This window comes from Equus caballus, chromosome X, assembly GCF_041296265.1.
Source record: "Equus caballus isolate H_3958 breed thoroughbred chromosome X, TB-T2T, whole genome shotgun sequence".
NCBI classification, from domain to species: domain Eukaryota; kingdom Metazoa; phylum Chordata; class Mammalia; order Perissodactyla; family Equidae; genus Equus; species Equus caballus.
Window position 1 is genome coordinate 143,559,706 of NC_091715.1, and position 60,948 is coordinate 143,620,653.

Below are 60,948 nucleotides of genomic sequence, written 5' to 3' on the forward strand. Positions count from 1 at the left end.
AACTCATCACAGTGATGAACTTTTGTCTCCCTCTAATGACAGCCTTAGCAATCATTTTTAGCCAAGATTAGCTTTCTGCCATCAATCTACTTAAGACTTTTTTTTGTAACGCAAACCTCCCTTCTTTTCTTTTAAAAGTCCCTGACTTTTATTCCCTAGTGGGACACTATTTGGGTTTCCACCTGAATCTGTGTTCCCTGAATTGCAATTCTTTGGTTCATGCATGACTTCAAAGCATCTGCCAAGGATGTGGAGGTTGCAAAAACCAACAAGGCTGTGGTTGTGATGCCAAACAACTTTAACCTGCACAGATGAGGATGACCCTGAGGAGCTCCTAGAGGTGGTTCCTGAGGAACTGGTGCATTATCTGCTTACAAGCAAATCTACGATGGAAAAAAAGACACAAAGCAAACAAACCACCATGGCCAGATTTCTGCAAAGAGTGACACTTCATCAAGAAGAGCCTCAGGCAGGTCCTTCAGGAGGTGTTCCGGAGGAAGGCACTGTTATCACAGGAGATGACAGCTGTGTGTGTGTCACTGCTCCTGAAGACGTTCCAGTAGAACAAGATGTGGAGGCGGAAGACAGTGATATTGATGATCCTGACCCTGTGTAGGCCTAGGCTAACAAGTGTGTTTGTGTGTTAGTTTTTAACAAAAAAATTTAAAAAGTAAAAAAATTTTAAAATAGAAAAAAGCTTATAGAATAAGGACATAAAGAAAGAAAATATTTTTGTATAGCTGTACAATATGTCTTTTTTTCTTTAAGATTTTATTTTTCCTTTTTCTCCCCAAAGCCCCCTGGTACATAGTTTGTATTTTCAGTTGTGCGTTCTTCTAGTTGTGGCATGTTGGACGCCACCTCAGCATGGCTTGATGAGCGGTGCCATGTCCACGCCCAGGATCCGAACCGGTGAAACCCCAGGGTGCTGAAGTGGAGCGCGCGAACTTAACCACTCGGCCATGGGGCCGGCCCCAATATGTCTGTTTTTAAGCTAAGTGTTATTACAAAAGAGTCAAAAAGTTAAAAAATATTTTTTTTATAAATTTAGTGTAGCCTGAGTGTACAGTGTTATAAAGTCTACAGTAGTTACAGTAACGTCCAAGGCCTCCCCGTTCACTCACCACTCACTCACTGACTCACCCAGAGCAACTTCCAGCTCTGCAAGCTCCATCATGGTAAGTGCCCTATACAGGTGTACCATTTTTTATCTTTTTGACTGTCTTTTTACTGTACCTTTTCTATATTTAGATACAAAAGTATCACTGTGTTACAACTGCCTACAGTATTCAGTACAGTAACATGCTGTACAGGTTTGCAGCCTAGGAGCAATAGGCTATACCATATAGCGTAGGCGTGTAGTAGGCTATACCATCTAGGTTCGTGTAAGTACACTCTATGATAGTTACACAACGATGTAATCACCTAACTACGCATCTCTCAGAATGTATCCTCATCGTTAAGCGATGCATGACTGTAATTAAATGTGTAAAAATTTGAGTTTGGCACCAGTGGGGTTTTGAGCTAATGAGTCTCAGCCTGCAGTGAAGAAATAAAAAACTTAAGTGCCAATACACAGAGGCCATCTTAGGTTAATTTATATAACAAGCATTGTGTTGTTTCCATTGAGGCTGGAGACTGTGCAGGGACTTAGCACCTCCTGTGCTCAGATTTGGGGTAAAATTCTGTGGAAATAGGCAACATTCTTTTAACACCCTGTTACATATTCAATAAATACCGAATAGCTGTGCTCTGCCATGCCTTGCCCCAGGTGGTATGGATACAAAGGTCAGCAGAATCACTCGTGGTTCCTGCTGTCAGGGAGAGCTTTGAGCTGCTGAAGGTATTGCACAAATACAGATGGAATTAGTGTGTTAAGTGCTTAGGAAGGGTAAGTACTACAAGAGCGCTATAAGAGTATGTTAATGGGCGTGGGGGCACCAGGCAAGGTGCCCTCAGTGAAGGGACATGAACGCTGAGACATAAAGGATGAGTAGGAGTTGGCCAGACAGAGTGAGGGAGATCATGCTCCAGCAAAAAGAACAGAATGTGCAGCCTCGACCTCAGCCACCCACTCACTGTTACAGCCCAGGCTTTGTCATCTCCTGGAACTGCCCCACATCAAGAATCAGCGATTCAAGCATCCCACTCTGACCACAGACTCTCCACCATGACCATTCTCCAATCTCTTCAGGGCCTTCCGACATCGACTCCTTTGTTTCTCCCAACCTATCAGTTGTCTCCTTTTTTACCTAATCTTTTGATTTAAATGACTTTATCTGAGTATAATTGACATGAAAATACTTAAAGTGCTCACTTTGGTAAATGTCAATATATGTATACACTCATGAAACTATCATCACAATCAAGATAATAAACATTTCCATCTCCCCAAAGTTTCCTCATCCCCTTTTGCAATCCCTCCCTCCTTGTATCCCGCAGACTTGCTCAACTCATTACTTCTAGTAGCTTTTTTCATAGATTCTATGAGATTTTCTACATAGAAAATGTTGTCTGTAGATAAAGACAGTTTTACTTGTTCTTTTCCAATAATGAATGCCTTTTATTTCTTGCTATGAAACAGTCAAAAACTTCTCTGTCTTAGAAAGGCTTTCTGCTTAGCTCCTTAGCTTCTTACTGCATACAACTTCAGAATTCAGCATAGGTCTTAAGGGGAAAGCCAACAGTGTGACAGACTCAGTCCTCTGCCTCTTCCCTCTCATTGCAATCTTGGCTCTTTAAGTCTCCACTTTTGTCTCTCTAGCCCTGTGAGACGACTGAAAGCTCTGCTGGTTTTTTGGTCCCCAGCTGGGGCTGTCTACCTGGGTGAGGCCTGGATTCCACCCTCATGCCACTGTCCTACATTATTGTTACTTTTTAAAATTCATCTTTATTGAGATATGATTGACATATAACATTGTGTGAGTTTAAGGTGTACACTGTGTGGATTTGGTCCATTTATCTATTGCAATATGTTACCACCTTAGCATTAGCTAACACTTCCATCATGTCACGTAATTATCATTTCCTTTTTGTGGTGGGAACATGTGTCATGTTTTAATGAGATTTTCTTGTTGTTCTCTGTAGGAGCATTTGTCTGCTGAAAGCTACCCTGTCATACCCATAGGCAGAAGTCAAATCAATAAAATTGTGACCCCCTCCTTAAATGTTTCTCAAATCCTACCACTTATCCTCATCTCTTCTACCATTATCATTGTCCCAATTATGACCAGATCCCCCCTACGTTAGTGTAATAGCCTCCTAAGTTGATCTTGCATCCACTTTGCCTCCCTCTTATGCATTACTCATGTAACAGCCAGGATTATTTTTTTAAAACAGATCAGATTATGTTACTTTCCTGCTGAAAACTCTTCAATTGCTTCCCAATGCTTTCTTAGCATAAAATGGAAAATATTATTAATAACAATAAATGGCATTTGCTGGGTTTTGATCATGCTCAATGTACCAGGCACTATATCATTTGATTTTCACAGTAATGCAAATGATTATTTCCATTGTTTATGCCAATGAGTAAGGAGAAATCTATAAAGTTTAATTTAATTGGTCAAGGACACAGAAGCTGGTCAAGGTGAAGCTGGAATTCCAAGCCCCGCCTTTTCAGCTCCAGAGCACGTCTTTGAAACAAAGAGAGTCCTGAATGGTGAAGTTACTTATTTTCTATATTCTCATCTCTGTTGCTCCCTGTGTCAGTCAGAGTTCTCTAGAGAAACAGAACCTATATATATAGGGAGAGAGAGAAAGAGAGAGAGAGCTGAATCTTGGAGCTGGAATGCATCTGCCATCACAGCGATGCACAAGAGATCCAGAGGACATGGGATGGCTGTGCATGGCAGGATGCTGAATAAATGGAGAGAGAGACTGGTTGGAGGTCAACATGCCCTAGATCACTTTGGAGGCTGCCCATGGCTATGTGTAAGGCTCAGGGGAAGGGGGAAGGCATAGAGAGAAATATTCACTGCTATTTGTACTTTGTTTAAGCCCCTTTTAATCAAGTTTATCAAGCAACCCAATTAAGAATAATAGTTTTAAAAAGACGAATGGCCAAGGGGCTTGCCCCGTGGCCGAGTGGTTAAGTTCGCAAGCTCCGCTGCAGGCGACCCAGTGTTTCGTTGGTTCGAATCCTGGGTGTGGACATGGCACTGCTCAGCAAACCACGCTGAGGCAGCGTCCCACATGCCACAACTAGAAGGACCCACAATGAAGAATATACAACTATGTACTGGGGGGCTTTGGGGAGAAAAAGGAAAAAATAAAATCTTTAAAAAAAAAAAAAAGATGAATGGCCAAGATTTCTCTGAATGAATATTCCCTTGCTACTTATGGATTTAACAAAGTAACTTTCTTAAAACCTTTAAACATTGGTTACAAAACTAATCAAACACTTCTAAACATTCAATGAAAATTACTTGCCAGGTATATCAGACTCTCTTCAGTGTTTCAAACAACTTAAAAGCAGGCGGGGGGCTGGCCCCGTGGCCGAGTGGTTAAGTCTGTGCGCTCCGCTGCAGGCGGCCCAGTGTTTCGTTGGTTCGAATCCTGGGCACGGACATGGCACTGCTCATCAAACCACGCTGAGGCAGCGTCCCACATGCTACAACTAGAAGAACCCACAACGAAGAATATACAACTATGTACTGGGGGGCTTTGGGGAGAAAAAGGAAAAAATAAAATCTTTAAAAAAAAAAAAAAAAAGCAGGCGGGAACAGGGAGAGGTTTTAACTGTTAGATTCACTGCGGCACCAGGCTAGACTCCAGGACTGTGCCAGCACTAGGACCTCCCACTAGCAGGGGGCAACGGTCCAGACAGCGCGGCCTTTGGACTTGGGGAGGTAGGAGGCCTCTGAGAGGCTTTGAGAATGCCGCCGTGTCCTTTGCACGCCCCCACAAACCTGGAAGACTCGGGAAGTGCCCTTCGCACAGGATGCTGGGGAACAGAAGGAGCTTTTCCCCGATTCATGCAAGGAGTATATGTGGGCTGTACACATATTGTCCAAACGTGGGCAGATCACAACCTGTCTGATATTCCAACCAGAGTTAAAGTGGACTTGCTGAGGACTCTCTGGGGAGTTGTTCTGGGCGGTTGTGGATTCAGCTAGGTTATAATGCTCTGGAGAAACCTTTTCCCACTGGACAACACACGGGGAGGAAAACAAGATCCGATAGAGCGGTGCGGCTGGAGAGGTGTGGAGCAGGGTCTGGGATCCCCAGGACTGGGAGCTCTCTGCACTCGCATCTGCAGGGAAGAAATTGTCTTCCTTTTTCCTGTTTTGCTTTTGGGAAATCCTGCTGGTGCTCTTTTCCTCATGGTTTCCACTTCTTTGTCTTCCTGAGAGAGTTACTCAACTTGAACTTCCAGCTCTCTAATTGAGTCATCAACAGTGTCATCAGCCCTTCTGTTGGAATGTTTTCTTATTTTGGGCAACACAATTTTAAAATTTCAAGAATTCTCATTACTTCTTTTTCAAATTAGCCTCTAGTATTGTCCAGGTTAACTAGATATGTCCTTAGTCTGTTGTTAGTGGTAATAAAGACACTGCTCTCCAAAGGCTTCCAGATGTGATCGTTGGTCTTGCCATTAACCTAGAAGAGACTCCCTGATTTGACATTAGATTTCATGCAGGGATAGAGCACTGAAACTGCCACTGGATTGGTAGCTAATGGTGCTGGTGCATTTAAAATTTTAGCTCAGGGCCAGCCCTGTGGCCCAGTGGTTAAGTTCCCATGGTCCACTTTGGTGGCCCAGGGTTTCACCACTTCGAATCCTGGGTGTGGACATGGCACCGCTCATCAAGCCTTGCTGAGGTGACATCCCACATGACACAACTGGAAGGACCCACAACTGAAAATACACAACTATGTACCAGGGGGTTTTGAGGAGAAAAAGGAAAAATAAAATCTTAAAAAAAAAATTAGCTCTTTGACTAGTCTTTCCAGGGCCTAGAAGCTGTCTTGGCCAGCTTCCTATTAGCTTCAGGGGCCCAAGTACATGTAGCCGTAGAGGCTCAACATTTAATTTGCAAAATGAACAAACATATGCTCAAAGTGAAGTATTTGCTCAACTGGACCTGGCATTTCCCGACCCAACTCAGGAAATACTGTTTTTGGCAAAAGTCACCCACGCTCTGGGGAATCCCTGAGCCACCATTCAGTCACCCAGGAAAATGCCCCCTGTGGTCCAATCATCCCTCAGCCCCCCTCTCCTCCTCAAGTCTGAGGTTTTAGATGTAATTGGTGTATGTTCCTTATTAAGGGAAGGACACTTAAGACTCTCTTTGTGGAATATTGGTTACAAAAGCTACTTTTATTTTCTTTAAGAGATATTGATTTAAATTTAAGCTGTCACGGAAGTATGGAGTTTAGGTTTTGTGACCCATTTCTTTATGAGAGTGAGGAGATCTTTTTGTATACTGAAAATTGTGTTGTGGCAATCAAGAGCATGCATGCATGCTGGGATGACTAAACTCATTGGGTGTTTCAATCTCCATCCCCTTTGGTTGCTAAGAATGACTGATGATGTTAGAAGTGAAAGACTGAAAGGTTTAGAACAGAAATGCTAAGCCCTTGAATGGAGCACTTGGGTAGAGAACTATACTGATCTGTAAATTCAACACCCTTTGAGACTTGACCCCCCAAAAATGAGAAACTGAAGGCCTTCCCCAAGGGCCAACAGGAAACCTGGCATTTATGGAATTTCCAGGGTTACTAGACCAGAGAACTAGAAATAAAAACTCTGGCACCAGCTACTGACATGTCACCACTCTCACACATATATACGATCATTGCCCAGGGCTGGGGACTCATGACAGTACCAGATAGACATGGACAAAACCTCATGTTTCCATGAACTGATCAAAGTTTCCAGCATAGTGGTTAGCTACGTGAGCTACTGACCAAGAAAAGGACACTCTAACTGGTCCAAATCCAGGCCTAAATGCTATTGATTTCAAGTGGGCAGCATCGACATTTTGCCTCCACAGATCAATCCTCCTTAGCCATCTCAAAGGCAGGCTGGACAACACTCTCTAGCCTACAACATTTCTGTGCATCCTGTGTCTTCTCCAGAAGTGTCAAGTTCAACTTCATTCAGAGGGACCTTCCAGTCATCGTGTACTCTAGAGTGGCCATCATGGTGACTTCAACTGGCCAAGTCAAGGAAATGTGACAGCATAGGCCAGCCTGAAATAAGGAAAAGACCCACCTTCCCCCAGGACAAACATCAAGGAGCCCCAAAGTCCAAAGCTTGCCATATAACAAAGGTAACGCTAAAAACTGTATGAAACATAACGGCACATGAGTATTATACAAAATCTCTAATTTGTGTTTTTCATGAGGACTCAAATGTCTGAATGAACCTGTCTTCTTCCATGTTTCTCTTCCATAACACTATTACCTATCTTCCCGAAACCTAGAAACAAGCAGTTCCATTGCTCATTCTTATTTTCCAATTATTTCTCCTTGTGACATCAATATATTTGGTTCAACAGGATCTCCTTTCAAAGCACCAATCCAGGCCCCAGTTCCCAGCACCATAATATTACAGGTTATGTGCTCCTTCCCCTTAAGCAGAAAGTGATCCAAAACATGCAAATAACACAAAATTTAAGGAGACTCAATGTTGTCTAGATGTCAGTTCTTCCCAACTTTATCTACAGATTCAATGCAATCCCAGTCAAAATCCCAGCAAGTTATTTTGTGGATATTGACAAACTGATTCTAAAGTTTATATGGAAAAGCAAAAGACCCAGAATAGTCAATTCAATATTGAAGGAAAAGAACAAAGTTGAAGGGCTAATACTACCCGAATTTAAGACTTATTATAAAGCTACAGTAATCAAGAAAGTGTGGTATTGGTGAAAGAATAGACAGATTAATGGAACAGAATAGAAAGTCCAGAAATAGACAAGCACAAATATAGTCAACTGATCTTTCACAAAGGAGCAAAGATAGTCTTTTAGACAAATGTTGCTGGAACAACTGGACATCCACAGCAAAGAAACGAATCTAGACCTTATACCCTTCACAAAAATTAACTCAAAGTGGACTATAGACCTAAATGTAAAATGCAAAACTATAAAACTCCTAGAAGATAACATAGGAGAAAATCTAGATGACCTGGGGTGTGGTGATGACTTTTTAGATACAACACCAAAGGCACAATCCATAAAAGAAATAGTTGAGGAGCTGCACTTCATTAAAATTAAAAACTTCTGTGAAAGGGAATGTCAAGAGAATGTAAAAAAAAAAGCCACAGAGTGGGAGAAAATATTTGTAAAAGACACATCTGATACAGGACTGCTATCCAAAATATACAAGGAATGCTTAAAACTCAACAATAAGAAAACAACACAATTAAAAAATGGGCAAAAGACCTGAAAAGATACCTCACCAAAGAAGATACACAAATGGCAAGTAAGCACATAAAATGATGCTTCACATCATATGTCATCAGAGAAATGCAAATTAAAATAACAGTGGGACACCACTACCTATCTATTAGAATAGCCAAAATCTGGAGCATTGACAACACAAAATGCTGACGAGGATGTGGAGCAGCAGGAGCTCTCATTCATTGCTGGTGGGAACACCAAATAGTGCAACCACTTTGGAAGACAGTTGGGCAGTTTCTTAAAACATTAAACATACTCTTACCATATGATCTAGTAGTGGTGCTCCTTGGTATTTACCCAAAGAAGCTAAAAACTTATATCCACACAAAAACCTGCACACAGATGTTTATAGCAGCTTTGTTCATAAGTGCCAAAACTTGAAAGCAATCAAGATGTCCTTCAGTAGGGGAATGAGCAAATAAACTGTGGTACTCCCAGACAATGGAATATTATCCAGCATTAAAAAGAAATGAGCTATCAAGCCATGAAAAGACGTGGAGGAAAATTAAATGCATATTACTAAATGAAAGAAGTCAATCTGAAAGGCTACATGCTGTATGATTCCAACTGCATGACATTCTGGAAAAAGAAGAACTATGGAGACAGTAAAAAGGCCAATGGTTGCCAGAGTTTAGTGGAGAGGGAGGGATGAATTGGCAGAGCACAGAGGATTTTTAGGGCAGTGAAACTCCTCTGGATAACACTCTAAGGATGGACGCATGTCATTATACATTTGTCCAAACCCATAGAATGTACAACACCAAGTGTGAACCCTAATGTAAACCATGGACTTTGAGGAATTATGATGTGTCAGTGTAGGTTCATCGATTACAGCAAATGTCCCACTCTGGTGGGGGATGTTGATAATGGGGGAGGCTACACAAGTGTGGAGGCAGGGAGTACGTGGGAACTCTCTGTACCTTCCTCTTTATTTTTCTGGGTAAGAGGGCTCTGAAAAAAATAGTCTTCCAAAACACCACACAATGTGAACAACAACATCTAAGTGACAAAACAGTCTCTCGAGGAGACCGAAGAGTGGTGAGCTGGTACGTGTGTTTGGGGCGGGGGGTGGGCAGGGGCAGCCAAGGTGGGAGGGGCTGCAGGCTGCATAGATGCAGATGACAGAATGGGTAGGAGGAAAGGTTTCAAACTTCTGCTCCTGCTTCACTGCACACATCTGAAGCAGGCCCTCAGGACACACAGCCAGTGACCCTGCGGCAAAACCAGGACAGCGGGGAAGATGGGTCAATTGAGGCATTTGATTCCTGAGTCTGCACTAATAAGCACCTGAAACCATCTTAGTGGGTGAAGACTGGCCTTTCAAAAGATTCTCATTTTAATAGAACATGAAGAATAGACAAGAAACAGAATAGCAAATATCAGAGGTAATCACATAGAGAAACAGAGGGTATTCTTTCACGAAATAAGCATACACACATATAGTCTACATATAGCTATAAAGACCTAATAGGAACATACGTCCATATACACGTGCCTAGGTGCATACTCCCGTGGCATGTCCACACACGTGTCTAGAAGCACATATCAGCTACAAACCTGTTCTAGATGTAGATACAGGGCTGCCGCAGTGGGCAGACATGTACAATGTATTTCTTACTAGGAAGGAGGATAAATGAGTGAAAATCCCTGCACTGAGCACACAATAGGAGGTCACCGTAAACCCGGAGGAGCATCCCGAAGCCCCCGCAGCTGCTCAGCCTCGTCAGCACAAACGCAATCCCGAAAAGAAATGGTTCGCCGAGTCGGGCTGGCTGGCGCCGAGATCCCACGGGAAGGGGGCTTCTCCTGTGACCCCACCTCGGCCCCAGGCGCCGCAGCCCCCAGCCAGCCCTTCCCCGGGACAGCAGCCCTCTTGGGCCAGGGTGGATGAGGACCCTCCCAAGGGAGGCCTGAGGGCTGCCCCCGCCCCAGAGCACAGGCCCACAGAAGCCCCTGTGCGCTCTGGGGGACCCCGGACAGGGCTGTCAGCCGAGGGACCCCCCCCAGACGCCCCTGTGCCCCTGCAGTCAGCCCCGGGAGACCCCTGGCCATAGTGACTAGATGTGGCGACCTCTGGCTTCTGCCTCAGAGGTCTGGGGTCGCCTGGGGCGTCGCTGAGGGAGCCCGGATTCGGAGAAGCAGAGGGAAGGAGCCCAGCCCAGCCAGGAGCCCAGGAAGCCCCGGGAGGGAGGACTCCACTCCACGGCGTCCAGATCTGTCCCTGCCGTCAGCCCTGAGGAACCCCAGGGCCGGGGGTTGGACAGGCTGAGCCCCCACCCTCCTCAGAGGAGGAGCCTGCTGGGGAGGGGCTGGGGAGGGCCTGGGGGAGGGAGAGGACTCAGGGGCAGAGGCGGGGCCAGGCCCTCCTGGGGGTTGAGGAAGGAGCAGAGGGTGGCCAAGGACCCCAGGGATTCCCTCTGGCGCCTGTCATCAGCATTGGGCGTCCCCTGGCTTAGTGGCCTGAGGTGACCCCCACAGATTCCCCGGGGGTCTCAGAGCAGTGAGGGCTTTGGGTCCACAGAGGGAGGATCCAGGGACCTGCCAGGGCTCAGGCTGAAGACCCTGAGGGAAGACAGAAGGGATGCCGCAGAAAGACGCCCCGGCCATCAGCACCAGGAGGCCCCGGGGCGCCATTACCAGAGGCGGCCTTTCCCGCCTTCCGCATCCGGGTGTCCGAGAGACTGGGGACTGGGTCAGAGAGCAGCGCCTGAGGGGCCGGAGAGGGGCGCCCAGGGCCTGCTGGAGTCCCGGGGAGACGCCAAGAGAGGGCTGAGGACCCTGGACCCCAGGACAGAGAGGGAGCCTGTGGCCCTGCGCTCGGGCTTGGGAGGCCCCAGAGAGGGCCACCTGAGGAGGCGTGTCCAGCCTTCTGCCTCCGGAGTCTTCGGGAGGTGAGGACTGTGGCTTTAGGTCAGCTGATGGTGGGGTCCCTGGACCCCAAGGGAGGACTGAACCCACCCCCCAGCCCAGACATAGGCGACCCCAGCAGAAATCTGCCCCTGTGGTCAGTCCTGCGAGGCCAGGCAGGATGTCAGGAGGGGCGGCCTGTCCACTTCCTGCTCGGGGTCTCAGTGGCGTGGTGACCTTGGCCTGCAGGATGCTGCCTCAGGTTAGCAGAAGGGAAGGTTCCAGGCCTGGCCAGGAGTAACTAGGAATACCTTGAGGACTCTGAGGGGACTCCCACCCCAGGCAGAGGGGGGCCCACTGAAATCGGCCCTGCCCCTGTCACCCCTGAAGACCCCAGGCAGGGGTGGTGGCAGGTGGTACAGCCCACTCACCTCTGCCTCGGGCTCTGCCAGGTGAGGCCTTGTTCTGTGGGGCGACGGCGGGTCAGCAGAGGGAGTCACATCTGGTCAGCAGAGGAAGGGGTCCCGGATCTGCCCGGACTCCAGACAAGGAGCCTTTGGGAGGAACGGAGGGCATGGAGGTTCCCCCCACCCCAGAAGAGAAGGGACCTCACAGAGGCCAGCTTCCCCTGTTCTCGGCCCAGGGAGGCCCCGGGGCAGGGAGGGCTGGATGTGGCCTGCTCCGACTTCCGTCATATGGTTGTGGAAGGGGGATGTCAGGGAGGTGAGGCCTTGGTCTGAGGGGCACAACAGGTCAGCTGAGGGCAGGGTCCCAGGATCTGCCTTGTGTCAGGGTGAGGAACCCCCCTGAGGACTGAAGGTACCCCCCACCTCAGCAAAGAAAGGATGGCACAGAGTCCGGCTGTCCCCTGTTCTCAGCCCTGGAAGGAACAGTCAGCAGTGGTCCGAAATGGCACGCTCACTTCTAGCCTGGACAGGAGGTGGGGGTCCTCAGGAGGAGAGGGCCTGGTCTAAGCGGGAGATGTCAGCTGTCCCAGGCCGGGGGACTGGGAGGAAGGGCAGGCCCCAGCAGGAGGAAAGACGAATAACCTACAGGAGGTCTGGGGGAACCCCCACCCCAGGACACGGGACTGGTCCCCGCCGCCAGCCTTTTGGGACGTCAGCGGTGGGTGCAGGCGGGTGGGCGTGGATGTGCAGCCTCCTCCCGTTTCTCTCAGAGGCTCAGGGAGGAGAGGACCTTGGTCTGCGAGGACGACATCGGGTCATCTGAGGAAGCACATCTGCTCAGCTGACACACATTCCAGGAGTCAAGGACCCCGAGGGAGGAGTGAGTGTACCCCCATGGCCAGGACAAAGAGGGGGCCCACGGAAATCTGGCCTGGCCCTACTGTCAGCCCTGGCACCCCTGGCAGGGCCTGTCTGGCTGAGCCCCTCCTCATTTCCAGGTCGGTGGTGTCGGGAATGGGGCAAGGGCCCTGGTCTGAGGGTCTGGACTCAGGTCAGCAGAGGCAGGATCCCAGGCCCTGGCCGGGGTCACGGTGAGGACTGAGGGGACCCCACACCCCAGGACGCATGCAGCCCAGGCCAGCCCTACCCTGCTCTCTGCTGTGGGGACACCCGGGATCGGTGGGTGGATTCAGTCCCCCTCACTTCCCCTTCCAGTGTCTTCGGGACATGGGGCCTTGGCCGAAGGAGGGTGGCCTCAGGTCAACAGAGGGAGTTGACCCAGGCCCTGCAGGGTGTCAGGGTGATGACAGCGGACCATCCAACCCAGGACAGATGGAACCCACAGAGTTTGGTCTCCCTTCTTGTCCCTTGGTGCTTCCTGTTAGCCCCTGGGCAGATGTGGCCAAATGTGGGCCCCCTCACTTCCTTCTGCTCAGTCTCAGGGGTGTGTGGTCTTGTTCTGAGAGGTTTGTCTCAGGGTAGCAGAGGGGTGGGGCTCAGGCCCAGCCAGGGGAAAGGTGAGGACCCTGAGTGAGCTCTGAGGGCACCGCCCACCCCAGAACAGTGGGGACCTCACAGAGTCCGGCCCAGCCCTCCTGTCAGCCCTGGGGGCCCAGGGCTGTGCTTGCAGTTTGCAACCTGAGGTGCCCCGTGTTTCCTCTTACAGGGGCTCCAGGAACCCGGAGGTGAAGGCCTTGGTGTGAGGCTCATGTCCTCAGGTCACAGAGCAGAGGAGGCCCAGGCAGTGCCAGGAGTTAGGGTGAGGTTCACACCCTGAATGTGCATCCAGGGGCTCCCCCACGCCAGAACCGAGGGGACACTGCAGAGCTGGAGCCCACCCCACCCCAGCCCACCACCAGCCCCAGAACCTCTGGCTGTGCTGGGTGCTCCCTGAGGGGCCAGGTCACTTGTTTCTTCAGGTCTTTAGGATCAGGTTTCCCAGAAGGACAGAGCCCTGTGAAGCCGAAAGCACCCCAAAAGAGGAGACTTGTAGGTCAGCTTTGTCAGAGCCACCAAGGATGCCTGTAAAAATTAAGATGCTCCTCACTGTGAGTACCAAAAATGTGACTCAATGTCAGCCACGTGAGTGAGTCCTCTTACGTGTTGAGCCTTCAGATCATTAAATTCCCAGCTCACATCTGCAACCACATGAGAAACCCCAAGAGAAAACTGCTCAACTAGGCCTTCCCCCAATTCCTGACTCACACATCTGTGAGCAGAATAACGTGATTGTTGTGAACCAGTATTTTTTGGTAATTGATTTCACAGCAGTAGTAACTTAACAGGAAGAAGTATTCAGATTACATAAAGAAGTCCCATGAAACATGAAACAGAAGAAACTTCCCAATTAAGAAATGGGGAAAAAACATTATTAAAATTCCAAACAAGAGAAATCAGAAATTGCCCCCTAAAAAAGGTATTAAGCCTTGTTTATAATCAGAGAAACTAAAAATAAAAGCACAATGAAATAATAATTGATATCCCTCTGAATTGGCAACATTTAAGGCCCGTAATATGAAACGTTGGTGATGATGTGGAGATTGGTAGAGGTATAAATTGATACAGTCGCGTGGGAAACAGTTTGGCAGTATCTCTTAAAAGTGAAGAGAGCGTTTGACCCAGCAATGCCACTGCTAGGCACATACCCAGTGAAACTCTCCAAGAATATTTAGAGCAGCATTGTTTGTGATAACTTAACATGAGAAACAACTTACATATCTGTTAATAGGAAAATTGATAAATAAATTTTGGTACACACACACACTCCCATAATGGGATACTACACAGAAGTGGAAATTGAGGAACCAGATTTGCATGTATCAAAATAGTGATTCTTGGGGCCGGCCCCATGACCGAGTGGGTAAGTTCGCGAGCTCCGCTTCAGCGGCCCAGGGTTTTGCCAGTTCGAATCCTGGACGCGGACATGGCACCGCTCATCAGACCATGCTGAGGTGGCGTCCCACATGCCACAACTAGAAGGACCCACAGCTGAAAATACACAACTATGTACCGGGGGGCTTTGGGAGAAAAAAGGAAAAATTAAAAATCTTAAAAAAAACAGTGATTCTCACAAACATAATGATTAGTTAATAAAATGGGTGAATACGGAGAATATGATACCCTTTATATAAAGTTTAAAGCATGAGAACACAATATTGCTAATTGCTTAAGGGTGAATTTATTTGCAGTGGAAGTATAAAGAAAGGCAGGTGTGTAGTGCTTCCCTCTGTGGGACAGAGAGTGGGGGCCAATGGGGAAGGAGTCCGCAAAGGTGTTAACTTTGTTGGCAGTATTTTATGTCTTAGGTACTATGTATAGAAGTATTGGTTGCACTTTTATTTATACCTTTTTGTATGTTAAATATTGCAGAATGTATTTTTTTAAGTATTTAATTACCAGAAGTTCTTGTAAAAAATTCCCAGGCCTGTCTCAGACCCAGCAGATCAGACTCTCCAGAGGTGGAGCTTAGGAATCCGCCCCCAGGGTGACCCTGACACTATTGGTCTAAGCCAGAGGAAGGCCACCGAACTCTTTATGAGTGACATTTATCCATTAGTTCCCTAATTTGGGTGCCTTTGTGCTAGCTACCATGCAAGGCGATCAGGACATAAAGGCAAATAAGACATTTTTACTGGCCTCAAAGCTCTTCTATTTGAGCAGAGGAGAAAATATTCTTCACTGTCCTTTGGGCACAGAGTGAAGGAACCCCTAAACCAGGGTAAAGGTTAACTCCAATTACAAAAGGGTTCAAAAGCTTTCAAACTGAACATATTAAAATCTATCACCTGGTGTCCCCAGATCCTTCTGTCCTGACATCCAGAGCATCCCCAGATCTGCTTCGCTGCGCCTGGCTGGAACCTCTACATGCCTCTTCCCAGAGAAATTCCAGATGCTCCCCTCTGCCTTGGCTGTACTGGGAATCTCCACCTGATGTCTCATAACTTTGCCATTTACTCATTGTGCAACTTTGGGCTGGTTGTATTCCTTCTCTGAACCTCACTTTCTGCCTCTGTAAGTTGAGCAGACGGTTGAGTCCTCAGAGTGGCAAAACTGGGACCAGGATGTGGTCCTCCTGATCACCATGCTGTTTCATTGTCTTTCTAGGATCACAAAGAGCTGATTTGGAAATTGGCAACCAAGTATTTTTATACAACAGATGGATTCTGAGTAACCTCTTAGATGTTTTTAAGGAAAAAGACACACATAGTAGACTTTCAAAGCACTCCTGACAAGGTTCTAGTCCATATGCCATGGAAAGTGAATCACCACTTTTGGAGGAAGATAATTTTAGACAATTTTGCCATTTTCCCACATGATTGAGCAGGAGGAAACCTACAAATCTGAAGTTGAGCCAATCTCCTCTACAGTAAATGTAAGGAGGATTTTTCCTCCTCACAGGAATTGTGAGTGGACAGAAATAAGGGAAGTAAAGTGTATTGTGGATAAAGCAAGCAGGGGAGAAATGGTCCCAAGTCTATTCAAAGGGCTATGAGGATCAATTTAGGATCTGATTGCTGCTCTACCTGCAATACACTGCATGACCTTAACTGTGTTCCTTAACTTCTCTGAGCCTTATGAGTCAAATAAGGATAATGTTAATGCCTACCTCTGTGGTGAGGGGTAAATGAAATAACTCCTATGAAGCCATAGGATGATATTCCAGTTTGACCAGGGAAAAGCCCTTAGCGGTCATTGCTACTTGAGCAGGCAGGCAGGCAAGCAGGATGCACCATCACAACGTGGGGCCGGAACACACGTGGACAGTTCTATGTCACACTCAGTACAAGGTAGCTTCCCAGACCTGTCTTGGTGGGTGAGTCCTGCCTGGGCATCAACCACAAGCCCCTCCTCGTGTGGCTGGGGAGAATTCAGCTCACAGGAGGTGAGGGTCTAGTTGGCAGAGCAGGCAGGAGCACGCATGTCATTGGGCCTGAAGAGCAGTCATTCCCTCCTTCCGATGCTGCCTGGGACCCAACAACCGATACAGATACAGCACAAACCGCAGCCCACCTGCCACAGGAAAAGGCAAGCCCTAAGCATTGTACTCCAAATGGAGAAAGCAGTTTCTCAAGACACTGGACTTGCAGCCTGTAAAATGGGAAAGGCCTGGGCAAACCTGGACGCTGGATCACTCTCTTTGAGGTTGACCACTGGCAACTGGGGCAGCAAAGTGCCTTGATCCGTCGAGCACCCTCAGTGGCCAAAGCCGGTGGCCAAGGCCTGTCGCCCACCCCGCAAGATGAGGTATGGGTGGCACGTGCCGTGGTGTGTGTGAGCGCGCATGTGCACATGTGGCATATACTCCACGGAATCGCACCTGGATGAGGTGCTTCTCGCGGAGCCTTGGGACAGGACCAGTCCTGTGCGGAGAGAGCGATGGGAAGAGCAGGTGAAGAGGCTCCGGAGGGCACCCCCCCAACACACACACCCCTGCTCCACACCCCTGGTCGGAACGCAGCGCTGGCAGGCGCACCTCGGGCCTGTCCAGCTGCTCTGCGGTGGGCACCCCGGGGTGTAGACGCCTCCTCACTCTGGTGCCCCAAGGGCACGTTCCAGGAGGGGCGGAGAGCAAGGCTGGGTCCCGGATGGGGGCACTGACTCTCGGACCCCGGGGGTCCCCACCAGTGCCAGCGCTCCCTCGGGGGCGGGGGAAGGAGCAGGTTACGTCACCCGCGGTCCCTGGGCGCCCGCGGTGGCGGCGACTGCCTGGCCGCGTGACCCGCGCGCGCCAATGGACCTGCGGTCTCCGGGACGACGCGGAGGGTCCGCGCTCTGCTGCCACTGCGCCCCCGCCCCGAGTCCGCACTGCAGAGAGTAGGGGCGAGCAGGCGCCAGCGCGCTGGCCCACGTGCCACGCTGAGAGAGGGACCAGGAGAAGGAGCGAGAGCGGGCGGGGGCGGGAAAGAGGGGCGCCCGACCCCGCGGCAGCTCCGCGCCGCCCCGCCCCCCTCCTGCTCGGACCTCGACCAGAAAGGATCCCGACCCAGAAGTAGGTACCAGACTCGGGGAGAGTGCGCTTGGCCCCGGGAGACCCCGTCGCCCTCCGCCGGCCCCAGCAGGACTGCGGCAGCCCGCGGGGGTCGGGGTTGGCGTGGGGAGGGGGCCGCGGACCCTGTGAGCCCGCAGAGGGCAGGGCGGGTGTTGAGCCTGGGCCCCAGAGGCGCCGCTGGAGGAGGAGGGGTAGCTGGGGGCGGGGGTGGGGAGTCGGCATTGACCGGCATTAACTCTTGCTGGTTCCTGTTCACAGGCTGTGGAGACCTGGGCCGTCTGCTGTTGCCCTGGGAGTTGGGCCAGATTTATGTGAATCACACACTGATCATTCCCCAGTAAATTGGACTTTGCAGAGATTGGGGACATGCCGTTGACCCTGTTGCAGGACTGGTGTAGGGGGGAACATCTGAACACCCAGAGGTCCATGCTCATCCTGGGTATTCCTGAGGACTGTGGTGAGGATGAGTTTGAGGAGACTCTTCAGGAGGCTCTTAGGCACCTGGGCAGGTATAGGGTCATTGGCAGGATGTTTAGGAGGGAGGAGAATGCCCATGCGTTTCTCTTGGAGCTTGCCCAAGACATTGACTATGCTTTGATCCCCCGGGAAATACCAGGAAAGGGAGGGCCATGGGAAGTGGTTGTAAAACCTCGTAACTCAGATGGCGAATTTCTCAATAGACTGAAGTGCTTCTTAGAGGAGGAGAGGAGGACAGTGTCAGACATGAACAGAGTCCTCAGATCAGACGCCAATTGTCCTGCTCCGAGAGTGGCCATATCACCTGATCTCTGGACCTGGGCCCAGGCCCTGGGGGCAGCAGTGCAGCCTCTGCTAGAACAAATGTTGTACAGAGAACTGAGAGTGTTTTCTGGGAACACCGTGTCCATCCCAGGGGCACTGACCTTTGAAGCCTGGCTTGAGCACACCACTGAGGTGCTAGAGATGTGGCAGGTGCCTGAGGGGGAAAAGAGGCGCAGGCTGATGGAATGCTTGAGGGGCCCTGCTCTGCAGGTGGTCCGTGGGCTGCGGGCTAACAATGCTGCCATAACTGTGGAGGAGTGCCTGGCAGCCCTGAAGCAGGTGTTTGGACCTGTGGAGAGCCGTAAAATCGCCCACATGAAATTTTGTAAGGCCCATCAGGAGGCAGGAGAGAAAGTCTCTAGCTTTGTGTTGCGTTTGGAACCCCTGCTCCAAAGAGCTGTAGAAAAAAATGCGGTATCACGAAGGAATGTGAATCAAGCTCGCCTGAAACAAGTCTTAAGTGGGGCCACCCTTACTGACAAGCTTCGAGACAGGCTTAAGCTGATGAAACAGCGAAGGAAGCCTCCTGGTTTCCTGGCACTGGTGAAGCTCCTGCGTGAGGAGGAGGAGTGGGAGGCCACTTTAGGCCCTGAGAGGGAGAGGCTGGAGGGGTTGGAAGCAGGCATAAGGCCGTCTTCCAGAACCAGTGCATTCGGGGCAGTGTCTTTCCCTGCCCCTGGCAACACTCTTCAGGCCAGGCCTTCCCAAGGGTCCCAGCGCGGGAGGTGTGGAGGCCAACAGTGGAGGGAGGCTGTGCCAAGGGCCAGCTCTCGAGGTTCAGGAAAACAGAAACACCACACATTCTGCTATAGCTGTGGAGAGGATGGTCACATCAGGGTACAATGTAGTAACCCTCCAAACCTGCTCTTGGTAAAGCAGAAGAGACAGGCGGCAATAGAGTCGGGAAACGGGAGCTGGGCTTGGGACAAGAGCCATCCCAAGCCCAAGGCCAAGTAGGCTCAGGAGAACAGGGAAGCTCTTCTTACTACAAGGTGAGGAGACAAAAGACGTATTGGAAGAAGGGGAAGACACAGTCCACACAAACAGCAGGGGACTTGAGTGGGGCAGAGGGGCAGGGCAGCCAGGCCCAGGTTGAGCACCCTCAACCTCTGCCCACTGGAAAAGACCCCAGCTACCAAGCCAAATGCAGCTCAGTGAGGTCCAAGCACAGGGTCTCAAAGAGGCGGCTGCGACAAAAGCAAGGATCCACTGTACCCAGCACATGTGGTGTCCAAGCCTCAGAAGGGAACCTCAACAAGGCAGAGGCTGAAGAAGGTAAAGGTGGGGGTTCTGGCATCGACATTGCCATCTGGCCACCCCCAAATGCCCACCCTGTTGGCTCTGAGCTAAGAACGCCAACTGGCTCCCAAGCCACGTGGGACCTGGAGGAGCCTTCCCTGGGGCCGCCCCTGACAGAAGGGACCAGCGTCAGTAAGGAAGAGCTGCGCAGAACAGAGGTAAAGCTCCGGAGGGGAGGCCGCAGGGTCCAGCCTGTGTTCAGGATCATGTACACTGCCCTAGGGAAGCCCCAGGAAGGCAGCACCCTTGAGCCCCTGAGCAAGTGAGGACAGGAGGGGGTGTTGGGTACCTGGGGGGCCTGTACCCACAGATGGCTTTGATGTGAGTGGGTGTGCAGAGAAACCTTTGGTACAAAGCAGGAAGAGGAGGAGGAAGATGATAAAGAGGAGGGAAAGCTGGAGGAAGAGCAAAAGGAGGAGGTAGAAGGGAAGGAGGAGGAAGAGGTGAAGGAGAAGGAAGAAGTAGAGAAGGAGGATGATGAAGAGGAGGAGGATGGAGGAGTTGTTGCAGGAGGGATGTTGTTTTGTTCTGCTTGTGTTTGCGCAGGGCCACTGGAGACCTGGAGAAAGCAGGCAAGGGGACCTGGGACTGGCCTGATGAACCACAACTCAGCAGCTGCCGTTGCCAAAGCCAGCCCCAAACCCTGCCAACTCATGCAGCCAGCCTGGCAGCTCCCATGAGTGGCAGCCCCAGGCTGGGTGAGGGGCTCCTTTGAAGACGTCTGCCACCTGCACAGGCCTGGGAGACGTTAGGGGTCATCTCAAGGGTGCCAGTCATCTGGGACTCCCAACAAGGGGATCCTCATTCACCGTCACTTGGGACGGGCTGCTCCCTGTTCTGGGAAGCCCACTTGTGTCTCTGTAGACCCTGTAGCAACTCACATGTCAAGTAATCCCGCCCCAACACACACACACACACACACACATACACTAGCCATCATTTCTGTGTAGAGCCACAAGGTGTGTGTGAACTGGCTTAGTGGGGCAGCCCCCTCTTCACCTGGGCATGTGCTGTGAGCTTCAGTGCCAGCCCAGGCTCTGCTCACTCTCGTCCAGTGCCGTGAGCTCAACTCTGTCTTCTTGGTGTTGATTTAGACTAATCGCTGCTTGTTTTTGTGAAGATGTGTGTGTTCTTACCTGAGCAGTTGCCACCAGCCCACCCAAGAGACCCTGTGCCCAGTCCCAGGAGATGTCACGAAGGAAGGCCAGACAAGGGTGCGGCCAGCGCTCACCCAGGAACCTCGGGAAGGAAGAACTGGAGCAGGGACATCGAGAGGGGCTGCGGGAGGCTCCACTGGGACTGTGCTCTGATGTGCCAACCTGTTGTTACTTGTGGCTCAGTTTCCTCAGCTTGGCGGGGTGTCCCTTGCTGTGTTTTCCAGCATCCTGTGACTGTCCTGTGTGGGCCATAGGGCAGGGCCCCACCCCAGCCTGTCAGCCAGAGAGGATGGGGGGATGCCCTGGAGTGAGAGGACAATGCCAGCATCCATCATCCAGGCAAGGGGCTGATCGTGGGACCTCCAGGAAGGGAGATTATGGCAGAGGAGCCTCAGCATGGGGAACAGCTGAGGCATCTCATTAGGGACCCTGGAGGAGGGAGGGACCCAAGACCTGTGGGCTGTAGTGGCCTTCAGAAGTTCCATTCTGTGTTGTCATTCTCTTCTCTTCAATAGTTTAAGTAAATGGCCCCCTTCAATAAATTTCATTGACCATTTCAGCTGCATGTCACCTCTGCTGTGGGCAATTGAGGGAAGGGTCTGCTGGGGGTGGGTGTGGGGCACTAGAAAAGCATTCCTGCTCAGCACACATGGGAGATTTCTCCAGTGAGAGAGTAGAGTTGGCACTTTGGCTGCAGACTAGGACATGGTGAGGGCTTTTCCTCCTTTTTATGGGTGAAGTACAAAGCTTTGGGGTTCCGATGGTCCCCAACTTGGGATGGTCTTGTCCCTTGGTCTTTTGAAAATGAGTGGGAGTGATCTTGGCTTTCTCCTTGAATGGGGGAAGGCAGCACTGGCATCCAGTGCCTGGGATTCAGGACTGCTAAATGTGCAAGATGCATGGAGTGGGGCCATGCAACAAAGAACTCTGACACCCCAGAGGCCTCTAGCATCCTTCATGAGAAAGCCAGTATTAGACGGAGAGTCTTGGAAAAAACCAGAAATGTGTTTTAACTTGAGGTATCCTGAAATGTGAAAACTTCGTCATGGAAAAACAATGACAACACTTACTGAGCAATGGAAAATCTCTAGACACTTGTGGGGTTTCAGGGAGAGTGGGCACAAACATATCCATACCACCTCCACCTGCAGACTTGCTCTATGGAAAACAAAAAGACCAGGCTAGTGAGATGCACAATGAAAGAGGACCCAGACTATCTGGGCAAAGGGAGGGGTGGGGATAATCTCTGAAGGGGTAGTGCTCAGGGATGGGGGGAGCTGGTTTTCATGCTAAGGGCAGGGGGAAGGTGTTGGACCTTTTAGGCGGGCCCAGTGCAGCCTGCTCATTCCTTCTGTCCAGCGAAGTTGCCACTTTATGAGGCTGAGCCTACCTCCCAGGAGAGGCCTGGAAAATACCAGGTCGGCCCTCTCCTGGCTTTCCTCACAGCTAGGGTGTGGGCACATGACCCTGCCCCGCCAATCAGATGCACCTGCTGCCAACTGAATCAGGGTCCAGAACTGGGAAGAAGCAGGAGCCACACAGACTCCAGTGAGATCTGCTTCCCAAGGAGCAGTGGCAGCTCTGGTTGTCATGGCGGCACCTGCATCCCACATTGTTGTTGCAAACCACAGTGTCTGTGCCCAGTCGTGGGAGGGAGCCACAGGGGTGCCTTCACCAGCCCAGCACTGTGGCATGATTCAGACCCTCGTCCTTCTCTGCAAAGCCTCCAAGCCTGGTTCTCCAGCCCTCCCGGAACGCCCATGAGACGCCCGCCGTCCTTCAGCTCATTCCCTCTGTGCTTCCATCAGCCAGTCTGCTTCCGTTTTGTGCAGGTGAGAACCATGCTGGGCTAGGTTTCTGCAGAGGCTCTCTGATCTCCCACTGCATCAAGTGCTCCCTGCCCCAGGCTCCGGGATGCCGCGTGCTCTTGGAACGTGGCAGCTCTTTACTCAATCCTTTCTTGGCTCCTCTTACTCTATCCTTCCCTTAATATCGGTGTTTGTTAATAGTTATGAATATGCAGAGGCTTCATATCACTTGTGGGAAGATAGAGCAACAGAAATGATCCGTTCTGAGAAACTGTGAGGAAAAAAGGTTTTTCCAAAAAAAGAAAGAACAGAGCCTCAGTGAGCTGTAGAACAATATGAAAAGGTCCAACCACATGTGTATCTGGGATCCCAGGAGAAAAGAGAGAACGGGGAGGAAAAACTACTTGAAGAAATAATGACGGACATTTTCAAAATTTGGGGCTAGACATACTTTACAGAGTCAAGAAGTCCTGTGAACCCCAAGGAGGATAAATACAAAGGAAAACCACATGTCTGTGCAGCGTAGCCGAACGACTGAACAGCGTAGAAAGAGAAAATCTCACAGGCAGTCAGAGTTAGACAAAGCAGTACATCTAGGAGAAATTAACAGGAATATTCCCTGAATTCTCATCGACCCCAGGGAACCCAGGAGGCAGGGGAAGGGCATTTCAAAGCGCCGAACGACAACAACAACGGGAAACAACTTTCAACCCAGAACTCACCGTCTCTGTGCAGGGAAAAGATCGTTCAAGAAGGAAGGCGAAATAAGGACCTTTGGAGAGACGTGAAAGCTAAGAGAATTCATCAACAGATCTACACGAAAAGAAATGCTACGGGAGGCCTTTCATTCTGAAGAAAGACGATAGGAGAGGAAGCCTTGATACGTGGGTAGAGATGGAGAACATGAGAAATGGTAAATAGGGGGGTAACTATGCAAGAACATCTATTTGCTTTTAATTTCCTTACGATACATGTGACTTTTAAATAAAAATTACACTAGCATATGGTAGGTTTTCTAATATCTGTAAGCGTACTACATGTGGCGACTGCAGCATAAAGGATGGGGTGGAGGGGGAATGAATCTGTATGGAGGAAAGCTTCTTACATTTATGTGAAGTGGTACAACATTAGCCACAAGTGGACAGTGAAAAGTTAAGGAAATAGATTATAATCTCTCGAGCAACCCGCAAAAGCATTTCAAAGCGATAATAGCCTCAAAAGGCAATAGTAAGTTAAAGTGCAATAAAAATTTGTTGACTATCTCAGGCAGGAAAAGGGGAACATAGGAAGAGAGAGAGATGGGCAGACAGTGCTGTGCAGCCAATGTCTGTGTCCTCCCCCAGATTCACCTGTGTAATCGACCCCCTCCACGCCATGGTATTTGGAGGTGGAGCCTTTGGGAGGCGATTGGTTCATGGGGGTGGAGCCCCCATGAACGGGATTAGTGACCTTGTAAGAGAGACCCCGGAGAGCTCCCTCACCCGCTTCTGCCATAGCGAGGACATGGTGAGAGGATGTCTGTGTGTGAAGCAGGAGGCAGGTCCTCGCCGGACACGGCATCTGCCGGTACCTCGCTTCTGGACTTCTCAGCCTCCGGAACTGTGAGAAATGAACGTCTGCTGTTTATAAGCCACCCGGTCTCTGGTATTTTTTCCTCAGTATCTGCAGCAGACTCAGGCAGCCGGTAAAGGGCTGGACGTAAATCCAGCCATAGGAGAAACCACACTGGATGTTAACGGGTTAAACCGTGCGATTAACAGGCAGAGACTGTCTGGATGAAGCCGAGAGCCAGGCTTTTGCTGCCCACAGGCGCTGCGATTGGACAGCAAAGCCTCAGGCGAGCGGATAGTCAGAGGATTCCGAGTGCTGTCCCACAGAAAGAGCAGCTAAGGAAGTCGGAGCGACCGTGCTGACAGTGGACCAAGCCGAGTTAAAGGCAGAGGCAGGTCCCTGGGATGGGAGGTCAGAACGATGGCAGGGTCAGCAGTGAGGGACGCGCAGCGCTAGTTCCCAGGAGTGTCTGTGGCCAGGGACAGAACTTTGCTGTCCAGGAAACCGAGGGTGACGGGACAGAGGGAGAGGCGGCCATTCCCAGCACCGCCGATGGAGATGTCACCCCTCCCGCCCGGGATGGGGACACCGAGAGGAGAAGTCAGTAGGGACGTAGACCGTCTGCGTGCCGCTACCAAGCACAGCAGGGCACAGACGACCGGGCAGTGGGCCCCACGGGCCCCAGCGGGCTCTGCGGGCGGGCCGACTCTCGGCTTCACGGGCGGCAGGGGCGGAAGCCGCGCTGTGCAGCGGTGGCAGGGGCGGAAGCCGCGCTGTGCTGCCGCGGCTGCGAGCCTTGCGACAGCGCCGTGAAGCCCTCGCCGCGCGGCGTCGCTCACGTGCTCCTCGCAGCCAATCGTCGCCCTGCCCTGAGCCACCTAGAACTTTCTCTCCTGCGCCCGGGGGCTTCTGGGAGGCGCGGGAGGTGGCGTGGCCGAGCGCAGAGTGCGTGAGCCGGGGCCACACAGCCGCCCTGAGGCGAGCCCGCCAGGCCTTCCAGGGGACCGGGAGCCGCCCGCGGGGCCGGCGCAGGTGAGCCACGTCGGCGGGGGGCTCGCGGGGGAGGGGGTCCGAGGGGAGGGTGAGCGTGCGGGAACCGGTGAGGGTGGGGGGCAGCCAGCTGGGGTTTGGGCTGAGGGCAGGGCTCCCAGGGGCCTCAGGAGGGGGGGAGGCGGGGGCGGGGGCGGGGGCTGGTGACTCTAGGGGGGGCATGGGAAGCGAGCGCTCCCGGGGCTGCGGCTGGACAGGAGGGCGCCCGGCACGGGGGCGCTGCCGGCTGGGGTGGGGGCGCCAGCGGAGTCCGCCTGGGGCGGGAGGCGTGGGCGAGGCCGGCCATGCGTGCGGGAGTGGTGGGCGGCCATGCTCTGGGCAGCGGTGCGCTCTGGCTCGCTGGGGTGCTGGCTGTGGGGGGGGGGGTTGGCGGGGGCAGGCTGGCAGCCCTGCCTCTGTGGGTGGGGGGCGGTGGCGGGGGCAGGCTGGCAGCCCTGCCTCTGTGGGTGGGTGTGGGGGGGCGGGGGCAGGCTGGCAGCCCTGCATGTGTGGGTGGGGGGGGCGGGGGCAGGCTGGCAGCCCTGCATCTGTGGGGTGGGAGGCGGGAGGGCAGAGCTCCCACTGCCGGCACTAGGGGGAGCACTCCGGGCTTGGGGAGCCGGGTGGGCGGGATAACGTCCAAGCACGTGGGGGCGCCCTGCTTCCCAGGGCTGGAGGGGAGCGCTCCCAGCTGGGGGGGAGGGCGCTTTTCGGGTCTGGGGAGGATGCGCCCGGGCATGGGCAGGGGGATGGGCGGGAAGGTGGGGGGCCACTGGCTGAGGAGGGGTGCGGGAGAGGAGGGCCTGGCAGCATGGGTGCAGGTGCCACAGAGAGGGCGATGCGCCGGGGAGGCAGTGGTCTGCGGGAGGCTGGTGCCCTGGGCGGTGGAGTGGGGGAGGGTCCGGGGAGGGGCTCTGCCCCCGGCAGCGGGTGTCTGAGAAGCTCCAGGTCGCCTCGGTGGAGGGTGGGTGCACAGAGATTGCCGCGGTGGAGGGCCAGGGCCTTGGCCTCCGCGGAAAGTAGAGGCCCTTCGCAGGGGTCACCGGGGGACGCCATACTTCGGGCCCTAGGAGCGTCTCCCTAAGTTTAAAAGGGTTGCGCTTTGACAGAATAAGTTGCCTGGTCGCCCGGGGATTTTATTTGACGTTAACAACGATTAACACGTCTCTAAAGATTTGCAAACCTGTAGGTGGAAGAAGAAATCAGAGGAAATCAGAGGAACTCAGGAAGCGTTTCAAACCCAGTGATAGGAAAATACAACTTCCCCAAAGTAGTGGGAGGCAGCGCAGGAAGCGATCGATCGCAGGAAGACGGACAGCTCTAAGTGTGCGCCATAGAACAGGAGGAGGACACGGACTCGGGGCCCTGACGTCCCTTGAAGGAAGCTAGAAAGAGAAGAGCAGAGAGAGCCCAACGTGCCCTACGGAAGAGACCAGAGCGCCCGGAGGGGAGGTCAGTGAGAGAGAGCGGGGGAGAGGGAGGGACAGGGCGGGCCCTCCGCGGGCTCTGCTCAGGCAGCCTGGGACTGGGCCAGAGCCCAGCCTAGAGCGACCCCGAACAAAGAGAGGACAGGAGTCACCCTGCCGGGAAGGAAGGAAAGAGGGCTGTCACTGCAGGCCAGAGCACGTGGAAGAGAAGGAGGCAGGATCCTGGGGAAATTCATGCCCCAAATTGGAAAACGTGAGAGTCCCTGGGGAACAAGGCGACCCCCCCCCCCAGCCCCGAGGCTAGAGGAGGTAGAAAATGTGGGTAGCCTTCCATCTTGTGAAGCAATGTGGTTTCTTATCGAAGAGGTTTCCTAAGATCCAACGACGAAGCCAGCAGCGAGAGGAGGCGCTCCAGGCCCCAGCGTGAGGGGCCCGGGGCTCTGGCTGGGGCGGTGGGGTGGGCTGTGTGGCACAGACACGCCTCTCTCCCCTTTGCACCCGCAGGCCGAGGCCCACACTGCGAGAGTCCGTGCACGCCCGTCCAGTCCCTTCTGGCCGCCCTCAGGTCCTCAGTGATGGTGATGCCACTGGTGATGCTGCAGGACTGGTGCAGGTGGAGTGGCGCAAACGCACAGCGCTCCCTGCTCATCCTGGGCATCCCGGAGGACTGCGAGGACCGGGAATTCCAGGAGGCCGTGCGGGCTGCCCTGTGGCCCCTGGGCAGGTACCGAGTGCTGGGCAACGTCTTCAGAAAGGAGCTCGGGTTCAGGGTCGCTTTGGTGGAGTTCACTGAGTATTTAAATCGAAGTTTGGTCCCCCGACAGATACCAGGCAAGGGGGGACTCTGGGATGTGTTCTTCCTGCCCCAGGGCCCTGATTCTGAGTCACGGGATAGACCCAATTTCCCTGCACAGCCCCAGAGGCAAGCAGTGGCTGGCAGGGCAGGTGTGGCCAGAGCTGCAGGGGAGGAGGCAGCTGCAGGGGAGGAGGCAGCTGCAGGGGAGGAGGGAGCTGAGGGTGAGGCAGGAGCTGGAGAGGAAGCAGGATCCTCAGATGAAGAGGGAGCTGCCGGGGACACAGGAGTTGCAGGCGTGGTAGCATCTGTGGGCATGGCAGGAGCTGCAGCTGAGCCAGAGGCTCCAGGTGAGGAAGGAGCTGCAGGTGTGTCTGAGGCAGGGGCCCCAGAGGAGGCAGGAACTGCCAGTGAGGCAGTCACTGCAGGCGAGGATGGAGCTGAAGATGTGGCAAGAGCTGTGGGTGAGGAAGAAGCTGAGAGTGAGGAGGAAGCTGAGGGCGAGGCAGGAGCTGGAGAGGAAGCAGAATCCTCAGATGAAGAGGGAGCCGCAGGGGCCACAGGAGTTGCAGGCATGGTCGCATCTGTGAGCATGGCAGGAGCTGCAGGTGAGGCGGGAGCTGCAGGTGAGGAGGAAGTTGGAGATGTGGCAAGAGCTGTGGGTGAGGAAGAAGCCGCAGGTGAGGAGGGAGCTGAGGGTGAGGCAGGAGCTGGAGAGGAAGCAGGAGCATCAGATGAAGAGGGAGCCGCAGGTGACACGGGAGTTGCAGGCGTGGCAGGATCTGTGAGCATGGCAGGAGCTGCAGCTGAGGCGGAGGCTCCAGGTGACGAAGGAGCTGCAGGTGTGGCAAGAGCCATCAACGAGGCAGCAGCCCGGAGCCAGCACTGGCGGCAGACGTTGCAGCCTCTGCTCGATGCTGTGGCCTACTGGGTACCGAGAAGGTTTTCTGGGGTGGAAGAGCCGGGCTGTGGAGAAGAGTCTTTTGAGAGCTGGCTGCACCATGCCAACGACACGCTGTACCTGTGGTGCCTCATGTCAGAGAGGGAGAGGAGGAGGAGACTGGTGGAGAGCTTGGGCGGCCCCGCGCTGGATCTCATGTGCGGCCTCCTGGAGGAAAATCCCGACACCCCTGCGCAGGACTGCCTGGCCGCGCTGGCCTGTGAAGATGCTGCCCGGACCCATGAAGATTGCCTCCCAGCCAATGAGGTCACCACTGAGGGCACCCCTGTCACTGCAGAAGAAAGCAAGCCTTCCCCACCCAAGGAAGATACCACCCTGGCTGCCCTTTCCAAGCAAGACACAGCCGAGGCTGCCCCGGCACGTGAAGTGGCCGATGGGGCAGTTCCTGTCACAGTCGACCCTGGAGAGGCTGCTCCTGACCCCCATGATGCTGCCCAGGCCGCCTGGGCTCGTGAAGATGCTGCCCAGGCCGCCCTGACCTGTGAAGACACCGCTGACGCTGCCCCGGCCCGTGAAGAGGCCGATGAGGCAGCTCCTGACACCCATGATGCTGCCGTGGCAGCCCCTGCCCCTGAGGAGACCACCGAGTCCTCTTCTGCCACTGGGGAAGGTGAAAATGTTCCTACTCGTGCGGGGCTAGGTCAGGCAGGACACTCGGGGGCCCCCGGGGGCCCCACCCCTGCTCAAACGGTCAGTGCTTCTGGGGCGGGCCCAGGAGGTCCTGGCAGTAACCCGGAAGGCCTCGCCCAGGTGGGAGACCAGGAGGCCGAGCAGACCCCCAAGGAGGGGCTCATCCAGGAGGAGCCAGGAAACCAGGACGGGGCTGAGGAGATGAGCCGCCCCGAGTCCTCCTCGGGCAAGTAGGCTCAAAAGGCCCAGGGGCCCCCTCTCCTCCCAGGCAGCAGAGCCCTGGAGGCAGGGGGAGGCGAGGCCAGGGTAGCCGCCTCACCCCACATGGGGACCAGGCCGAGGGAGGGGCCCGTCCAGCCCAAACCAAGCCCCTGGCCCCTCACGATCCCCAAGGGGCCATGACCCGCACCGTCAGCCGTTCCAAGTGACCAAGATGAACATATGTTACCCCAAATGGGCAGGGGAGAGGTGTAGCCCCGCTCAAGGCAGCACCACACCGAGCCCAAGCCCCATCCCCATCCCAAGCCCTGCCAACTCAGGCAGCCAGCCTGGTGGCTCCCCCGAGTGGCAACCCCGGCCTGGGTGAGGGGCACCTGAGGACGCCTGCCGCCTGCACGGGCCTGGGAGACGTTAGGAGGTCATCTCAAGGGTGCCAGCTGTCTGGGCCTCCCAACATGGGGAACCCCGTTCACTGTCACCTGGGGCAGGCTCCTCCCTGTTCTGGGAAGCCCGCTTGTATCTCTGTGGACCCTGTAGTTACCCACGTGTCAAGTAATCCACCCCCAAAACATACACACACACGTGCCATCATTTCTGTGCAGAGCCGTTAGGTGTGTGTGAGCCCGGGGTGGGGGTCCTGGCCTAGCAGGCAGCACCCTCTCGGCCCTGGCACGTGCTGTGAGCTTCAGTGCCAGCCCGGGCTCTGCTCTCTCTCGTCCGGTGCCATGAGCTCAACTCTGCCTTCTCGGTGGAGACTTAGGCCAACCGCTGCTTGTTCCTGTGGAGATGTGTGCTTATCTGAGCAGTGGCCCCCACCCCACCGCAGAGTCCCCGAGCCCAGTCCCAGGAGATGCCTGGAAGGATGGACAGACGAGGGCGTGGCCGGCGCTCACCCCGGGACCTCAGGAAGGAAGAACTGGAGCAGGGACATGGAGGGGCTGCGGGAGGCTCCAGTGGGACTGTGCTCTCATGTGCCAACCTGCTGTTACTTGTGGCTCAGTTTCCTGGGCTTGGTGTGGTGTCCCCTGTTGTATTTTCCAGCGTCCTGTGACTGTCCTATGTGGCCCATAGGGCAGGGCCCCACCCCAGAATGTCAGCCAGAGGGGGAGGGGGTGCCGTGGAGTGAGAAGACATTGCCAGTGTCCATCGTTCTGCCAAGAGGCTGACCGTGGGGCTCCCAGGAAGGGAGACTGTGGTGGGAGGGCCTCAGCATGGGGGGCAGCTGAGGCACCCCGTTAGAGACTGACTGTCCCCGAGACCTGTGGGCTGTAGCGGCCGTTAGAAGTTCCTCTCCGTGTTGTCATTCCCTTCTCTGCAATGGTTTCAGTAAGTGGTTCTCTTCAATAAATTTCATTGATCGTTCCAGCTGCGTGTCATCCGTCTCTGCTGTGGGCAACTGAGGGAAGGGTCTGCTGGGGGTGGGGGTGGGGGCAACAGTGGCCTGTCACCTGCATTGGGGTATGATCAGGACAGGGGCCAGGAGGGGCTGTGTCGTCCCCTGGGCTGGACGGAGCTGAGTGACAGGAACTTGTGGGCGTGGGCAGTGGCTGGTTGGGTCCCCAGGAAACTCGGGGTGTCCCCAGAAATAAGCGGGCTAGACATTGAAGGGAGGGGGAGGAACCACAGGCAGGATCCAGGGCTCCAGGATCCCTGGCACCGCTGTAGGGGCTCAGGGCACCCAGACGGGTCAGAGAGGTCACGTGTGCAATCCCAGAGACCAGCGGGCCACAGAAGGGCCCAGGCCTGAGGTCAGATGCCCCTGCCAGGAGCTGGGCCCAGGACTCTGGGCTGGGGGTGGTTGCCCGCTCAGCCCACTCCTGCCAGCCGACAAGTGGCCAGCCTCTGTCTAGCCACCGAGGGACGTTTGGGGACCTGCCGGTGTTTCATGGCCGAGGGATGGAGGGCGGGCTGGGCGAGGGCTCCACAGCCCTCATGCCCTGGGTCGGGGGAGGAAAGGCAGGGAGAGCCACCCTCCACTCTTGAGTCCTGGGCAGGGCGGCCCCTCGAGGGGCCGGGGCACCGCCTTCCTGTCCCACTCCCCTCCCAGCCAACTCCTAGGGGCACCAGTCCTGTGTCCTGGGAGCAGGCAGGAGGCAGCGGGTGTGAGTGGGAGGCTGCAGGCAGGAGCTGGGGAGTGGCCCCTTCCTGCCCAGAGCAGGTGGACTCTGGGTCCCTGCAGCCCAGTGAGCCCTCGGTGCCACCTGAGGAGGGCACCCACCCAGGATGGAGGATGCTGCTGATCCTTGAGACCCTCTCTCTGCGCGCCGTGGCTGGAGGGGCAGTGCTCAGAGAGGGTGTCCTTAGGTGTCAGGAGCCAGGAGCCATCTGCCTCCACCTGCCTGGGCTCTGCCCTCACCTCAGGGGGCTGGGAGCTCACCACAAATTGAGGGCAGCCGGCCATCAGGCGCCGAGCTGATTCAGAGTCTTCGGGAGACGGAACGAAGGTGCGGAGAGGAGAGGGAACGGATGGTACCGTTGTCCCAGAAATGGTGAGGGGCCCTCGAGGGCCTGCCCAGTCTGTGCCCACTGGCGTCCTCCAGCCATTCTGAAGGGGCAGAGTCTCTGACCACCCCCACAGTACAGAAGAAGAACCCAGTTCCCAAAGCAGGGAGGGCCAGGGCGAGGACCTTGCAGGGAGCTGAGGCCTGGGCTGTGGCTGTCCAACCGGCCTGTGGGAACCGAGCACGTGGGGAGCCCTGAGCTGTGTGGCGAGAGCTGCAGACAGCGGGTCTGCAGGGACGGGGGGCGGGGGCCCCTGGAGATGCTGGGCGCGCAGGGCAATGGAGAGGGGGCGGCGAGGGCTGTCGGGACGGAGATCATGAGGGCCATGCCTGCAGCCTCTTGGGCCCAGTGGACTTGGCTCCGTGTTATAGGGACACCTGCACGTGTCCCATCAAGGGGTACTGCAGGATCCGGGGGGCTCCCAGGTGGGCTCTGCTCTCCCTGCCTCCTTCAGGCAAGGCACCATCCCAGGTCGTCTGTCCCCCGTGTCTTGGCAGGGCCATGGCCACTGGCCACTTTCCGCCAGCCCCTCAGGATTTGGGGGCAGGACAAGAGGAGAGGGGATGGGAGGGGCTGATCCCTTGTCTCTCCCTCGTGCAGTGTACCTGTGTGGGCGTGTTCCCCAAGCAGGTGTGAGTGTGCGTGTGAGCGAGTGAGAGTGTGCATTCGTGTCATTGAATGTGTGTGTGAATGAGTGGGAGTGTGCAAGTGTAAGAGCATGTGAGTGTGTCTGAGTGTGAGCGAGTGGGAGTGAGCGTCACTGGACGTGTGTGAGAGGGTGTGCGCGTGCGTGAGGCGGGTGGTGGTGGGTTGGAGTCCTTCCTGGACTGCGTGGGACAGCGGCTTCCCCGCCCAGCCCATGGAGGGGAGCTGCCGCAGGGCCGGCCCTGGCAGGCTGGCCCAACACGGGCCCTGGGAATCAGCCCTCCTCCTTCTGGGGCTGGCACAGAAGAGAGGGGCCCCTGGAGGCCACCCCTTCCCAGCCTTTCCTCCTCTGCCTGCACCCAGCGAGAGATTTGGAAAGAGACGAGTGCGTACTTGTCTTCCCACCCTCATCCCCCTTTTTCCTTTGCATGTTGAGCGGGTACCCCCTACCCCAGGCCCCTGAGACCTAGCTGCCTGCCAGGCTGCCATGGCCAATGAAGATGCCACCCCACCCTGTGAAGATGCTGCCTAGGCTGCCCCGGCCTGTGAAGATGCTGCCCTGACCCATGAAGATGCCGCTCACGCCACCCCAGCCAATGAGGTCACCACTGAGGGCACCCCCGTCACTACAGGAGATAGCAAGGCCTCCCCCCCGAAGGAAGACATCGCCGAGGCTGTCCACGCCAGTGAAGAGACCGATGGGGCAGTTCCTGTCACAGTTGACCCTGGAGAGGCTGCTCCTGACCCCCATGATGCTGCCCAGGCCGCCTGGGCTCGTGAAGATGCTGCCCAGGCTTCCCTGACCTGTGAAGACACCGCTGACGCTGCCCCAGCCCGTGAAGAGGCCGATGACGCACCTCCTGACACCCGTGATGCTGCCATGGCAGCCCCTGCCCCTGAGGAGACCACCAAGTCCTCCCCTGCCCCTGGGGAACATGAAAATGGTCCTACTGGTGCAGGGCTAGGTCTTGCAGGACCGTCAGAGGCCCCCAGCGGCCCCACCCCTGCCCAAATGGTCAGTGCTTCCAGGGTGGGCCCAGAAGGTCCTGGCTGTGACCCAGAATGCCTCGCTCAGGTGGGAGACCAAGAGGCCCAGCAGACCCCCGAGGAGGGGCTCATCCAGAAGGAGCCGGGAAACGAGGATGGGGCTGAGGAGAGAAGCCGGCCTGAGTCCTCCTGGGGCAAGTAGGCTCAGAAGGCCCAGGGGCCTTCTCTCCTCCCGGGCAGCAGAGCCCTGGAGGCAGGGGGAGGCGAGGCCAGGGCAGCCGCCTCACCCCACATGGGAAGCATGCTGAGGCAGGGGCCTGTCCAGCCCAAACCAAGCCCCTGGCCCCTCACGATCCCCAAGGGGCCCTGACCCTCACCATCAGCCCCTCCAAGTGACCAAGATGACCATATGTTACCCCAAATGGGCAGGGGAGAGGTGTGCCCCCACCCGAGGCGGCACCACAATGAGCCCGAGCCCCGGCCCTGTCCCAAGCCCTGCCAACTCAGGCAGCCAGCCTGGCAGCTCCCCCAAGCGGCAGCCCCGGCCTGGGTGAGGGGTGCCTGAGGACGTCTGCCACGCACATGGGCCTGGGAGACGTTAGGGGTCATGTCAAGGGTGCCAGCTGTCTGGGCCTCCCAACAAGGGGATCCTCATTCACTGTCACCTGGGGCAGGCTTCTCCCTGTTCTGGGAAGCCCACTTGTGTCTCTGTAGACCCTGTAGTGACCCACGTGTCAAGTAATCCACCCCCAAAACACACACACACCCCTCATGATTTCTCTGCAGAGCTGTGAGGTATGTGTGATCCCAGGGTTGGGGTCCTGGCTGAGCGGGCAGGCCCCTCTCGGCCCTGGCACGTGCTGTGAGCTTCAGTGCCAGCCCGGGCTCTGCTCGCTCTCGTCCAGTGTCATGAGCTCAACTCTGCCTTCTCGGTGGAGATTTAGGCCAACCGCTGCTTGTTCCTGTGGAGATGTGTGCTTATCTGAGCAGTGGCCCCCACCCCACCGCAGAGTCCCCGAGCCCAGTCCCAGGAGATGCCTGGAAGGATGGACAGACGAGGGCGTGGCCGGCGCTCACCCCGGGACCTCGGGAAGGAAGAACTGGAGCAGGGACATGGAGGGGCTGCGGGAGGCTCCACTGGGACTGTGCTCTCATGTGCCAGCCTGCTGTTACTTGTGGCTCAGTTTCCTGGGCTTGGTGTGGTGTCCCCTGTTGTATTTTCCAGCGTCCTGTGACTGTCTTGTGTGGCCCATAGGGCAGGGCCCCACCCCAGCCTGTCAGCCAGAGGGGCAGGGGGTGCCCTGGAGTGAGAGGGCATGGCCAGCGTCCATCATCCTGGCAAGAGGCTGAGCATGGGGGCCCCAGGAAGGGAGACTGGTGGGAAGGCTTCAGCATGGGGGAAGCTGAGGCACCTCATTAGGGTCCCCGGGAGGAGGGGGGGCCTGAGACCTGTGGGCTATAGTGGCTGTTAGAGGTCTGCTCTGTGTTGTTATTCCCTTCTCTTCAACGGTTTCAGTAAGTGGTTCTCTTCAATAAATTTCATTGACTGTTTCAGCTGAGAGTCGCCTCTGCTGTGGGCAATTGAGGGAATGGTCTGCTGGGGGTGAAGCAACAGTGGCCCGGTCAACATTGGCATATGTGTGGAGCAGGGTCACTGAGGGCTTTGAGGTATCCTAATTCCACAAGGTGGTCAACATTCAAGGAATAGTGGCTAAATGAACCAGGCAAAGGAATGGAGCTAGTCAGTGGTACTAGTCGATAGAATGCTGTGGGGACAAGCAGTGGCTGCTTGGACTCCCAAGGAGCAGGGAGCTTCCCAGGAATAAGGGAAGGGAAGGAACAGCAGCCGGGAGCTAGAGGCCCCAGCATCCCTCACCATCTTGTTAGGGCTCAGGGCATCGAGACCTTGGGCATCAAAACCCGGCCAGCTTCTCAGTGTATGTGTGAGTGAAAGTATGTATGAGTTTGTGAATGTGTGTCAGTGAGTGTGTGTGAATTGTGAGTGAGTAGGTAAGACTGTGAATGTTTTAGTGAATGTTTACGGGTGTGGGCATTTTTGAGTATGTATTAGTTTGCACATGAGTGTGTGGGGTGTGAATGTGTGGATGTGTTTGTGTATCAGTGGGTGTGTGTGTCATGGAATGTATGTGTGTGTGAATGTGTATGTGAGTGAATGTGTCTAGGGGGTGAGTATGTATGAGTTTTTGAGTGTGTTAGTGTGTGCATGACAGGGTGTGAGTGTGCAAGTGTATGCTTATGTGTGTTCGTGTGTATCAGTGGATATATGTGTCAGTGAACGCATGTGTGTGTGAATGTGTTCATGAGTGAATGTGTCTGGTGTGTGAGGTATGAGTGAGCGTGTGTGAGTTTGTGAGTGTGAGTGAATGTGTGCTAATGGGTGAGTGTGTGTTAGCGTGTGAGTGAATGTGTGAGAAGGTGTGTGAGTTTCTGTGTGAGTGTGTGTGTTAGATGGTTGGTGGTTTTTTATTTGAGGAATCAAATAAGAGAGCTGGAAAGAAGGCAGAGCGAGGCACTTGTTGCTTCTTCACAAAACAGGGGCGAGACTTCTGTTGGTGGCGGGCTGCTGAGCCCTACAGCTGGGCCTACTCTGCAGTCATCCACTTGCAGACCCTGGCACCTTCCTGTTTTCAAGGTTCCTACTGTCGTGTATGTTGCTACTGTCGTCGTGTGATCAAAGCCTATGTGAACATCCGTGTGGGAGTCTGTTTTTGTGGGCATTTGTTTTCCTTTCTCCTGGGTAAATACCTAGGAGGGCAATGTTTGGACCACAGGGTGGAGCTATGTTTAACTTAATGAGAAACTCCACACAGATTTCCAAAGCTCTTATGACAATTTATACTCCCATCAGCAGTGCCTGTTTCTTGGGGTTCTCAAAAAATTTTGCGTTTCCAGCTTTGAACTTTTAGCCGTTCTGGTCGGTGACTCATTGTGATATTAATTTGCACTTCTGTGATGACTAATGATATGGAGCCCGTTTTTGTGTGCTTATTAGCTATCTTCCTTAGTGAAGTGCCTGTTCAAGTCTCTTGCCCAGTTTTCAGCTGCGGTCTTTGCCTTTTTTATTACCGAGTTGTGCAGGTTGTCAAAATACTCTGGATGTGAGTTCTTTGTCAGATATATGTGTTGGGAATATGTTCTCCCAGTTGTGTCTTCCCTATGCGTATTCTCAGTGGTGTCTGTTCATGAGCAGATGGATTTAAATGATGGTGAGGTCCATTGCATCATTTGTTTGCCTTTATAGTGACCACTTTCTTGATCATGCCTAAGAGATCTTTGCCTGGCCTACATTTGCAAGGGTATTGCCCTGTGTTTTCTTCTAGAAGATCTGTAGTTTTAGCTTTTGCATTTAGGTCTTATGGTGTACCTAAATGAATTTTTGTATTTTGGGGGAGGTATGGGATCAAGGCATTTGAAAAGATTTTCGTTTTGACACTGATTTTATTTGGGGTGTTGGTCAAAAATCAGTTGACTGTGTGCTTGTGGGTCTATTACAGTGTTCCATATTCTCTCCTCTGTACTTTTCAGTTCTCCATTTGGTTCTTCGTTACTGTTGTCATTTTCTATTGAGATTATTCCTCATTGGTTCCTTCATTATACTCATGTTTGCCCTTTCGATTCTGGAACACATTATAGCTGCCTTTAAGTTCTCACGTGCTAGTCCCATTGTTCTTGCCATTTCTTGACCTATTGGCACATTTTCCCCTTGGTTATGGGTCACGTTTTTCTCCTTCCCATGTCTAGAAACTTTTGCATGGAGGCTGGACGTTTTAACCATTATGTTCTTAAGTGTCTTGGTTTTGTTCCAGCAGGCAGTTTGTTTACTTGCAGACCAGCAGGAGCCTTTCAAGGCTTGTTTTTAAGCTTTGTTAATGTAGGTCTCATAGGGCTACCTGAGCCTCCCTCCTAATGTGTGGCCTTTCTGGGTTCTGTGATGGGTATCTGGGCACGTCAGTGTGGTCTCTCCACTCTGACTGGTGGGAACACTGGGTAAGCTCTGGTAGTTCTCCAGCTCACAGCTCCTGGAAGGTGTTCTGTGCCCAACCTTGTGTGTCTCAATCTGAGCATGCAGAGTTAGTAGGCAGTCATAGATCCAGCGAGAACTTTGTGCGGTACTCTGGAGCTCTTGCTATGTCCAGTTCCCTTCTCTCCAGTATACTGCTTGCAGAATGAAGTAGCATCCGACTCCACAACTCGCCAAGGCTGCCACGTGCTGCTTGGATTCTCCCTCCCTTTGCCATGGACTGGAAAGTGCCTCCACGCCAGTAGCTGAGCTGATCTTTGGCCCACCTTGATTGTTTGCCTTTCTGTCAGGCCTCGCAGTCCTGACAAGCTCCCCACAGTCGAGGCACTCACTCTACAGTGGATGGAGTCGAATGTCAGAAGATATCTGGGGCCTGGAGAGAAGGTTAGTGTGGATGGGGCCCGGGGTGATGGATGGAGGGGCAAGGAGAGAGCAGGTCCACAGGGAGGTCAGATGGGGCCACCATGAAGGGCCTGTGGTACCCATGCTAAGAACTGTGGACTTCTGCCCCAGATGTGCAGCAGGCCACTGGAATCTCCAGGCTAGCATCTCTGTCCTGGAAGTTTGTGAAGGAGAGTAATGACCTGCTCGTGTCTGTGAACTAGAAAGGTTGGCGAGGAAGCAGTGTTGGGGATGGACTAGAGGGAGCACTTGTGTCACGCCGGAAGTGGCTACAGAGGTCCAGGTGGTGAGCGAACCCAGGGGCCACTGAGGAGGAACACCATCTGGGATTTGAGAAACACCAGAGCTGGGAGTCAAGCAGATTCCTGTTGGACAGGGTCCCTTTGCTGACCCGGACCAAACTTCTCCATCGGAAGCCAGTATTTTGCCTGGCTGTCCCCCAGTCGCTCGAGGCCACTGTCTTTGTCAGCTAGTGCCCCCTTCCCTCTAACCCAAAGCTGCAGGCCATGGGGGCACTCCATGTCCTGAAAGGGAGGGCCTAGGCTCTGCCTGGAGGCCATGTGCTGCTGGCCGCCTTCTCTCCTCTGAGTTGACCCTGAAAAGACTCAGTTCTTCCAGGGAGTGTGTGAGGACCACGAACTCAAGCAGGCCCAATTCGGCCCAGCTCTGCCCTAGGAGGTCATCCCAATTGAGGCCAGGCATCTTATTTGCAGTCATCTGTCACTGCTGGTCACAAGTGTCCTACTGGATATTGCTCACAACCTCTCTGCTTACAGGGAACATTTCTTGTGGCATCCCCTCCAGGGATCCTGATCCCTGCCCCCCTCACACACACACTCATGATTTGGAGGAGTCAGAGGCTGGTTTCTCTTGTGGCTGACTAGAGCACTGGGGAAATCACCTTCCATAGAGCCACCAAAAGGACACAGAGGAGGGGCCTGACCTCGGAAGCCCAATTTGGAGGCAGGTGACAGAGCCTCACAGCATAGCAAATGTACATGGCCAACTCCAGCCAAACCTCAGGGTTTCCTTGGCAACCAGGGTCCCAACCAACCGCCCCACAACATGTGAGTGAGCCAGTGCCGAAGGAGAAAGCCAAGCTATTCCCTTGGACAGGCTGTGGATTCCAGGGGAATCCAAACTTTCCCAGATGTATTAGGCTCCTGGGACTGCAGTAGAAGTTACCACGAACTGGGTGGCAATCTCGCAAAAAAGAGAAATTTATTGTCTTACAGTTCTGGAGGCCAGAAGTCTGAAATCAAGGTGTTGGAACTGTTTTTTCCTCCTGGAGGCTGTGAAGGAGAATCTAGCTTCTGGTAGCCTTGGATTGTGGCCGTGGAAATCCAATCTTCACATGGCATTGTCTCTCTGTGTGTGTCTCCGTGTCCAGATGTCCCCTTTGTATAAGGACGCCAGTCATATTGGATTAGGGGCCCACCCTACTCGATCTCAACAAATCTGCAAGGACCCTGTTTCCAAATCAGTTCATCTTCTGAGGAACTAGGGGTTAGGACTTCACCATCCAGACTTGGTGGGGGAGCACAATTCGGTCCATAGCGCCAGGTGCTCCATAACGCAGCCTCAAAGATTATGGTTCATATGGCACTAAGCATGGGACTAGCTGCCAGAAGAATTAATTTTTGGCAGTAGAGTCTTTTCTCTCTCTTCATGACATGAGGAGAGGTTGACCATAATGTCTAATAAAATTAAATGGGTTTATTTCTGAGGTTTACCTAATTGTGATTTATTTATTCCCCAAAGACCAACACGAGACTGGAATACACACGCAAGGATGCGTGCCATTATAATGCCTTATTTGATGGGGCTGACCCCGTGGCCAAGTGGTTAAGTTCGCGCACTCCGCTGCAGGCAGCCCAGTGTTTCGTTGGTTTGAATCCTGGGCGCGGACATGGCACTGCTCATCAAACCACGCTGAGGCAGCGTCCCACATGCCACAACTAGAAGGACCCACAACGAAGAATATACAACTATGTACCGGGGGGCTTTGGGGAGAAAAAGGAAAAAAATAAAATCTTTAAAAAAAATAATGCCTTATTTGACAACATAAAATTTTAGTTAGAAATCCCATAAGTTTATAATAAACTAGGTGATGAGAAACAGCCTTATTGTCCCGTTTTATAATTGATTAAAAAATGGATAAGGTATATTACCTCTATAGCATTTAAATCTCGATATTGACGTTTCTAGTAATATCTATGTTCAAAGAAGTGTCCTATCATGCATTTCTTAGTGGTTTAAAAAATATTCTTCCAACCACACATTAACACAATTATTTAATTTGAAAAAGCAAGTCAGATTGTTCTGACAGAAGTTAAGGCTGATTTGCCTCATTGATGTGACAACGATGAGGGCTTTTCCCAGTGAAGTTTCATGGCATATGTTTCCCACATATTGAATGAGCTAGATCTGCCACTTTAAGGTTTTGACGGCAATATGTTGAAGACAAGTATAAGGTAAGAGCATTTTTATCCAAAACTAATTGTTGTCAAAAGTGTGTTTAAATTAATAGTCAGTGTGCCCAGACTTTTCCGAGTGAATCACATGAAGCAGAGTACTTCTAGGTGAAAGAGTAAGAGATGGAATCCATAGCCATGTCTTTGCAAAGGTTTTTTGGTATATTTCTCAGACATTGCGAAATGAAGGGCTCTAAGGAGCAAGGCCACGTGGCTTCCAGTGTTTTGCAAGGGGACTTAATCGAGTTGTCAGCTGATTGATTGGTCCTTAAATACAATTTTTCATGAGAGATCGTTGTGTGATTGTTGGCAGACCTCATGGAAGGAATTCAAAGAAGGAGACAACATATGATGTTAGATCTCCTTTTGCTCCCATCCACTTCTTTGGACAAAAAAAAGTAAGTAGGATTACGATTAAAGCAGGATCCTGCCTCACATTTGCACACCTCATACTTGTCCGTGAAAACGTTAATTCGTGGGGAAAAAAAAATCCCATCCATCTCTTCTAAAGATTCATTTCCAACCAAACTTGACTTTTCATGTTGAATAATTAGTTATCAAAAACTTTACAATCTTTGTTATTCTGAGCAACTGGGTATTATGATTAATAACTGTAGTGATGGAAACTTTAAAAAATTTAGAGTCTTTGGGTCACAATGAATAACATAGCATTTCCATTTGTTTGTGTATTTTTGTTACAGAGAAACACTATGGGGTTCCACAAAGGATGTCGAGGATAAAAGATAGATCACATTCAGATAAAATTATGTGAGGGAAGAGGCATGGAAGTATGAGTTCAAGGAGATGAAACATGAATGCCGATTTTCCAACTTAATGGAGAGCTTTTTCATGTATTTTTAAATGGATGATGATGGGTATCAAATTGGCAGGGTATTTAGATTTCAGTGGATGCCATCAAAATAGTGATGTTAAAGTTTTATTTTAAAATGTCAACATTTACAATATAGCAGAAATGAGATATTTACAACTACTTAAACTTAGAGTGAAACATTTTAGATGTCGACTTCCGTGTGGGATGGGATATAGAGTGTCTCAGAATTATTTTGGGGGGTTTGTGAGCAAACACTGACTACTTTCCATCTAAGCTGTCCTCCTCTGCCAGCCAGGATTCTGCAGTAGCCCACTCACTGGTCTTCCAAAAGACCACCTTGCCCCTTCCAAAACTTTCTCCACACTGTAGCAAGAGTGATCTCTTAAGATCCTAATCTGATCACATTAATCCCTTGCTTAGAAATCTTTCAATTACTTCACTTCATGCTTTGAATTAGGGCTAAACTCCTTACCCTAGTTTACACAGCCTGAGAGGTCTGATACCTGTCTGCCAATCACGATGATCTCAAACCAGCCTTCCACCCTTGCTCCATCTGCCATGTTTCAGCCTCCCTTACGTAATATTGTCCCCACCACTGGACGTTTGAACATTGCTGTACCCTTGGCCTGGAATGCTCTTCCCTTCCTCCCTCCCCTGGGTATCTCCTCCATGTCTTTTGGGTCTCAGCCCCAGCACCATTTCCTTAGGAAAGACTTATTTGACTTTCCAGACTAATTCTCATCTCCCTAGAGAGTTCTCATATAGCACTGTGTTCCTTTCCTTCGTAGCACTAGTCATATTTGCCATTTTATATGTATTAGCGGGTATGATACTTAAAATAGATTCACAAAGACTCGGGAGTGACTTTTTTAGAAAAGTCAAAATTCCAGTCCCTCCACATGCATTCCCATCCGATCCACAGGTCAAACTCTCAGTTCCTTTTGAATGAGAGAACAGCTGTTTGGCCTCCCTCCGTTCCTCCCCACACTGCACTTTCTGGGGCACTGTCCATGGTCTGAGTTCTTCACACGTGATGACTCTTGACACTAAAATGGGACACTTTTCTGTTTCAAGCACCTGGCTCTGACAACCAAGAGTCATGGTTTTCATGAGGATTGTCTTTGCTAGGCTCCCTAGAAGTAAAAAAAAAAAAACAAAAAAAACAAAAAACAAAAAACAAAACAAACGAAAAAACAAAGCCAAGAGTTACATCTTTTGTTCTCTTTGGACTTTTCCCATTGTGCTCACTGCTCAGATCCCTGAACTCTAGAGCTGTACTTAACTTGGAACAAGCACCCAGTGAATATCGGTTGATCCTTTGCATCTCTGTACCATCCATTCCTGGAAGAAAGTGGATATAAAGAGCTTTTGCTGCCACCTGAATGGATGCTAGGTCATGGGGTGGGGGTGCGGTGGATCCCCTTGATGGATATGACAGAGTTTATCCCTCAAAGTTTGCTTGAAGGATAATTTCCTCACGGTCTGTGGTCACCCCTTAGACCATGCACCGAGTTGGGGCAGGGTCTGTTTCTGCTGTGGCCCACAGGCGTAGGCTCAGCATATACCATAATGAGTGGAACACAGTGGGTGCAGCTTAACTCTTTGTTGGATAAATTAAAGAAGGTCCTCATTTTGTCTGGGGAAGGCCCTGGGAGCTCCCCAAGTTCACAGGGATGGAATTTCCTACCCTGTGGGGAGTGGGGAGAGAAAAGATAAAGCATATCTTTCCTTCCCAAGGGAGAAGGACAGGAAATTCCCTTCACACCTGGCCCCCTGGAGGTTAAAGGAGCGCTTGCATTTGGAGAGGGCTGGAGGTCAGTCAGGAGAGAGAGGGCCCAGGAAGGAGATCCACAGATAAATAGACAAGCAGAGCCTTCGGAGCTCACCGAGGGCCCATTGGACCGGGCTGGGCTGGGCTCCTGAAGGAGGAAGTGGACTCAGTCTCCTGGGTCAAGGCGTTATAGGCCAGGACACACCCTTATTCCAAGCAAGGAAGTGGCAGGTCAGGAGACACAGACCTGCCCTCCTCTCCTGGGCTCCACTCCTAGGAAATGGAAATGGCTAGGCTCTGAGGAGGCAGGGCTGGGAGAGGAGGATCAAGCCTGAGAACACCAGGCCAGGCCTGCCTCGCAGCCTGGAAATCGTGATTCCTAGAGTTTTCATGACTAAGGGCTCCTGAGTCTCCACTATCCCCTCCCTCACTGGGACTCTGACCCTGACCACCCCCACTATGCACCTTACAGGAGGCAGAGCCTGGATAGGGGTGCTGTACCCATCACGGCAGGGAATACAATATCACCTCAGGAGAGTGCTGGAACTTGAAATCTTCAAAACACTACCACAGACATATCTCACAGGGGATTCCCACGGCCTCCCAGCGAGACAGGCAGATGGCTGACGGATGAGGAAATAGGGGTTCTCCAAGGACGAGCAACTTCCCCAGGCGAACACAATGGAAGCCAGGTGTCTTAGTCAGCGCAGGCTGCCATAAGCAAAGTACCACAGACTGGACAGCTTAAACAACAGCCCTCGATTTTCTCACTGGAGGCTGGAAGTTGGAGATCAGGTGCCAGCATGGTCGGTTTCTGCTGAGAGCACTCTTCCGGACTTTCAGGTGGCTGCCATCTCTTTGTGTGCTCACTTGCAACCTCTTCTTTGTGCATTTGGGGCGGGGGAGGGGAAGGGGAACGAGAGAGAGAGAGAGAGAGAGAGAGAGAGAGAGAGAGAGGGAGAGAGCACAAGAGAGAGCTCTCTGTCGCCTCTTCTCAGAAGGACAGTACTCCAAACGGATCAGGGCCTTATGACCTCATTTAACCTTAACTATCTCCTTATAGGCCTTATCTCCAAATACAGTCACGTGGGGGTTAGGGCTTCAGCCTACGAATATGGAGGAGACAAAATTCAGTCCATAGGACCAGGTGCTCCATAACAGAACCTCAGAGAATATGGTTCATTTCCCTGCCGCCTCTGTTCAGAGTGTACAGTTCAAAGCATTTTGAAGGTTGAGCCCACCCAGGGACTAACCCAGCCGCCTGTCAAGATACAAAACACTGATATCTTCCCAGAATGTACCCTCAACCTCCTTGCCAGTCGCTCCTACCTTTCTGAAGGTGACTGCCCTCTGAATCTCCTTCACCATGGACCCGTTTTGCTTGTGCTTGCATTCCATACCAATGGAATCATATGGTGTCACACTCTGCTCTCTAACTTCTCTCACCCGAGAGAGATTGTCTGTGAGACACACCCATGTGGTTGTGAGGGTCAGCCATCCACTGATTTTCGCTGCTTTGTAGGATTGCCACAGGGTACGGAGTCACAGCAAGTCCCTCATCCCTTCTCCTGATGATGAGCACTTGGGTTGGTTCTGGTGTGAGGCTATTATGATGAAAACTGATGGGAATGCCCTTGAGTGAGTCTCTTTGTGGACATGTGTCTTCCGTTCTCCTGGGTAAATAAGTAAGAGTGCCAGGGCTGGGTCACAAGGTAGGTGGATGATTCATTTAAAATGACTCCATGCAGATGTCCAAAGCTGTTGTGACAATTTACACTCCCATCACCAATTCTTGACATGAGGACCATCCCAACCTTGACCCAAGGCAGAGAGAGGCCGGCCACCCCGAGTCCCACATCTGTAGTGGGCTCGCCACCACCCAGCTCCTCCAGAGGGACTGCCATGAGTTAGGGAGCGTGCTGCAGACAACCAGGTCTGCGGAGGGCCAACCAAGGACATGCTGACACTTACCCAGCCCAGCAGGACCCCAAGTCAGGGAAACATGAGTGCCGTGTTGGGGTGACGCTCAGAAGGGCCATGTGAGCCTGAAAGGAGCCACCCGCACCTGTGAGGTTGCAGTGGGCGAGTGGACACAGAGGGGGCTGGCAGCCAGGAAGAAATTGAGGAGGTACTGTCCCCCAGGTAGCAGCAGCCAGCCAAGGAATGGCAGGTCCTCAAAGGGGAGGAGGGGCCCCGCCTGGATGCCCAAGAACCTGTGGAGGGTTTGGGGCAGGGCTGGGAGCTCCCAGAGGCTGAGAGCAGGGGCAGAGGGGGCGGTGGAGGAAGAGGGCTGTTGAGCAGTCAGAGCAGGCTGTGGCTGGCGGGGAGCTGATCTGAAGCCACAATTTAGGAAGTGTGGGCAGGCACTGCCTGGTAGGAAGGTAGGTGGGAGTGCCAGGCTCTCCCTGGAAGACATGGGAGGGGCCCATTTGGCTGTGCAGAGCTTGGGCCCTCAGCGATTGTGGTGCAAAGCAGAGAAGCCCTTCCTGGGTTGTGAGCAGACAATGCTCCCACTCAACCCGTGGAGGTTAAGGGACACTTACCCGAGGCCACTCAGCTAGGAAGCAGCCAAGTGGAGAGAAATGTGAGGCGCCCCCTCTGCTGCAATTGCCCATGTTCCAGGTGCTTCGGCCAGGCTGGCTATCCTCTGGACTTTATTCCTAACAGCGAGTACTAGAGGAGGTGTGTTATGGAAGCGTCCCGTCACCTAGCAGCCCCGGGCCTCTGTGAATCTTGACTGAAGCGTCTCCGCACCACCTCACAGTGAAGTGTTTCTGTGTTTATTCCTCCATGTGGTCAACATCTGCCAAGCACCACCTCTGTGCAGGGCCCGGCGCTGGCAATCAGGGGTACCAAGCCAAAAGACAGAAACCCTGGGGGCTGAACCAAGAAGGTGGCACAATTACAATTCCTTTACCTGTACCAGGGAGCCTAGCTGCCCACGGGGCTTGGATGGGGTGGGGCTGGGGTGGTGGGGGTAGGAGGGAGGAAGAGGGCAGAGTGTGTATCTAGCTGGGTGGCACACAGGACTCTCAAATGCAAACGTGGCCACAGAAACTCATACCCACCCCTGTCACCCCACTTCTCAACACCTCCTCTCACAAAAGGTGAGAGGAAAGACAGCTGCTGGTGCGATTCCCATGTCAGAGAGGGGCCTTCTCATCCTCTGGGTCCACACGCAAGTGAGAATCCTGGAACCCCACTTGAGCCCTCCCTGTGCCTTCTCCCTCTCTGCAGCCTGTATCTTCCCCTTTCTCTTGGACCCTTCTGCCCGAGGAGGCCCAGACCACCACCGTCCGGCCTGGACTACTGCAGAAGCCCCTCTCTGCTCCAGGCTTGCCTCCCTGCTGCTCGGTTCACCACACGGCAGGTCTGGTCCTTGCCATCCCTTTGCCTCAAACCCTCAGGGCTCTCCACAGCCCTCGGGGTAAAGGTCCCAGGCTCCTGGCAGATGGGAGCAGGCTGACAGATGCAGGTGCTTGTGCAAAAGAAGGCACCGAGGGCCTCCTCTGGGCCAGACTCTGTTCTAGGCCCTGGAGATGCCGGGGTGAGAAAAATGGGCAAGGTCCCTTCTCCTGGGGGGCTTGTCATCTGAGGAGAGAGGCCCTGATGCCCCAAAGCAAGGACCCAAACCAGCATCTATCACGTGATGATGCATAAATCAATGCCGCCAGTGTGAACATGAACGGAGGGTACTCTGGGGTCTACTTTGGATGTGGGTGGCCAGGGGCAGAGGAGGCCCCTGGGAGGGGGGGGAACATTTCAGCTGAGATTTGAATGAGGAGGAGGAGGAGGAAGCCATCACGGGAAGTTCTTGGGGTGGGTTGTCCCACACAGAGGAGGAGGAAAGGCAAAGGCTACAGGTGGGAAGGAGCTGGGTGTGTTCTGGGGCCAGTCGTGAAGGCCAATGCAGCAGGAGTCTGGTGAGAGGGGCTGGGGTGAGGGTGTTGGGGGGGGGGGCACAGGAAGAAGAGCGTAAGAGGAGGCCAGCTCCTGGAGGGGGGAGGCGTTGGCCAGGGAGGGGACTTGGGAATTTACTCTAAGGAGATGGGGAGTGACAGAGAGGACCTGTCGCCAGGAAGGAGCAGGGTCCGGTGGTGTTGCAAAGAGTTTGTCTTGGCTGCCATGGGAGTGGGAATGGGGTAGAGAGAAGGGCCAGAGTGGAGGCAGGAAGAGCAGGAGACGGGGCCAGGGACCATGGAGACGTGGAGAGGGGCAGTAGTCACCAACTAGAGTCAATAAAACCCGATGATGGGTTAGACTGGGGAGAGGAACCAAGGAGACGGGAGAAAGAATCGTGGCATCTTTGCTTGAGCAGCCAGGTGGAAGGCAGAGGGAGCCCTTGGGGGAAACCTGGGGAAGAAGCAGGCATGCTGAGGAGGATGAAGTGCTCCGGTTTGGACATCTTCATCCTGAAATTCCCATGGGGCATCCCAGTGGTCAGTTTGATGAGCACGTGTGGAGGTCAGGGAAGAGGTCTCGCGCAGAGATTGAACATTTGGAGCCATCAGCAGGGAGACAGTCCTGGATCCTGACCCAGAAGTGGGTACCAGACTCGGGGAGAGTGTGCTTGGCCCGGGAGACCCCACCGCCCTCCGCCGGCCCCAGCAGGACTGCGGGGGCGGCGTGGGGAGGGGGCCGCGGCCCCTGTGAGCCCGCAGAGGGCAGGGCGGGGGTTGAGCCTGGGCCCCAGAGGCGCCGCTGGAGGAGGAGGGGTAGCTGGTGGCGCGCCTGGGGAGTCGGCGTTGACCGGCATTAACTCTTGCCAGTTCCTATTCACAGGCTGTGGAGACCTGGGCCGTTCCCTCTGAGTCCTAGGCTCCCGCCCCAATTCATTTCCCCCCAAGTGCTAGCCTGGTCTGCGCTGGGAACTGTTTCCTGCCCTTAGTGTTAGCCCCGCGCCCGGCGGAAATCGCGGGCGATGGCGGTGAGGATGCTGCAGGACTGGTGCAGGTGGATGGGCGTCAGCGTTCGCACGGGACTGCTCATCCTGGGCATCCCGGAGGACTGTGATGAAGCCGAACTCCAGGAGTCCGTGGAGGCGGCCCTGTGGCCCTTGGGTCACTTTACCGTGCTGGGCAAAGTGTTTCGAGAGGAGGATAATGCCACTGCAGCCCTGGTCGAGCTTGACCGGGAAGTCAACTATGCTTTGGTCCCCAGGGAAATCCCAGGCACCAGGGGTCCCTGGAACGTGGTGTTTGTGCCCCATTGCTCAGGCGAGGAGTTTCTCAGTCGCGTGTCCCACTTCCTGGAGCAACAGGGGAAGACGGTGGAGAGTGTGGCCTGCGCCCTGGGGCTGGGGCTGGGGCTGGGGCTGCGCAGGGTGTGCTGGCTCCAAGCGGTCAGTCAGGCGGTCCGGCCTTGGGTGGAGACCCTGCGATACCAGCGCCTGGGCATGTTTTCCGGGAGGGGCCAGCCGGCCCCAGGGGAGGAGTCCTTTGAGGCCTGGCTAGACCACGCCGCAGACATGCTGCGTGGGTGGCAGGGAGTCTCCGAAAGGGAGAGGAGGAGGAGGCTGATGGAAGGCCTTCGAGGGACCGCCTGCAGCTCATGCACCAGCTTCTGGCAGAGAATCCTGCCAGGACAGCACAGGACTGCCTGGAAGCCCTGATCCAGGTATTTGGAGACAACAAGTCCCAGGCGACCACCTGGGTGAAGTGTTTGACCGCTCAGCAGCAGTCAGGCGAGCGTCTCTCTGCTTTTGTGTTGAGGCTGGAAGTCCTGCTGCAGAAAGCCATCGAGAAAGGGGCCCTGGCCAGAGCCTCAGCTGACCATGTGTACCTGAGGCAGGTGCTCACCAGGCCAACCTTATTGAGCCGTTGGATGAAGCGCTGAGGAAGCTGAGAATGGTTGGGAGGTCTCCAAGTTTCCGGGAGATGCTGGGGCTCATTCGGGAGTCTGAGGCATGGGAGGCCAGTCTAGCCAGGAGAGAGAGAGAGCCCAGGTGGAGGAAGGTGCTGGTGCCTGGGCCAATGCCCAGGCTGATGCCAGAGCCAATGCTAAGGCAGAGGATGACAAGGTGGAGGAGAAGGAGCAGGAGGAGGAGGGTGGTGACGACCATGACCCAGCCCCTGCGGGGCTAGATCAGGCAGGACCCTCAGAGGCCCCCAGGGGCCCCGCCCCTGCCCAGATGGGCAGTGCTTCCGGAGTGGGCCCAGGAGGGCCTGGCGGTGACCCAGAAGTCCTCGCAAGGGCAGGAGGCCGAGCAGACCCCCAGGAGGGGCTGAAGTCCATCCAGGAGAAGCTGGGAAACGAGGACAGGGCTGAGGAGATGAGCCGCCCTGAGTCCTCCTCGGGCAAGTAGGCTCAGAAGGCCCAGGGGCCCCCTCTCCTCCCGGGCAGTAGAGCCCTGGAGGCAGGGGGAGGCGAGGCCAGGGCAGCCGCCTCACCCCACATGGGGAGCATGCCGAGGGAGGGGCCTGTCCAGCCCAAACCAAGCCCCTGGCCCCTCACGATCCCCAAGGGGCCCTGACCCCCACCATCAGCCCTTCCAAGTGACCAAGATGACCATGTGTTACCCTAAATGGGCAGGGGAGGGGTGAGCCCCCGCTCAAGGCAGCACCACACCGAGCCCCATCCCCATCCCCATTCCAAGCCCTGCCAACTCTGGCAGCCAGCGTGGCAGCTCCCCCGAGCGGCAGCCCCGGCCTGGGTGAGGGGCACCTGAGGACATCTGCCACCCGCATGGGCCTGGGAGACATTAGGGGTCATCTCGAGGGTGCCAGCCACCTGAGCCTCCCACGAGGGGGACCCCCATTCACCATCACCTGGGACGGCCTGCTCCCTGTTCTGGGAAGCCCACTTGTGTCTCTGTGGACCCTGTAGTGACCCACGTGTCAAGTAATCCACCCTCAACACACACACAACACACACACACACATACACAAACTAGCCATGATTTCTCTGCAGAGCTGTGAGGTGTGTGTGATCCCGGGGTGGGGGTCCTGGCTGAGCGGGCAGCCGCCTCTCAGCCCTGGCACGTGCTGTGAGCTTCAGTGCCAGCCCGGGCTCTGCTTGCTCTCGTCCAGTGCTATGAGCTCAACTCTGCCTTCTCGGTGGAGATTTAGGGCAACTGCTGCTTGTTCCTGTGGAGATGTGTGCTTATCCGAGCAGTGGCCCCCACCCCACCCCAGAGTCCCCGAACCCAGTCCCAGGAGATGCCTAGAAGGATGGACAGATGAGGGTGTGGCCGGCACTCAGCCCGGGTCCTCAGGAAGGAAGAACTGGAGCAGGGACATGGAGGGGCTGCGGGAGGCTCCACTGGGGCTGTCCTCTGATGTGCCAACCTGTTATTACTTGTGGCTCAGTTTCCTCGTCTTGGTGGGGTGTCCCCTACTGTGTTTTCCAGCCTCCTGTGACTGTCCTGTGTGGTCCCATAGGGCAGGGCCCCACCCCAGCCTGTCAGCCAGAGGGGCAGGGGGTGCCCTGGAGTGAGAGGACATGGCCAGCATCCATCATTCTGGCAAGAGGTTGACTGTGGGGCTCCCAGGAAGGGAGACTGTGGTGGGAGGGCCTCAGCATGGGGGGCAGCTGAGGCACCCTGTTAGAGACTCTCCCCAAGACTGTGGGTTGTAGTGGCTATTAGAAGTTCCTCTCTGTGTTGTCATTCCCTTCTCTTCAATGGTTTCAGTAAGTGGTTCTCTTCAATAAATTTCATTGACCATTTCAGCTGTGTGTCACCTCTGCTGTGGGCAGCTAAGGGAAGGGTCTGCTGGGGGTGGGGGTGGGGCACTAGAAAAGGATTCCTGCTCAGCACACGTGGGAGATTTCTCCAGTGAGAGCGTAGAGTTGGCAATTTGGCTGGCAGACTAGGACATGATGAGGGTTTTTCCTCCTTTTTATAGGTGAAATACACAGCTGTGGAGTTCTGATGGTCCCCATCTTGGGATGGTCCTGTCCCTTGGTCTTTTGAAAATGGGTGGGAGTGATCTTGGTTTTCTCCTTGAATGGGGGAAGGCAATACTAGCATCCAGTGCTTGGGATTCAGGACTGCTAAATGTGCAAGATGCAAGAGGTGTGGCCATTGCAACAAAGAACTCTCATGCCCCAGAGGCCTCTAGCATCTTTTGTGAGAAAGCCAGTATTAGACGGAGAGTCTTTGAAAAAACCCGAAATGTCTTTTAATTTGAGGTTCTTGAAATGTGAAAACCTCACCATGGAACAACAATGGCAACACTTACTGAGCAACTGAAAATCTCTAGACACTTGTGGGGTTTCACGGAGAGTGGGCCCAAACATATCCATACCACCTCCACCTGCAGACTTGCTTTAAGGAAAATGAAAAGACCTGGAGGGGCCGCCCTGCCCAGGACTCAGAGTGAAGGGCGGGTCTCCCCACCTTTCCTCCCCCAACCCAGGGCATGAGGGTTGTGGATCCCTCGCCCAGCCCGCCCTCCATCCCAGCCATGAAATACCTGCAGGTCCCCAAACGTCCCTTGGTGGCTAGACAGTCTGGCCACTTGTCAGCTGGCAGGAGTGAGTTGAGCGGGTGGAGGGGCAAACACCTGCAGCCCAGAGTCCTGGACCTAGCTCTTGGCAGGGGCATCTGACCTCATGCCTGGGCCCTTCTGTGACCCGCTGGTCTCTGGGATTGCATACGTGACCTCTCTGACCTGTCTGGGTGCCCTGAGTTCCTACAGTGTTGCCAGGGATCCTGGAGCCCTGGATCCTGCCTGTGGTTCCTCCCCCTCCCTTCAACACCTAGCTCACTTATTCCTGGGGACAACTCGAGTTTCATGGGGAACCAACTAGCCACTGTCCATGCCCACAAGTTCCTGTCATGACATGGCACTGCTTGGCAAGCCATGCTGTGGTAGGCATCACACATATAAAGTAGAGGAAGATGGGCACGGATGTTAGCTCAGGGCCAGTCTTCCTCAGCAACTGGTGTGTAGACAATGGAATGGTAGAGCATGAGATTGGAGGTGGCAGGAAGGCCAGTTATGGGACAGCTACAGTAATCCAGCAGAAGACCATGGCAGTGGGGATGCCTCCCTGCAAAGCAATGGGAGTTGAAGGAGCTTGAATCCTTGCTGTAAGGACTCTTGGTGCCATGGGCCAAAGGTGTGAAATGTCCCATCCAAGTCTCACCCTCCGTTGAAGACTACATCCCCTAGAAAGCTACTGTCACTCATCCAGCATCGCTCCCCCCACCCCCACCTCCCTCCCGTCTTTGTTGCTCCAGCAGGCTTTATACTCTCTGCAGGAAAACTAATCATTTGACTTTGTACTTAGGGCTTTTATTCTCAAATTGTTTTAATCATTTGCCTCACAAACAGTTGTTGATCAGGCAGAGAGCTGGGGCTGGAGAGGATTGGAATTGGGAGCACCCAGCATATACTGAGGGGCACATCAGGCCAGTCCCTTGCTGCTAAGAGAACTTCCCACCCTCACCATGCCCAGCATGTGGGGGCTCATTGGAATCTGCTTTAATTCTTTTCTTCCCAGTAAAATGACTTTCTTCTCAAGAGCAGAAGTGTTTCTGCTCCTTTTGGTAGCTTCCATGGAGTAAAGCACTCAGCTAGACACATACTAGGTGTTCAGTAGGCATCAGACTCGGAGCAGAGGAGACCTTAACACTGTTGGATTACTTCCTGTCCATCTTCTCTTCCTACAATGCTGCCAACACCAGCTCTCCCCGAGGAGGCTCAGGGTAAGTAGGAATGGTTTGGGTCTTTTAGGAGTCTGTGATATTTATTCACAGATGTGCCCTCAGACTTCTGCCAGGAGGCTGGGGGGTAGGTGGGCCCAGCTCAGAGGGATGTAGGTAAGGATGGAATGCCGGAGAAGGACGGGGCATTGATCTCTCTGGGTAAGGGCAGCATTCCTTCTCATGGACCCTCTGAGCTGGGGCTGGAGAGCCAGGACTCGAATTTCTGTTTCCTTGGGAGCCAAAAATAGATCATTTCTGTTTCCCTTTCCTGCTGAAAGCCTAGTGGCAAACAGAGTTGTTGGTAAACTTACTTAAGTTGCTTCAGAGGGTTTGGTCTCTCTGTCCTCTGATAGGGGTTTCCTCAGGCTCCGCTGGAGATGACTTGAGATGCCCATTCTGTCTGGGCAAGTAAAGCCAGGTGTTCCTTGAAGCTGAGTTTCCCGCTCCTGCTCCTGTGCCCATCCACCTTCTCTTCATCCAGCCCTTCTTGGAAATCACACTGGGCCCTGTGGAGATATTCTTAGTACCATTTGTGCGGTCTCCTAGATTACCCTTTCCCCCTGAAGGCCAAGTGATTATAATGGAACTCTGGGGCACCATTATGTCCTCAGCACAAATAGCTAAGTCCCTTTTCTTTTTCAAAAACCAAGGATTCCAATTACCGAACCAGACATGATCTCCCAGTTAGAGTCAACAGAAGAACGATGGATGCTGGAAGGAGAAGTGTCACGAGGCTCCTGTCCAGGTGAGTGAGTGAAAGCCAGGTAAGCTGATGTCCTTCTGGTCAGTGAAGAAGTGCGTGGCTTTCCTCAGTTGCTGATAATGAGAGCAGTTTTCTACTTAATTCGTATCCTCCGTGAGAGGCACTCATACCTGATACATTCATAGAAAGAATTAAAACTGACCATTTGGAGGCCCTGGATTGAACTGGGGTTTGCAATTCTAGTTCTGAGGAGAAAAACGAACATTCTAAGAATTCTAAATGTTGCTTGCTCTTTTTGTTGGCCTCTGATACCTACCCACATTCATCATTCATAATTCTGTGTGAGATATTCCCAGCTACATTCTCCTTCACAGGGCATTTACATTCCAGTCGAAAGAATAGCATACTTAATAATGGCAGCTTAACTCCAAAGAAAAGGATGGAAGGAGGGTGACAAAGGAAACCATTTGTTGTGTTTTGTGATTTTTTAAAAGACATTCATTCATTTAACAAATGGATGGTTTTTACCCAATCTGATTTGCTTTATTACAAAGATAATATATGCTCATTCTAGAAATTAAAAAAATATAGAAAGACACAAAGAAGAAAACACAAATGTCCTGAAATCCTGCCTCCCAGAGGCAACCGCTCTCAGCCTTTGTGTGCTCATTCTTCCAAGCGCGTCTCTCTTCACAACTGTGTGTGGAGATGTGGATACTTTGAGGTGGGTGCTGTGACCCTCAACCTGCCATTTTGCCCTCAATAGTGTGTTGTGGACAGCTTTCCATGTCAGTGAATACATAGGTGTACACGAATATTCATCCTCTTTAGTGGCTGCATAGCATTCCACTTTACCAACATATCATAGTTTATTTAACCCAGTCCACTATAGATAGCTATTTAGGTTGTTTCTAGGTTTTCATTATTCTAAGCAACACAGAAATTGAACAACCTTATACTACATCTTTGCAAACTTGTCAGGCTGTCTCCTACGGATGAATTCCTGGAAGTAGGACTGATGGGGCAAATGGTGAAGTGCAAGACATCTAAAATACATTATTTCTTTTAAACTCACAACACTCCTGGGTCATTTTTAACTAAATGCAAAATAAAGTTGAATTGGTCTTAAAAAATTAATTGATGGTGTTTTCTAAAAGTTCCCCGGGCCTGTGAGGAAGATCGATGAGATTGGGTGGGGGGAGTTCCCTTTAACTTCCTCATCTTCACCCAACTCTCTAATTTATTGTTGCTGCTGCTTCTGGGCCTTCCTGATACATTGAAGGTTTTCTGCATTTCAGAAGTGAGCCCCTTAGCATTCACTATTTGTATTTCAGCTCAGCCTGAGTCAGTATGCAGGCAATGGGGACAAATAATAACAACAGCAAACACTCGTACAGCATTTCAAGCGTGCCAGGCCTGCAGGGTTATATGTACTTTTCAAACATCACTCAGTTCATCTTCCAAAAAGCTTTAGGTGACAGATACCATCATCTTCATTTTATCAATGAAGAAACTGAGGTCCTGAGACACTAAGTAATTTGTCCAAGTTCACACAGGAAGTACGTGCTTGTGCCAGGAGTCAAACCCGGGCAGTTTGGCTCCTGAGGCTCACAGGTGCATCTAAGCCAACATGCCTTCCCTCGCCGGTTCACACAGGTGATAGACACAGGTGCTTCACGCTCTAACTACTCAGCTTCTGTAAGCAGCCAGTTGAATTAAGATGTGACAGTTACCTGTTCCATTTGATAGGACATATGCCTCTTCTTGTGAGTGAATGAACTCTTCAGGGCTAATACGTGATCCCTGTTTCCACGTCTCTCTCCCTTATCCATTATTCAAGGCTGGGTTCACCCCACTCATTCTGGGAACAAAGGTCTCCTCTGGTTCCCTATTCAAGGTAGTGGGAAATTTTGCAGAGGAGCTGGATTCCTTTGTGCAGTCCTAGGCTTCGGGGCTGAAAGACACTGGGATTTCCCCTACCTAGATTGCAGATAATGTCTCTTGTTGGTGAGGTTTGTTTTAATCATAAAAGTATATGTGTTGGTTGCAAAAAAATTTAAAGGGGAGAAAAGTGTAAAGAAGCAAATAAAATCACTTGTTAGAGAAAAGTACTATTAATGTTTTGGTGTATTTCCTTCTATTTTTTCACACACACGTATATGTATATGTGTATATATGGTTATACATTATAACTAGAAACAGATTATAGTCACGTACTTGGATATCATTTTGTATACTGATTTTTGTTTAATTTTATATCATAACCATTTCCACAAATCATTAAAAGTTCTTCAAAATCATGATCTTCAATGACTGTGGGATATTTCATGATCTAGATATATGATTTATTTAATCATTTCCCTATTGTTGGACATTTTAATTTTCCCCTTCTCACAGTGTTGTGAACTCACACTGTTGTGAACATCCTTGCATTTAAATCTCTGCACAGCTCTGTTTTTTCCCTCTGGAAATATTTTCGAGGAATTTTCAACTTGATCCATTTTATGAATTGCTCACCAGAAAGCTTTCCAGTTTACATTCCTGCCGCAGTGTATGAGAATGCACATCTCACCATGCCCTGCCAGCATGGACTGTTGTTTGTAAAAATTCCTACCAATTTGAAAGGGGGAAAATAGTTTTTTCAATATAAATTGATGTTATTATTATTTTTTTTATTGAGGTAACACTGGTTTATAACATTATATAGATTTCAGGTGTACATCATGATATTTTGACTTCTGTATAGACTTCATTGTGTTCACCACCAAAAGTCTAGTTGCCATCTGTCACTGTACAAATGTCCCCCTTTACCCCTTTCACCCTCCCACAACTCCCCTTCCCCTCTGGTAACTGCCGGTCTGTTCTCTGTATCTATGTGTATGTTTGTTGTTGTTTTTTCTATCTTCTACATGTGAGTGAAATAATATGGTATTTGTCTTTCTCTAACTTATTTCACTTATCATAATACCCTCAAGTTCCTACCATGTTGTCACAAATGGCAAGATTTCATATTTTTTATGCCTGAGTAGTATTCTATTGTATATATATACACCACATCTTCTTCATCCATTCACTCATTGATGGGCACTTAGATTGCTTCCAAGTCTTGGCTATTGTGAATAATGCTGCAATGAACATAGGGGTGCATATATCTTTTTAAATTAGTGCTTTCATATTCTTTGGATAAATACCCAAAAGTGGAATAGCTGGATCATATGATAGTTCCATTTTTAATTTTTTGAGAAACCTCCATACTGTTTTCCATAGTGGCTGCACCAATTTACATTCCCACCAGCAGTGTACAAGGGTTCCCTTTACTCCACATTCTTTCCAACACTTGTTATTCCCTTGCTTTTTAAGTAATAACCATTCTTTTGGGCATAAGGTGATAACTCGTTATGGTTTTGATTTGCGTTTCCCTAATAATTAGTGATGTTGAGCATCTTTTCATGTGCCTGTTGGCCATCTATGTGTCTTCTTAGGAAAAATGTCTGTTGACATCCTCTGCCCATTTTTTAATCGGGTTGTTTGTTTTTTTCTTGTTGAGTTGTACAAGTTCTTTATATATTTTGGATATTAACCCCTTAGAATGTATGATTACAAATATCTTCTCCCAATTGGTAGGTTATCTTTTCATTTTGTTCATGGTTTTTTTTTGTTGTTGTTAAGGAGAAACTTTTTAGTTTATGTAGTCCCATTTGTTTATTGTTTCCTTTCTTTCCCTTGCCTGAGGAGACATATTCAAAAAGATATTGCTAAGACTGATGTCAATGAGCATACTGCCCATGTTTTATTCTAGGAGTTTTATGGTTTTAGGTCTTATATTCAAGTCTTTAATCCATTTTGAGTTAATTTTTGTGTATGGTGTAAGATAGTGGTCTGTTTTCATTCTTTGGCATGTGGCTGTCCAGTTTTCCCGACACCACCTGTTAAAGAGACTTCCCTTTTTCCTTTGCATATTCTTGACTTCTCTGTCAAAACTTAGGTGTTCATATATGTGTAGACATATTTCTGGGCTCTCAATTCTGTTCCACTTATCTGTGTGTCTGTTTTTCTGCCAATTCCAAGCTGTTTTGATTACTGTAGCTTTGTAGTATACTTTGAAAGCAAGGAGTGTGATACCTCCAGCTTTGTTCTTTTTTCTCAGGATTACTTTGGCTATTTGGGGTCTTTTGTGGTTCCATATAAATTTTAGGATTCTTTGTTCTATTTCTGTGAAAAATGTTGGGATTTTGATAGGGATTGCATTGAATCTGTAGATTGCTTTAGGTAATATGGACTTTTTACCTATGTTAATTCTTCCAATCCATGAGCATAGAATATCTTTCAATTTCCTTGTGTCCTCTGATTTCTTTCAACAACGCCTTATAGTTTTCAGTGTATAGGTCTTTCATCTCCTTGGTTAAGTTTATTCCTACGTGCTTCATTCTTTTCTTGTGACTGTAAATGGGATTATATTCTTAATTTCTCTTTCTGCTAGTTCATTTTTTGTACATAGTTATGCAACTGGTTGTTGTACGTTGATTTTGTATACTCTGCACATTTACTGTATTTGTTTATTATTTCTAATAGATTTTCGGTGGATTCTTTAGGGTTTTCTCTATATAAAATCATGTCATCTACAAATCGTGACAGTTTCACTTCTTCCACTCCAATTTGGATACATTTTATTTCTTTTTCTTGCGTAATTGCTCTGGATTCCAGTACTTCCAGTACTATGTTGAATGAGTGGCAAGAATGGGCATCCTTGTTTTATTCCTGTTTCTTAGAGGGATAGCTTTCAGTTTTTCACCATTGAGTATAATGTTAGCTGTGGGTTTGTCGTGTATGGCCTTTATTATATTGAGGTATTTTCCTTCTATACCCATTTTATTGAGAGTTTTTATAATAAATGGATTAATCTTGTCAAATGCTTTCTCTGCATCTATTGAAATTATCACATGATTTTTCTTCTTTATTTTGTTAATGTCGTGTATCAAATTGATTGATTTGTGGATGTTGGGCCATCCTTGCATCTCAGGAATAAATCCCACTTGATTGTGGTGTATGATCCTTTTAATATATTGTTGTTTTCTATTTTCTAATATTTTGTTGAGGATTTTTGTATCTATGCTCTTCAGTGATATTGGCCTGTAATTTCTTTTTTTGTGGGTCGTCCTTGTCTGGTTTTGGTAGCAAGGTAATGTTGGTCTCATAAAATGAGTTAGGAAGCATCCCCTCCTCTTCAATTTTTTGGAAGAGTTTGAGAAGGATAGGTATTAAATCTTCTTTGAATGTTTGGTAGAATTCACCAGGGAAGCCATCTGGTCCTGGACTTTTGTTTTTTTGGGAGGTTTTTGATTACTGTTTCAATCTCTTTACTTGTGATTGGTCTATTCAGGTCCTCTGTGTCTTCTTGATTCAGTTTTTGGAGGTTGTATGATTCTAGGAATTTATCCATTTGTTCTAGGTTATCCAATTTGTTGGCATATAGCCTTTCACAGCATTTTCTTATAATCCTTCATATTTCTGTGGTATCCGTTGTCATTTCTCCTCTTTCATTTCTGATTTTGTTTATTGGCGCCTTCTCTTTTTTTCTTAGTGAGTCTAGCTAAGGCTTTGTCAATTTTGCTTGTCTTTTCAAGGAACCAGCTCTTAGTTTCATTTATCTTTTCTATTGTATTTTTAGTCTCTAATTTATTTACATTCTGATTTGGGTTTCATTTGTTCTTTTTCTAGTTCCTTTGGGTGTAATTTTAGATTGTTTGAGTTTTTTTATTTCTTAAGGTAGGCCTATATTGCTATATACTTCCCTCTTAGTACTGCTTTTGCTGCATCCCATAGATTTTGGTATGTTGTGTTTTCATTTTCATTTGTCTCCAGGTATATTTTGATTTCTCCTTTGATTTCCTCATTGATCCAGTAGTTGTTCTGTAGCATGTTGTTTAGTCTCCACATGCTTGTGACTTTTCCAGCTTTCTTCTTGCAGTTTATTTCTAGTTTCATACCACTGTGGTTGTAAAAGATGCTTGATATGATTTCAATCTTCTTAAATTTATCAACTCTTGTTTTATTTCTCAACATGTGATCTATCTTTGAGAATATCCATGTGCACTTGAAAAGAGCATGTAGTTTGCTGCTTTTGGATGAAATGTTCTCTATATATCTATTAAGTCCATCTGGTCTGATGTTTGATTTAAGACTGATGTTCCCTTGTTGACTTTCCGTTTGGATGATCTATCCATTGATGTAAATGTGGTGTTAAAATTCCCTACTATTATTGTGTTGCTGTCAGTTTCTTCCTTTAGGTCTGTTAATAGTTGCTTTATATACTTTGATGCTCCTATGTTAGGTACATATATGTTAAGTCTTCTTGATGGATTGACTTTTTATCATTTTTTTAAAGATTGGCACCTGAGCTAACATCTGTTGCCAATCTTTTTTTTTTCTTCTTCTTCGTCTCCTTAAAGCCCCCCAGTACATAGTTGTATATTCTAGTTGTAGGTCCTTCTGGTTGTGCTATGTGGGACGCTGCCTCAGCATGGCCTCATGAGCAGTGCCATGTCCACACGCAGGATCCAAACTGGTGAAACCCCAGGCTACCAAACAGAGCATGCGAACTTAACCACTCGGCCACGGGGCCAGCCCCCTTTATCATTTTATATCATCCGTCTTTGTCTCTTGTTATCTTTTTTGTCTTGAAGTCTATTTTGTCTGATGTAAGTATGGCTACACCTGCTTTCTTTTGGTTTTCATTTGCTTGTAGTACCATCTACCATCCCATCACTTTGAGCCTATGTTTTTCTTTAGAGGTGAGATCAGTCTCCTGGAGGCAGCGTATTGTTGGGTCTTGGTTTTTTTTTATTATTAATGTTATGATAGATTACAACCTTGTGAGATTTCAGTTGTACATTTTTGTTAGTCATGTTGTGGGTACACCACTTCCCCCTTTGTGCCCTCCCCCCACCCCCCCTTTTCCCTGGTAACCACTGATCAGATCTCCTTGTCAATATACTAACTTCCACCTATGAGTGGAGTCATATAGAGTTCATCTTTCTCTGACTGGCTTATTTCGCTTAACATAATACTCTCGAGGTCCATCCACGTTGCTGTGAATGGGCCAATTTTGTCTTTTTTTATGGCTGAGTAGTATTCCATTGTGTATATATACCACATCTTCTTTATCCAATCATCAGTTTCTGGGCATGTAGGTTGGTTCCACATCTTGGCTATTGTAAATAATGCTGCGATGAACATAGGGGTGCAAGGGACTCTTGGGATTTCTGATTTCAGATTCTTAGGATAGATACCTAGTAATGGGATGGCTGGGTCATAGGGTATTTCAATTTTTAACTTTTTGAGAAATCTCCATACTGTTTTCCATAGTGGCTGTACCAGTTTGCATTCCCACCAACAGTGTATGAGGGTTCCTTTTTCTCCACAACCTCTCCAACATTCGTCGCTCTTGGTTTTGGATGTTTTTGCCAATCTAACGGGTGTAAGGTGATATCTTAGTGTAGTTTTGATTTGCATTTCCCTGATGATTAGCGATGATGAACATCTTTTCATGTGTCTATTGGCCATATTCATATCTTCTTTTGAGAAATGTCTGTTCATGTCCTCTGCCCATTTT

General features: G+C 51.6%; 3 protein-coding genes across 8 annotated transcripts; all 3 read left to right on the top strand.

Moving 5' to 3' along the window:
* Positions 1-17,019: 17,019 nt before the first annotated feature.
* On the top strand, positions 17,020-21,467 carry PNMA3 (PNMA family member 3). Of its 3 annotated transcripts, none has more exons than XR_011434525.1 (3): positions 17,020-17,651; positions 17,910-19,909; positions 20,298-21,467. XR_011434525.1 is itself a non-coding variant. In NM_001257075.2 (2 exon segments), a coding segment is annotated over 1 exon segment (1,392 nt). In that variant the 5' UTR covers positions 17,456-17,651; positions 17,910-18,017; the 3' UTR covers positions 19,410-20,397.
* Positions 21,468-22,202: 735 nt separating this feature from the next.
* On the top strand, positions 22,203-30,691 carry LOC138922015 (paraneoplastic antigen Ma6E-like). Of its 4 annotated transcripts, none has more exons than XM_070258701.1 (4): positions 22,203-22,740; positions 23,357-25,299; positions 26,470-26,748; positions 27,228-30,691. In XM_070258701.1, the coding sequence occupies exon 4, from the start codon at positions 27,299-27,301 to the stop codon at positions 29,339-29,341; it is 2,043 nt and encodes a 680-aa protein (XP_070114802.1). In that variant the 5' UTR covers positions 22,203-22,740; positions 23,357-25,299; positions 26,470-26,748; positions 27,228-27,298; the 3' UTR covers positions 29,342-30,691. The 4 variants fall into 4 exon arrangements, with proteins under 4 accessions (XP_070114802.1, XP_070114803.1, XP_070114801.1 ...); XM_070258702.1 differs by having other exon boundaries at positions 23,452-25,299; XM_070258700.1 differs by lacking the exon at positions 22,203-22,740 and having other exon boundaries at positions 22,751-25,299.
* Positions 30,692-47,902: 17,211 nt separating this feature from the next.
* Positions 47,903-49,285, top strand: PNMA6A (PNMA family member 6A). Its single transcript, XM_005615109.2, is given in 4 exon segments — positions 47,903-48,518; positions 48,521-48,781; positions 48,784-48,908; positions 48,911-49,285. Coding segments are annotated over 4 exon segments (1,377 nt in total).
* Positions 49,286-60,948: the final 11,663 nt, after the last annotated feature.

Coding starts and splice junctions, on each gene's coding strand:
- LOC138922015 (XM_070258701.1), top strand. CDS start 27,299: ATGGTGATGCCACTGGTGATGCTGCAGGACTGGTGCAGGTGGAGTGGC.